The following is a 53,378-nucleotide window of genomic DNA, read 5'->3' as shown; positions in this document are numbered from 1 at the left end:
GATTTAAAAAAATATTTTAGTATTAGGTAGCCCATGGACCCATTTTGCTGAAATTTGGTATAAAGATACTTTGAGTCCGAATTGTTTTTTTGGCACAGGTAAGAAGTAGACCACGTAAAGGATTAAAGGCTATTTTTAGGGTTCCGTAGCCAAATGGCAAAAAACGGAACCCTTATAGATTCATGTCGTGTCTGTCTGTCCGTCCGTATGTCACAGCCACTTTTCTCCGAAACTATTAGAGCTATTCTATTGAAACTTAATATGTAGATGTAGTCTGTGAACCGCATTAAGATTTTGATACAAAAATGGAAAAATTATTAAAAATTTTACGGGTACAACTGAAACAAATTTTTTTTTTTCAACTAACCTATGCGTGTGGGGTATCTATGGATAGGTCTTTAAAAATCATATTGAGGTTTCTTACATATTTTTTTTTTAATCTGAATAGTTTGCGAGAGAAACTCTCCCAAAGTGGTAAAATGTGTGTCCTCCCCCCCCCCCCCCCCCCTCTAACTTCTAAAGTGATGATAATTCAAAAAAATATATATGATGTACATTACTATAAAAACTACCAACGAAAATTGGTTTGAACGAGATCTAGCAAATACTATTTTTATACGTCATAAAATATGGTAAATCTTAATTTAACTTTCATTAAATCAACTGAAATATAAAAATAAATTAATAAACCTTTTAATTTCATAGAAATAACAAAATAAAAAATCTTATTGCTGCTGCGGAACCCTTCATGGGTAAGTCCAACTCGCACTTGGCCGGTTTTTGTGAACTAATTTGTCTGTGAAATATCTAATTTACGCGGGCGAAGCCGCGCAAAACGTCTAGTGTAATATATTATGTTAAGTACAGGAAGAAAATAGGAAAACAAAATATTTAATTTATTTTATAATATGGGTTATAAATGGTTATTGGTTATGTTATACTAGACGTTCCGCGCGGCTTCGTCCACGTAAATTAGATATTTTACAGACAAATTAGTCCACAAAAAATAGCCTATGATCCTTTACGTGGTCTACTTCTTATCTGTGCCAAATAACAGAAAAATTGCTGCTCCAGTAGTTCGTAAGATAAGCCCTTTCAAATAATTTTCCCCGTTTTTCCGTAATTTCCTCTATTTCTTAGCTCCTATTAGTCTTAGTGTAATAAAATATAGCTCATAGCCTTTTCAAAGATTTTTCAAATCGGACCAGTAGTTCCTGAGATTAGCGCGTTCAAATAGGCCCTGTCATTTGACAGGGCCTATTTGAACGCGCTAATTCTCCCCGTTTTTTCCACATTTTCCTCTATTTCTTCTATATAATTTTATTATTGACAATATCGTCTATTGGTTTCAGTTCGGTTGGGGGCCCTCTGTATCCGCGGGGCCCTGGGCTGCAGCCCAAAAAGCCATATAGTAGATCCGCCCCTGTTTACAGTTATGTTTATTTATTACAATCAGGCGTAACTTTGCACAAATATATTGATAGAAGGGAATTTTGCAGTTTGAAGTTCTATTAGAATGAAATGAAACAAATTATTGTGGATTTTTCTTTATGGCAATATAAATAACTAACATTTAAATAACATTTTGAAGAGCCTATAATATTTTTACTCAGGCATTTAAGTATTAAAACAGTAAAAATTATAAGTAGTAATAAAAAAGGTACACCTTCTTTATACTCGACCTCCAAAATTGGGTGCACGCACAAATTAGGGTTATTTTAGACAACTTTAAAAGGCGGTATCATGCAGTATACCTAACATGACCATCCGTCCCGATTTCGGCGGGACAGTCCCGCTTTCAGGCCGTTTGTCCCGCTGTCCCCGTCCCCCGATCTTTTGCGAGAGGAACACTTTTTCTGACTCGTTTCTGTGTCCTACTATCGATGTTGTAAGTCGAAAAACTTCTACTAAATTGTATAATCTACACCGTCTTTTTAGGTAGAATTTACATCCTAATTAGATTACATTTTGATTTTTTTTGGTGCGATTACCTAGGTGTCCCGCTTTGGTAAGAATATAATATGGTCATCTTAATTAGTATGCCGCAAGCGTAGAACTTTTCTGTATACCACGAAATTATTTCTGAGTTACCCTACTGTGTATTACACTGCAACTTCGTGGCTCTTAAAATAAAGGTAAACGATATTCCAAATCCGAATTCCCTCAAGGGCTATAGAGGGCACTTGAAACTCGGGATACGTGTAACCTCAGCCGATCAAATAAACCCTTATTATACCTACAACCCTACGGGGCCCACGGTCTACGCCCTTTTATATAACTTTTATCTTTAGTTAAGTTTTTCTCGCGATTCGGCTTATACTTAGGTAAATGTTCTGTAGTAAAGTCACCTGCGTTGTTTGTTTTTAGGGTTCCGTACCCAAAGAGTAAAAACGGGACCCTATTACTGAGACTTTTATACGTGGGAGAGCCATGCTTCGGCATGAATGGGCCGGCTCGACCGGAGAAATACCACGTTCTCACAGAAAACCAGCGTGAAACAGCGCTAGCGCTGTGTTTCGCCGAGTGAGTGAGTTTACCGGAGGCCCAATACCCTACCCCATTCCCTTCCCTACCCTCCCCTATTCCCTTCCCATCCCTACCCTCCCCTATTACCCTATTCCCTCTTAAAAGGCCGGCAACGCACCTGCAGCTCTTCTGATGCTGCGAGTGTCCATGGGCGACGGAAGTTGCTTTCCATCAGATGACCCGTTTGCCCCCTTATTTCATAAAAAAAAATCTTCGGTGTCTGTCTGTCTGTCTGTCTGTCTGTCTGTCTCCAGGCTGTATCTCAAGAACCGCTGTTGCCGCTATAACAACAAATACTAAAAAGTAAAAACAAAATAAGTCGGGTTTTCCTTCTTGACGCTATAACTCCAGAACGCACGAACCGATTTCCACGTTTTTGCATTCGTTGGAAAGGTCTCTGGGTCCGTGAGATCTATAGACAAAAAAATCAAAAAAAACTTCAAGAGAAAAGCAGGAAAACAGGGAAAATCATTTTATGGCAAAACAATGTTGCAGGGACAGCTAGTAATTTATAATAAAATTTAAATAAAATAAATAATTAAGGTGGGCCCCCCGTACATAAAACACATTTTTTACCTATTTTTGCTCTATAATGGTACGAAACCGATCGTGCGCGAGTCCAACTCGCACTTGCCGATTTTATTTATAATTAAAATTACCTTTAAAGATAAGTTCTTATGACATAAAATTCGCGTTTATTAAGCCATAAAGCAAACAAAATAAGAAAAGAGACGCAGAAAATAAATGGCAAGCTCCAAACGAGCCACACAGGCACTAGTCGTTGTTTAGCTGGTCCTTTGAGGGTACAGAAACGAGTTTAAATATAACTTACCCAGAAAACAATCTTCAGGTGGAATTATTGGAAAATAATCACAAAATATTATGTTATGGCTAAGGAGTAAGAACGCAATGCTAGTTCTTGAGACATAATATTAAATTCGATGTTGTTGTGATATTTTCAAATTTTGTACAATTATAATTCCAACACTATTAAACTGATTTTATATTAATTTCTTAAATCGATAATATATTTTGATGCACCTATGTTATAATATTATGCATTAATTTATAGAATATGATGATTGATGAAATAATTCATTGATTCCGTGTAACAAAAATAAGTGATAATACTTTAGGGTGTGTACATGTTCCTTGTAGAGAGTTTACTGTGAAAGTAGCAGCGCTGAAAGACGAATTTTTTTTCACTTTTGTATGTGCAAGGGCCCGAGCGTCACGAGTTTCACCATACAAAAGTGAAGAAAAATTTTGGTCTTTCAGTGCTGCTACTTTTACAGTGAACTCTGTACAAGGAACACGTACACACCCTAAAGTATTATCACTGATTTTTGTTACATCCCGTATATTTTCATACCTTAATACATTATCATACTTCGTTTCTACTTTGGCTCCTGCACTAGGCGCAGCCTCTCCTGCAGGTCCCCAACAATTAAATAATCTGCAGTATAGTTGAGATTTAAAAAAGATTTTTGGGCTTTTAATGGGTAGAGACTGGGGGACCCCGGCCGTTGTCACCAATTCACTGTCAATATGCTAAGCTTTCCCTATACAAAAAAGCCCAATTATGTAGCCAAGATATTGTATTAAACCTTTTACATGGGGTTTTGGATGGGAAATCATTGTCATTTCGTTTCTTGTCCAATAATAATGATTCTAACGTCTTGAATAAATAAATTTTAGGGCCAAGCCACACGTACCACAACCACACGACAACCACAACTACACCATCAACCAAACGTGGTCGGGCGTATATTTCGTATTGTAAATGAACTGGACCATTCAAACGTACCACATTTTGCAGTCGTTGTCGACCACTTGTGTGATACCGACTACATCGCAACCACGACCACATTTCCCCCCTCCGTTTCATTGACTTTCGTACGTAACCACATCGCAACCACTAGCGACAACGCAATCACGTCGGCATTTTGTCGGTACCACAACGCAACTACAAAAAGCTGCAGCGACACCATTCACACGTAACCACTGCTCGACGACAATTTGTCGTTGCGACGTGGTGTGGTTGTGGTACGTGTGGGTTGGTTCTAAAGCCGGCGCCAGACATGGGCTTCAAAGTTTGAGCAAACTTTGCACAAATAGGCAAATGTCAGTGCTACACTTGGTGAATTTGCGTATTTGATCACATGTCTGGCGCCCGCATAAAAAAACTAGATGGCTGACGGACAGACGACAAACTGTAATGACTCAAGGCCCGTCCCGGCTGCCTGCCAGCCGCCAGGCGATTGAAGCTGTCGAACTGTCATGACAGTGTGTGTTGGCACATGAACATCGGCTGGCACCCATCACGGAGCTATTTGAGCGAGAAAATACCAAATTAGTTCAATCAATATGCCCCTTTAGTATGCGTTCAGACGGCCTGTAGGAACCGCTGCGTTGCAAATATGAATGTACATACAAGGTTTATGATCAAATTTTTATTTATCGCCGTAAATTCCCATACAAAAAATAGGGGAGTGAAAAACTTATCTAGAAAAGTCTCGAAATATTTTTGCGAACAGAATACTATTTACCTTTAAGTTTTTATATTAGAAATAATATACTCGTATTTGGTTTATGTTACAATATATTCTTACAAAAATAATCTACTCGTAGAATAAACAAGCTTATTATAATAATATTATGTTTTCTTCGTTTTTCACCGTTACTAAGATTTTATATCTTCATCTTACTATAAAGTATGTTATATTATTGACCTGTGCATGGCGCGTTGCGTCGTGAAAGTCGTCGTCAGTGTGAAGCGGCGCGGCGGCACCGTGCCAAGCGAGCTTTTAACTGCACTGCTTTAGCGCCAACGGCGTTTAAATGTTTAAATGTAAGGCTTTTTACGAGTCATCATCAACAATTGTGTACCAAATGTTCTGAACATCTATATATATAAAAATCAATTGCTGTTCGTTAGTCTCGCTAAAACTCGAGAACGGCTGAACGGATTTATCTTATCTTGGTCTTGAATTATTCGTGGAGGTCTAGGGAAGGTTTAAAAGGTGAGAAAAATTTTGGATGTGTGGCGGTACCCACAAATCGCCTAATATTCCTGCATCGCGCTATCGAAGTTTTCTGAGCGCGTCGGTATATATACGACAGCTGAAATGTATCACGTGGGCTTCGGCTTGACCGAGCATAACACCTCGCTCGGTCGGAAGATCTTCCTTTAGCGTCGCCACGCATTATCCCACAGATGTATAGATGCATGGATGTATATGTAGATGTATGGATGTTTGTTACTCTTTCACGCAAAAACTACTGAACGGATTTTAATGAAACTTTACAATAATATAGCTTAAACATCATAATAACACATAGGCTACAATTTTAACCGACTTTCAAAATGGGGGAGGTGTTATGTTCGTTTTCTTATGTTCAACGATTACTCCGTCGTTTGTTAACCGATTTTCAAAATTTTTCTTTTGGGTATCATCATAAATATAGGGTATCATCCCAATTCGGTATTATATTCACAAAAGTGGTGATCTGATGAAGGATCCATAAGTAAACGAGGGAACTCCTCAAAAATTATAGGGAAATATGTGGTGACTTCGGTTTCGTGAGAAGTATTCTAAGCATATGCTACCAACAAGTAAGATTTTGAACCGAGGTATATCTGGTATACCGTGGTTCGGAAGGTGCTGAGAGAACTCCTGATTCTTTATAGATACAAGTTTGGGAGTTTCGGCGTTGTTTTAAGAACGGAAAGCATATGCTTCTATGCAAATTACATTCATCATCAACATCGTCATCATCATCACTACCATATTATACCATGTTATTGGTAAGTACTTTTCATAGTCTTTTAGATCGAGACTCGAGTTTGTCAAGCGATAATTTAAAAAAATCTATACCTACCTAATATTATAAACCTGAAGAGTATGTTTGCTTGAACGGAATCGGAGGAACTACAGATCCGATTTAAAAACTTATTTCAGTGTTAGATAGCTCATTTATCGAGTAAGAACTAAGACTATAGGCTAAGACTAATACGACCGAAGAAACTCAGGAAAATGTGGGAAAAACGGGGGAAATATTAGAAATTACGAACTACTGGAGCAATTTTTATGGCAATATTTGGCACAGATATAGAGTAGACCAAGTGAAGGGAGTAGGGACATAAGAGCTATTTTTATGGGAAAATGTACGGTTTCCGTAAAATTCCTAATTTACGCGGGCGAAGCCGCGCGGGACATCTAGTCTATAATAAAAATAAAACCCTATTTCTCTTGATTGTGACATCACGCGTGAACGGCTGGACCGAATTTGATCAAATTTGGGCCGGATATTAAATCCGGACCGGATCGCGACAACAATAGAATACAGTAGCATTTCCAAGAATCCGGATCGAAGAATCCCTTGAATGAAAGTAGCGCTGAAGTACTTTTGTTATGAGATACTTTTACAGTTGGGGATTACCCCAATAAATGGATATTTACTTCTATGTTTTTTGATAATTATTAGCAAAAAACATAGAAGTAAATATCTGCGTAATGCTATACTCACATGCGGTTTTGCTCGATGGTTTTACTCCAAATCGAGTAATAAATTTTACTGTGTGGACCGCAAAACTGACAGCTCGAAGGCTCGCATCGAGCCAGCTTGATGAAATTACTCGTAAATGTATCGATTTATAGTAAAACTATCGAGCAATGCTGAATGTGTGGACGAAAGTTCGAGCCGCAGGTTTTGCTTGACGTTAATGCTCGATCGAGCAAAACCGTATGTGAGTACTTAGCATAAGGGACACATAGATTGTCTAGATTTTTATGCAAGTTTTGTTACATACCTACTTAACGCATAAAGTCTAGTATTTCTTGGTATTCCTTTATTAGGTAGTAATATCTATAGTGTTTCTTTATGATATAAGGGGGCAAACGAGCTAACATGTCACCTGATGGAAAGCAACTTCCGTCGCCCATGGACACTCGCAGCATCAGAAGAGCTGCAGGTGCGTTGCCGGCTTTTTAAGAGGGAATAGGGTAATAGGGGAGGATATAGAAGGGAATTGGGCCTCCGGTAAACTCACTCACTCGGCGAAACACAGCGCAAGCGCTGTTTCACGCCGGTTTTCTGTGAGAACGTGGTATTTCACCGGTCGAGCCGGCCCATTCGTGCCGAAGCATGGCTCTCCCACGTATAAAGTATTATTTCAATAATCTAAAGCAATCTTTTAACACTTATTCCAATAAAAGACCAATTAGAGATGTAGGGCGAAATATTCCCTTATTGATATTGTACCCCGCAGCCCCGTGCCCGGTCAGGCGGACGTGCTCGCTGAGGTGTTAAGGGTCTGATCGATACAATACAACTGATACCAAATCATCAAAGATCGGGTCTGCTGGACCTACACCACTGCGGGGGGTTAAAAGGACCTACCTGCCCCGCGTTCCATTTGATGTTAAAAACGATCAAAACGCTCAAAATAGGAGGCATTTAGAGCGTTTTGATCGTTCTTAACATCAAATGGAATGCGGGGATAATGTCTAGAATATTGTTCCATACACGTCTTTGAATAGGGGGTGTAACTAGTTAAGTAGTTAAGTATTTATTACTTTCATATTTTTCATAAAAGGAAACATCTTTGAGATAAAAGTCTACTAAATGAATTTTGATGAGTAATAGTGGAAGCTACTGCGCTATTTGTTATTCCGAAAACAAATAGAGGTTTTTCATAGGTATGTAATTTGTATCGCACAGTTACAAATTTAGAGTTTTCAACAAGATTCGAAAATTATTCGTAACAACAATTCATTTAACTTCGTTAAATGATTCTTTTTAATATGATTTGAAAATTGTTCGTGAAATTAATTCATTTGTTAAACGCTACTTCGGATTGTATAAAGCAAAGACTTACTTTACCAATATAATATTTCCAACGATATAATTAACCAGGCGCGGTCAGAAGGGGGGACATTACTGACCCCCCCCCCCCCCCCAAATCTGGGACAAATGGATAAATCTCAAAATCTTGCCAAATAATAAAAGGAAATATCTAGCTACCCCATAGCAGCAACAAATTTTTATTTGTAGTGACTAAACTGTACTCGGTTATATGCTTCATATTCAGTTCACAATACCATATGGTACCAGGTAACAAAGTAAATAATAGTTAATTACAGGCGCGGTCGCAGCCTAGAATTATGGAGGGGGTTAATTTTGGACAGGACGGGGGGAGACAGTAGCGGTCATGGTGATATATATCACCATTAAACTAAGAACATCTGACACTTCATTGCATGACCGCTACTGTCTCCCCCCCCCCCCCCCCCCACTCCCTTACGTTCCAAAATTAGCCCTCTCCAAAAATTTAGGCTGCGACCGCGCCTGTAATTAACTAGTATTTACTTTGTTACAACACAACAACAAGAAGTAGCTCAATGTTTATAGAATATTAAACGAGCACAAACATCTGTTGCTATTACATACTTAATATTCAATTATTGCAGATAAAGTGGTTTAGAACTAATATACTCGTTTCAAAATATTATGTTAACCTTTTACTTGGCTTACGTGGTATAATATTTGTTATCAAAGCGGCTTAAGGAATAAAGTTGTTTACTAAATGTTTAAAACATCTGGTTTTATTAAATACTTTTTTTATATCTAGTAGAGCACGAAAAATATCGTAAGTGCCTTTTAACTCTTACGGCAAATACGCAAACAGGTATTCAATTTGTCTTTACTTTACTAATATTCGAATACAAAATGAAAATTTACAATACACAATAACATTGTTGTTCATTTAAGCTTGTAACGGTAATTAGCGATAGTCATTAAAGTTTATTAAAGTTTAATAACGAATAAAAGACGAACAAAGTCATTAGGTTAGGCTTTGAATTGTCGTAAGTAGCTAATGAGTGTAGTTGAAAAACTTACGACTATACAACGGAAAGTGATAGAGGCTCTTGTGTATTGCTACTTTTATAAATAAGGCTCCGAAATAAAACTATGACGATTATTTCTTTCCTTTTTATCGGGCTTTGACTCACCAGTCACCACACATTCCCACCACTGTGTCTCTCCTCTCCTCTCCTGTGCCGCCAGGATCGCCAGCGGTATCCAACCACGAAAACCCTTTGATATGATCTCAGGGAGTCCGAGGGACATGCTAAAACTGTCTTGGGACCCGCAACGAAATTAATCAGAAGAAAATAAGAGGAGTAGGAAGAATTCCAATTTCCCTCCCCATACAAAGCTGGAGACAGCACAAGGTTGCAATGACGGAACGTCATAGAACTTTCTGTTACGCTCGGGAACCTTACATTTTCCCGGGATAAAATGTACCTATCCTATGTTCCGGGACTCAAACCATCTCCATACCTATCAAAGCAGGGTTTAAACGTAAAGAGGCAACGGACAGACACACTTTCGCATTTATAATTATGATTGCCGTTACCGAGAGGTACTAAGAACTTTTGTTATTTGTTGGTACACGACACATATCCTTTTTCAGACTACTGTGCTTTAAGTTGAAATTTCAAACGGGGGTTTCATTGCTCTCAAAAAAACCAGTCGCCAGTTCATTGACGGTAGATTGTAATTATCTCGGTCGAATGTGTAACCGACAGAAAAAGTTATAATTTATACTTGTTTTGTCGTAACACTTTGTTTTGTCTTAACCACAAAGCACGATACTTGAATCCTTTTACCTACTAGACATTTTAAACACTCTAGTAAGTAGTAACACTCCAGTGTATACTAGAGTGTTTTACCGGAAGTGCAGGAAGAAATAGCAGTAGGTTTTATCTAAAATAGCCTGACGGAGGCGCGTATATTTTTAACCGTGACGCTCTCCGTTTAGCTTTATAGCTTATATTTTATCTTATACTTGTGCTGTATAATGTCTATCACCTGCAAGCTGCAGCACTTCCCCGGTGATGTAAGGTTAAACAAACTCCACAGCTAAGCGAGGTTATACACCTAGATAGCCTAGAGTAAAGATTTTAGTTATAAACACAACATTTTGGTATACTGTCCACCACAAATGCGTAATAAACCCGAGCTATTGAAAATATTTTATGAAATAAAATTTAATATATTGTGTAAATTATAATACACATTTTTTATTTTTCTAAATCTATATGTTTTATTGAATAATTATTTAAAAGTATACAAAATGCCATTAGTGTACATTTCTCTTATGTAACTATATCAAATATAGCTTTCAGAAGAATCAAGTGAAATCAAAAACAGGCATTTGAGAGGTTTTATACGATTCCCTTTGAGGACTGGGAAAAGCCCCGCGAATGAAATCCAATTTTCAGGCTTTTTATCTATTACCGGGTCACCCGGGTGTCCGGATCCGGAATCCGGAGCCTAATTCCGTCCGGGTCAACCCGAATTTTAAGCGTTTACTTTCGTAATATCGGTGTTTGTTTGGTAATGTCGATAATGAGTTGAATTTGGTAAGGACATACGCTACATTTTTACCTGACTACAGACTACAGTGAATTCAAAAAGAAGTTTAATCATTTTGGCAGTATCAAGTATGTTTTTTTTTTTTTTTAATTTTGTATTTTCTATGTAGGTAATTGATTTTGTTATAATATTATTATTATGTACTTACCTAGTTTTTTTTATTTTGATTTCGAATAAGTTATAATTTTATGTCGTTTGAAGGTTGTGTATATCTTTAGAAAGAAAGAAAGGAAGAAAGAAAGTCTTTAAAATCGTTTTTTATTAGTAATTAGACCAGCAAAAGGAACGTTTGCTACGGGAATAACTTTAGCACGCTCAAAATTGTTTAAAGGTATAATATATTATTATCAGGTGTACAAGACATCAGGTGTCTTTGTATCCTATTTCATGTGTGTGTGTGTGTGTATGTGTGTGTGCACTCACGTGTCGGTGGGCGGGGGAGTGCGGGAGGGGCGGCGGCGGGCGGCGGAGGCGGGCCAGGGCGCTCAAGAGGCCGTCCGTGGTCACGCGCCGCGCCACCGCATCTGCAACCAACACCATGGTCTAAGTAGGTATTACTGCCATTCATTTCTACTAACCAACAATTTTCATCTGATGGTACCTTGAGATAAATTGATTCATTATATTATAGTGGACCTATATAATACCCAGTTCCATTCAGCATTCCAACCGAATAGGTTAGACCGAGTCGCAAAAAGCCGGTCATGGACAGTGAAAATGATCAGAGAAATTGATTGAATACTTTTTTAATTGAGACGCATAAATAATTTATCGATACAGCTTAAATACATACAGCAGAAAATAAAAAATTGTTTCATTTCTGAGTAGATTTTAAGAAAATACTTTCAGAAAGTTAATATTAGCTACGGTGCCTACCACCGGTCTTTGTCTTTGTTTGAGTCTTCGAAATCTAACAGCTACCTCTGCACAGTGAGAAGTTTTAAGCACACAGAGGACTACCTGTTTTTAATTCTAAACAATATTAATGCAGCGTCGTCGTTTTTTGTTCGATCAAGTCAGTTTCCAATCAATAGAAAAAAATATACTCAATTTGGTAAACTAAACATAATGATTATTGCTTGTTTCAACCTTTCAAATACCTTTAAGTAAGTACTTTAATAGTAATTATTATTATCACTTATTTTGAATGAATTGAACACGGATCGAAGATAAAATTGGAGTGTCTGTTTGTAATAAGTATTGAAAGAACCGTTTTTTACTACATGCATATTATGAATCTATACATACACGATACATACACCAAAACAATATTTTTTACAATTTTTGTCTGTTTGTCTGTCTGTCTATTTGTTCCGGCAAATCTCAAGCGGCTGGAGCTATTTTGCCGGGACTTTTTTTGGTAGATAGCTGTGGAGCTAAAATGGTCACATTTAGCAATTCCTCTCAATCAATTCAGCAAACGAATTGTCAAAACTGTCAAACTGACAAATGTCAAATCAGTACAAAAATACAGAAATGAATTGCAAGCAGAGTTGCGTTTTGCGATTTTAGAAAAATGAATCATGTTATGATTCATATCATGATTCTTCAAAGCGACCATTTTAGCACCGCTGATATAGTAAGGTGTAACTTAGGCTACTTTTTAACCGACTTCCAAAAGGAGGAGGTTATATTTTACTTTTTTCATATTTGTTAGCGGACTATCCATCTTTGTTATTATACTATATTGTCGCGTACGAAGTCGTGGGCAACAGCTAGTCTCTATAATAAACCAGAAATGTGAAACTGATCCCACGCTTGTCATGTGCGTAAGTGCACTGATGCGGTTTAGTGCGAAGTTTTTCTGCTGCACTTATATTTCTATTTTGGCTATACCGCGAACCTTTTATAGAGTCCGCGTCAATGTACCGCTCGTAGTAAACAAACAACGCCATAACCAGTTCAAAGAGTTTCAACAACACACTCGGCCTTCACAGAGTAATACACTTGAGAGTTTTTTCGCCATTTTTCCGCCTATTTTTAACACATAAGTGTTTACCGAGTGTAACTCTAAAGTGTTACATGTTTTCTTTAATATAACTTTAACCTTTTTTTTTCGTTCAACTTTTCCACGTTTTTCGTTCATAATTTAAATCCGATAATAATACCCCTCACACCAGTTACGCAGAGTAATTTTATGGTGCCCAAGTGTGTGAGCAATACACAAGAGCACTCTTTATTCCTGTTACTCTCATAACCCAGTGGGATGGAAGACCGACACGACCGACGAGAGATCAGGCGCAGGACCAACTTTTTACATGCCCATCCGACGCATGTATCATCTTACTTGTCAGACAATCAGGTGACCAGCCTGCATTGGCCTACCCAAACTTGGAAATAACACGTTTCAGATGTGGGATTCGAACCCACGACCAAAGTCAAGAGCCATGCTCTAAACTACGGAGGCGTTTTATAGCATAAGGAGCTTTTGCCCGCGGCTTCGCTCGCGTTAAGAAGTATTATTATATACAAACTTTCATCCCCTATTTTAACCCCTTGGGGTAGGAATTTATCAAAATCCTTTCTTAGCGGATGCTTCCGTCATAATATCTACCTGCATGCAAAATTTCAGCCCGATCCGTCCAGTGGTTTGTGCTGTGCATTGATAGATCACCATTCACCTTTGAGTTTTATATTTAACTAGCTGTTGCCCGCGACTTCGTCCGCGTTACCATAGTAGTTCACATCCAAAGTATTATTTATTGTACAAAAATATTCAATATACAGAATTGACTTCCTACGATTTTATTATATATATAGATGTTCCGCGCGGCTTCGCTTGCGTAATTTAGGAATTTCACGCAACCGTACATTTTGCAGCAAAAAATAGCCTATGTCCCTTCACGTGGTCTATTCTTCATGTTTGCCAAATAACATAAAAATTGCTCCAGTAGTCCATAATATAATAAGCAATTCCATATAATTTCCGTTTTTTCCACATTTTCATCTATTTCTTCGCTAGCCTTTATAGCCTGAAGCCTACCTCGATAAATGGGCTATCTAACATTGAAAGAATTTTTTAAATCGGATTAGCAGTTCCTGAGATTAGTGCGTTCAAATAGGCCCTTTCATATAATTTCCTCCGTTTTTTCCACATTTTCCTCTATTTCTTCGCTCCTAATAGTCTTAGCGTGATAAAATATAGTTTATAACCTTCTTCAATCAATGAGATATCTAACACTGAAAGAATTTTTCAAATCGGACCAGAAGTTCCTGAGATTAGCGCGTTCAAATAAGCCCTTTCAAATAATTTTCCCCCGTTTTTTCCACATTTTCCTCTATTTCTTCGCTTCTATTTTACTTAGCGTGATAAAATATAGCCTATAGTCTTTCTCGATAAATGGGCTATCCAACAGTAAAATAATTTTTCAAATCGGACCAGTAGTTCCTGAGATTAGTGCGTTCAAACAAACAAACAAACTCTCCCCAATTATAATATTATAGTATAGAAGATAAGAAAAAATAATGTGTACAGTGTACATTCTGAGTTGCATTGACAGCACACCCATGCCACCGTCACTGGATTTCCGTTGGGTCATCTCTACAGCGACTGTAGTAATATACTATCTCAGACAGATGGCGGACCTACGTTATTTGGTCGGGCTATGTCAAGCTCAGTCGACAGATCGCAACCATTGACTTGACATAACCCAACCAAATAACGAAAGGCTGTCTAGCGTCTACTTGTGAATCAAATTGTGTTTCCTAGGTTGCTGTAAAAATCAGTATAATGTCCAACTACATGTAATATATTATGCATGCAAAAGTCTGTCTGCCTGTCTCACGCCCAAACCACTGAACCGATTTTGTTGAAACTTAGTATGGAAATTCTTTGAGTCCCGGAAGAGATATAGGATACTATTTTGACGCAACGGAGTTGCGGGCGTCATCAAGTTACGCATAAAAATAAAGGTATGAAAAAACTGTTCTGCAGTTTAGGCGTGATTCCTTGATACTTCTTTGTTACATTTATATCAGTTTCGATTAATCAGAGTCGGAACAGTAATCAGATGTTCCAGTTCATTAGAAGTTTGGGTTAAAGTGTAAATTGAAGTCGGTTTTAACTGTTCGCGGCGCCTCACGCCTGGCACCGACACCCCGTTATACTGTTATACATTTGTATACGAGTTATACAGTTGTATACGAGTTATACAGGGTTATAGTTGAATAGTGTTCATAGTTGATTAATTCCTGTTTATCATAATATAGAACTTTTAGCGAATGCTGTAAACTAAGCTATAAATGTGGTGATGGTCCATAATAGAATGAGAAAACTCCTACATACAAAAAACTATTTAATATGGTAGCAACTTTCCTACTGAAAGCTGTTCCACACAAAAGTTTAAAGGTGTTGAGACCCTTTTAAAAGGTATGGCAGATTTTAAAGAAGGAAAGTTGCAGCCACAACAATATGCTATTCAGAAGTATAATTTTTTTGCAGCCTTAAAACGAAATAAGAACAATTGTCAAGTGTGAGATTTGGGAATACCAAGTGAAGCAACACGAGGCAGCTTCTGTGACATTGCTGCAAACTTGAACACCAAATGAAACTTTGAACTAAAGTTGCTCAGTTTGAACGACAAGTTGAGAATGTCATGGTCTTCTTATATAACCCACATCACTAATTCAGTGCCGGTTTTAGTACTACCAGCACCCTGGGCGAGATTTTTTCGGTGCCGGTAGGCTGCGGCACCCCTTTTCCTCCGCCGGTGCCCTGGGCGGTCGCAGATCACCCTGACAACAGGCTCCATGTGCAGTGAATACTTCGTACGCATGTTATATTAAGGAATTAGGATTTAGGAACAAAAAATGATGGTAGTATCGCAAAAAAATATGGTAGTATTGATGGGCTCACTTATTGATATAATTTAGTGATAACAGATTATAATAAGGTTAGGTTACTTTATTAAGACTCCACGTCACTTTCGTGTATTGTGTGAAAGTACTATATATTCACTAGATGTCCCGCGCGGCTTCGCCCGCGTAAATTAGGAATTTTACAGAAAACGTACATTTTCCCATAAAAAATATTTCCCCCGTTTTTCCCACATTTTCCTGAGTTTCTTCGGTCGTATTAGTCTTAGCGTGATAATATAATATAGCCTTTAGTCTTACTCGATAAATGATCTATCTAACACTGAGATAAGTTTTTAAATCGGACCTGTAGTTCCTGAGATTGACGCGTTCAAGCAAACATACTCTTCAGGTTTATAATATTAGGTAGGTATAGATTTTTTTAATTATCGCTTGACAAACTCGAGTCTCGATCTAAAAGACTATGAAATGGTATAATATGGTAGTGATGATGATGATGATGATGTATGTAATTTGCATAGTAGCATATGCTTTCTGTTCTTAAAACATCGCCGAAACTCCCAAACCTGTATTTATAAAGAATCAGGAGTTCTCTCAGCACCTTCCGAACCACGGTATACCAGGTATATCTCGGTGCAAAATCTTACTTGTTGGTAGCATATGCTTAGAATACTTCTCACGAAACCGAAGTCACCACATGTTTCCCTATAAGTTTTGAGGAGTTCCCTCGATTACTTATGGATCCTTCATCAGATCACCACTTTTGTGAATATAATACCAAATTCTAATCGTTGAATATAAGAAAACGAACATAACACCTCCCCCATTTTGAAAGTCGGTTAAAATTGTAGCCTATGTGTTATTCTGATGCTATATTATTGTAAAGTTTCATTAAAATCCGTTCAGTAGTTTTTGCGTGAAAGAGTAACAAACATCCATACATCCACACATCCACACATTCATACATCCAAACAAACTTTCGCCTTTATAATATTAGTAGGATTAAATATCCACATAATATATATTTTTTAATGAAATAAGGGGGCAAACGAGCAAACGGGTCACCTGATGGAAAGCAACTTCTGTCGCCCATAGACCCTCGCAGCATCAGAAGAACTGCAGGTGCGTTGCCGGCCTTTTAAGAGGGAATAGGGTAATAGGGAGGGTAGGGATGGGAAGGGAATAGGGGAGGATAGGGAAGGGAATAGGGGAGGGTAGGGAAGGGAATAGGGTAGGGGATTGGGCCTCCGGTAAACTCACTCACTCGGCGAAACACAGCGCAAGCGCTGTTTCACGCCGGTTTTCTCTGAGAACGTGGTATGTCTCCGGTCGAGCCGGCCCATTCGTGCTCTCCCACGTCATAATTGGTCTTCCCTATATAAAATAAGTCACTTCACATTGATAAGAAACTGCATGATGACTTTCAAATACATTTATTCTACAATATTATACAGTGGTACACTTTCGGGCAGAGATTCCTCTTACAATTGTTCTTCCGTCAAAATTCGCATCATACTGCGCTCTTGGGGTATTTATACACAATTTTTACCCGTTAACCCCCACTCCAAGTGAAGCGAACGTAGCCTTGGGATTGCACGTTGTCAGTGTGGCCAGATTTAAATATTAAAACTACCATCTAATTTAGTCAAAAATAGTTAGTTACAATAATTTAGTATTCTAAAAACAATAAACTAAGTACTGAATTACGTAAATCATAACAACATGGTCCTCTCTATATAAAATATTATTTGGCACATATTATGCAATATATAGAGAGGACCATGTAAAGAGACATGGGCTATTTTTGCGGGAAAATGTACGGTTACCGTTAAATTCCTATTTACCTACGCTGGCGAAGCCGCGTGGAAGGTCTAGTATTAGATATTAGACAGATCACAGTCGACTGATGTAGCGGATGCGCTGGTTTTTACCTGCAACTTACTTCAAGGCCGCGATCACCGCCCATAGAACTCATGGGTTTTTTCACTTCCCGCGCAAAAACTACCGTCTAATTACATTATACACTATCGCAAAAACTCTTAACGTCAAGTTTTTCATCATTTCTCGGAAATTCGAGAAGTTTTGTATGAAAAATATTGTTTTGCTATGACTAGATACGCTATTACTTTGCTATGTTTATGTAATGTCGGCTGTACACTCTCGCCGAGACACAGCGAGGCGGCCCGAGTGCGAGAGTGTAAATGGGTGCGCTCGCCTCGTCTCGACTGTCTCGGACTCTCTCGGTCCGGCGTCGGTATTTTGCGCCCGAGACAAAGTGTCTCGCGAGGAAAGCGAGCGCATTACTGTACACTCTCGCGTTTTTCACTACTAGTCGCGCCGCTAGACAGTGCAGAACAGAAAAATAACAATAATAAACGTCATTATCAGTCATTATCTGTGAGAAATAAAATTAAATATGAATAACGATCTTTGGATTACAATGATATCTTTCGATGCATTTGTGAATGGTGATCAATGATCATTGATCGTAGATACGTTTTTGCCATATTTTTTTATTTTTATTGTGTAAATATTTGGTAATTACTAATTATTTATAATAGCTTATAGCACAGAGAGCTACGGCAGGCGACAGCTGCAATAGAAGTGTTTTCGTCCATCTCATAGAGAAAAATAATGGTCCATCTTCTCTGAGTTCATAACTTCGATTGAACTAAGCGAGACTGTACATGATCGCACTCGGGCAAGGGGCTCTCACACGAGACTCTCGCCCGAGAGCTCTCGGCGAGAGTGTACAGCCGACATTAAATACGGTATGACATAGTAACATTGTATTCTAATGATTTATGTCTTGTTTACTTCGTGTTTATCGTTTGATAATTGCTTTTTGTTCCGTTGTTGCAGTTGATAGCATTAATGGGTCGGCTTGAAGGTGTTCAGAGCTAATTGTTCAAATCAAAACCGGTGGTAGGCATCTGTGTAGCCCCGACGTTCAGAGAATATTTGAAAAAAATATTTTCTGAATAAAAATTTTTGAGTTTGAGTTTGAATGGGTCGGCTTGAAGGTGTTCAGAGCTAATTGTTCAATTCAATGGGTCGGCTTGAAGGTGTTCAGAGCTAATTGTTCAAATCAATGGGTGGGCTTGAAGGTGTTCAGAGCTAATTGTTCAAATCAATGGGTCGGCTTGAAGGTGTTCAGAGCTAATTGTTCAAAGCCTAGATAAAATTGGATGCGATGGATATAATATTCTCGTCGTTTTTATTATTCATAGCTCGAATCAGATAAGAAAATTAAATGCAACCAATTGAATATGTACTTACTAATGAAAGTGAATACAGGCCATTATGACCTGTATTCAATTTGATTAGTGCGAGAGCAGGTGTTTAATGCAGGTGATTAGTGATTAAGAGAATATAAACGACTTGCACTAAACAGTCGCTGTCCACGCTTGATGACTAAGTCCACTATCGGACCAGAGTTTAGCGTTGGTCCACGCTTTCTCCAGACCACTAATCACCTGCACTTATCAATCATCATTACCTAATCAAAGTGAATAAGTATAGGCCTTAATCATGTGTTATTCACTGCAAGTGACATATTTTGTATTTTTCACATTTAAACTATTAAATTGCATAATATTATGAAAAGAATAATAATATAAACGAGAACACCAAGTAGTCAAATAAGTAGGTACGTGAATTATTGTTAGAAGTATTTAGAAGTAGTTGTCATTCTGTTGTCTTTTTAAAGAGAACTTACAAAATTGGTGTTTATTTCATGTAACAAAATACTAGCAATCATATAACTAATACGAAGTTTTAAAAATAAAAGACGGGTTGCACTCCGGGAGTGCCGGCAGAAGTGCCGAAACTTCTGCCGGTACTCCCGGACTTAAACTTAAACTTAATTATTAACGTTGTGCGTTAAATTTTTTGACCCATTTTTATGAAAATCGATTTAAAAAAAATCGTACTTTTTAATTAATTGAAACCAATCGATTAAAAAATATCGACAATCGAAAAAAACAATCGATTATTCGATTAATCGATTTCGATGTTACAACACTACTCTCCAACCGTCTTACGGTTTTTCGTCCACACCCATTTCATCCCACAAAAGTGCTCAACGCCGCTAAAGAAGTTTTCACTTCAAAAAACAATTGTTTCCATCATCCACTGTATCGTCAGACCAGCCGTATCTCCAAAACATATCCAAGAGCATTAATCGGCCTATACTATGTACGTTAGTAAGCGTACTGCATAGGAGCTGTTTACTTAGTGGAGCTAAGTTCAAGCGCATGTTCTAGACTAGAATCTAGATAATATTGTCGGGTTATCTGTGTCTTGCGACGTGACCCGCCGGTTATCTCCCATCTGCATCCTGGACGAGTATCTCTATCAATGCCGAGACTGCATAAGTCATAACTGATTATATATTCATATGTAACATAATCCGTGTCGTGACATTGCCGTCATTATGCGCCCTTCACGTTGGCCCACATGATGACATGGCCAATACAAAAATAGGGAATATTTAACGCAAAGGTCAGAGCACATTGCGCTACTAGCAGCAGACAATAATCCGACCACAATCCGACACGCACACGTCATATCAGAATATTGACACAAACGTCAAACGTCGAACAAAACTTTTTGATTCCTGTCTATGCTAGTGCTGCCTCCAGCGTGGAAACATTGCAGTAATAATATATCCTATTGTATGTTGACTTGTAAAGTGGTATATTCGTCTAGGATTGCCCATGATCAATCCGATTGTGCATGCTCACAGCATCGCAATCATGATGCAAGCAAGACGCGGGAAGAAAATCTAAGGCTGACTGATGTATGAAATACTGGAGGCAGCCTGCACTAATATTTTATACAATACACGTAGACGCCGACAGTCGCGAAAGGATCAGCACGACACTAAAATCATCTTGAAGTGTAACTTAAGACCATGACATTCCCAGTTCCCATACATCAGTGGTATTCACACTGAGATGCTAAGTGTACTGTAATTGCTCAGACGATGTGCGGCATGCGCTCAAACAATGGCCGATTATTTCATTAATGGTTGAGGAAACTCGCACCGCGACCTTGGACCGTGGACAACTGGACACGTTTCCATTGATTATATTAATTTAGCTGTATATATTGCACTTAAAATATTAAGTAGAGGCTTCGGCAACTTATGCCTAACTCGTGTATAAGTCGTGACTGAATCATTTATGTAGTGGCCACAAGATGTTGTGCGCGACTTTTTTGGCAATCAACAACAGAATTTGTTGCGCGAGTACTGTATTAAATCTTATGTCCTTCTTTCGTTTCGATGTTACATGTTGTGGACTCTATTTTTTTTTGTTTGTTTGTGTCTCTATAATCGGTTTAACGGCATAGCCCATATTATGTGTGAAGAGATAACAGATATACATACTCACTTAGTTTATAAGCGATAACCTTCAATAACTATAGCTGGGACAGTAAAGGATAGACTCATTGCAGTACTGCTTGTACAGCACTTTCGCCAATGTTATATTATAATTAGTTACTTTTAACAAATTCCGTTAATAAAAAATTGTGAGCGGCAGCAAAAATAGCAAACTTTGGTTAATAAAGATATCATATTATTATAACAGCAATAATGTTTAAAGTTTCAGGGTTATCTTGTGTAGAGCAGTGGAGGGTGAGAAAAATGTTTTTCCTTCGGCAGCAGAGTTGGTCGCTGTTAAACATAATCATAGACGAATTATACCATAATATAATCTGTGTCCTAAGCCAAATTTTTTTTTATAAATTTTGAATGCACTTTCGTTCTAAATCGTCTAAAGAATATAGCATATACACAACTGCATAACTTTTTGTGGGCTAGTACACGAATGCTTAACAGTGTCCAGTATAGTGATAACTGATAAGTATTGACTTACCACTATTATCGTTATCTCTGGTGCCGAACTTTAAGTTTCTTATCGAATTACCTGCATTTAAGTTCATCTTAAACGCAGGTAATTTGATAAGGTTCGATACCGGCGCGAACACGAGTCGGCAGCGTCCACTGTAGCCACTTCCTGACTCCGGCGGCCTTCGATCGGCCTCAACCGCTCAACATAAAAACCAGCCTTCGGCGTAATATGCATATTATACCAAAACAACCGCCAGAAGGCGGGGATATAAATATTTCTTAACATACTTTACTAGTGGAGGTTGTAAATAAAATAATTATTAACATTACTAACGATATTTATTAGGAATTTACGAGTAATATTTACAAGTTCATACGAGTCACTAATTACTTCCTCGCTTAAAATATCATTGGTACATTAGGTATCATTACTGATATAACACGATAAACTAGTATCGTTACTTTCTAACGTCATTTTGATCGGTATAAGGAATAAGAAGAAACAAAAACTTAAGAGAGTGAAGAAATTAAAAAGTGGCAACATTGAACATCATAGTGTCATCCCTTTTTTCTGAGCAAAGGACTCGTTTGCAGCTCCCAATAAATAAATAAAAAAAACCCTTTTTTTCATAGATTGGTTTGAAATGGATGTTGCCACTTTTTAATTTCTTCACTTTCTTGACAGGCTATACATGAGTTTTTAACTTAGCCCGAGCGGGAACACCGTTGGGGTTGATAGTCCCGGGTGCGGATATTACGCCCGCCCCGGGGAGTCCCACATACCTCGGTGGTCCTCCCCAGGGCCCGGGGATGCGTAAATGCATTCCCCCAACGAAAAAAAAGGTATTACGAACCGTAGGTACAGAGTTTATCAGGCGGGTGTAAATAAGATTATAAACGATGGTAATTTAGGTGAATAACAATATGGCGTCACGTCGTTTAAATTCGGAACGGAGGTAATGGCGCGAAACGGCTTATCGTGACCGACTGCGACTAACTTAACCGACTGGGAAGTTTATCGGGATAAATGATGCATAATATTACACACAAAATATGGAAATGATGGGCAGAAGTGTGAGAATCGGTTATGGTGACAGCCTGACAGGTGTACATCAAATGAATTCGACAAAAGTTCAGCCGCAATACAGTTCAGCGGGGCTAAAATGGTCACATTTAGCAATTCCTCTCAATCAATTCAGCAAATGAATTGTCAAAACTGACAAACTGACAAATGTCAAATCAGTAGGTACAAAAATACAGAAATGAATTGCAAGCAGAGTTGCATTTTGCGATTTCAGAAAAATGAATCATAATATGATTCATATCATGATTCTTCAAAGCGACCATTTTAGCCCTGCAGGCAAGAGGCGCCGGTTAATGTTAATAATATTATAATATTGGTTGCAAACTAAATGTACACTGTGAAGTGTTTACATATTACAAGGAAAATTGTATAAACTAAGACTATAATTATTAAAAAGGACATTAGTGCCTCCCTTTTATACCTACTAGCGAGCAATTGATTTGATCAAATGCCAGAGTATCAAATAAATAATATTTTAACAACTATACTAACTTCTGACTAAATTAAAGCACTTCCAAATTTTTAACAATTTCATTTAGGCAATAAATTAATTGATATTATATTGACAATATGATAGAGCTCACAGTAAACCAGAAACAGGTAAGTACACTTGACATGGAACATATTTCACTCTCTTTTAAAGCTCACATCAAGACACCGGTAGGGTGCCACAATATTGGTACACCGTAACTTATACACAGAGATACAGGTAATCTCCGATGCGTCTAAAAATGTTTGACACTCCCGCGAGGTCGCCGAAAGCCGCCTCTGCACTCTAGTGGGTCTCCACGCACTTGCCTTCGACCTTGATCTGGCCGGTGGGGCAGTTGTCACCGCTGAAGCTGGCGCGGTTGTCCAGATCCATGGGGGTGGTGCTAGCGGTCGTGGTCGTCTCCGCGTTGGAGCTCCACACCCAGGTGGAGTCCACCCCGGCCCCCCGGCCGCGGGTCGCGTCGCCGTTCGCGCCCGGCTCGGCCGGCCGGTCGTTCGCCGCAGCCTCGGTATGCGCTCCACGAGACCCAAACGTAGTATTGGGTTCTCGTCGTGTGTTCTTGTCGCTGGTTCCCCACCTGCTGTCATCTCGGGACTGGCTCGCGTCGGCTACGGGGTCCCGCCTGTCGTCGCCGCCAGCCGGCCCGGCACCGCCCGCTCCGCGATACTCGTTATCGCTCCCCGACCGTCGATTGTTGAAATTGTGTTGCTCGTGTCCGTAGGCGTCGGCGTAGAGTGGCCGCCGGTCCGTCGGGACGTTGGAGTAAATAGTCGTCCGTATTCTGTCGATGCTCTCGTCAGTGATTTCGTTGGATCTGTCGCCGAAGCCCCGACGCTCGGTCCGGGGCGGGTTCGCGGGCGGCCCGGCCGGCGGCCTTCCGGGCCCGAGCCCGGGGGCCTCGCCGTACCTGTCGCCGGACGGTTGGGCCCCGTTCGGGCCAAGACCTAGTGCGGCACGGTCCCCGCGACCGTGCCTCCTATCGAAGCCCTGCCGTTCCTCCCGATGATGACCCCCACCACCGTAATCGTAATTCTCCCGCACAGGTCTGTCGTCGAGGAGCCGGATCTGACGCCGATGCCCGAGCGGAGGCGGCAGCCCGAGCGGCGGCTGGTTTTCATTAATCGAATGTGCGCCACCGCAGTACTCATAATCCTGACCACCACCGGAGCGGTAAACGCTGGCGCTCGAGGCGACCCCGACGCACAGTATTAACGTCAACAAGCACATGATCACTGCGAAACAATTGCAGGCATGACCGGCGCGCGACTGTGATGACGACGCGGGCTCTACTGCGGCCGAGCCGGTGTTACGTCGAATATGTATCACTTGCCCGATGTACACTATTTATAAACAGACGCGGCGCGGCTTCGTCACCGGCGCTACGTCAGAACGTCACGTCTCGCGTTGAGAAAACCTGTATATGTTACCGCGAAGCTCTGTGTCATCGATTGTACCGCCTTTGTACAATGCCGCCTTGCCATGGCGCGATCGAGGTCGACGAGTGGTCAAATCAAAATTTGGAAACCTCGGTTTTATTTTCATAAAGTGCTCCAGGGGAATGACGATTTACGGTCACTGAGTAGTCCCGTGACACTATGAAACGAGACGACGATATATTGTGTCTTATATTATGACAACGTTTAGTGTCCTGTTTAGTGACTTGTACCCTACAGTTTCCTCGAAGAGGCAGAGGACGGAAACTCGGGCATGCGTCAAATCTCAAATATTCCACGGCACAGGAATAATTAAAGCTTTACGAATTTGCTATTCTCAAAAGTGGAAGCCTTAATTTATCGAAACATATTTTATATTATAATGAAATGCATGTGACGGAGACACTATACCGTTGCGAGTAACTGTTTGCGCTTACTTAAATTGATAATGTCTAGTAAACGAGGACATTGTGTGTGCTTTCTCTATAATTATTGGCAAATCCACATCACAACTTGACATTCAGTCCAGATATCATTATAATATTACATTATTAAAACGACCAGTTATTATAAGAATTACTTAGATAGCTACGCGATAAATAATTGCTTCGAGAAGCTTGTATAATCTAGTGTTTACAAAATAATTATACAACTAAAGTCTGAACACATAACACGTCATGGGTTCCGATCACTGAATTCGGCTGCACCGTTAATGTTTGTCCACGCACTTGCCGTCTATTTTCACCTGTCCGGTGGGGCAGTTGGCCCCGGCGATGGAGGTCCGGTCGTCCAGGTCGTCGACTGCCGTCGTGTTTTTGGCTTCGCCGGCGTCGCTGCTGCCCCACACCCACGTCGACTCCTGCTCGTCGCCGTCGTCCGCGGTGTTAAATTTATTGACCAACGGCGTCTCATTAGGCTCTTTGGGCCTCACTGGGGTCTCGTGGTTTCTCTTTTTAGCTGATTCTTGAAACGACGAATGAATAGGGTCGTGGTTTTTATTAATGTTCACCCCATACTCTCTCTGGTCCACCTGATGAGTGGGGCGGACGTTGGTTCGCAATCGGGGCGCGTGCTTCTCTTTCATTTGGGACTGCTTGGGGAAGGGGTCGCTCTCGTGCCTCGGCTTGTTCGTTTTCGCCGGCCTCCCGAAGTAGGGTTCGGCCCTGCTGAGCGGGAAGGGCCGCGGAGGCTGCAGCTCGTAGCGGGGAGACGCCTGGAACTCCTCGATGTAGACCTCGTCGTACAGGACGCGGGGGCGCGCGCAACTCGCGGCGGTCACCACCAACAACAACAGTACACACATGGTCTCGCTCTGCGCACGCGCATGTGACGTGCGGCCGGTACCGCGGCGCAGCTGATACTATACGCGCCTTGAATTTTATGCTAATTTTTCTTGTTTGTTTATAAAATAGTCGTTATTCCAAGACGCTGAACTCGAAACATCTAATAGGTACCAAGGAAAAAAACAGTACCACGTAATTACATTTTTATGAACTTGAACACTTATTTTGTGGAACTTGTCATTACAATCGCATATTTCGCTTATTAGGTTCATTAGTGGAATGGCGATAGTCTGTTTACATTCTTTTTCGATTTGCAATGAGACAGTAGTAAAGTAAACCATTGTTTTATTATTTCTCAATATTAAATTACAGATTAACCGAATGGCGAATACTGATATTCCGTCGCCGGCAAGATGTAGAATAAGTAAATCATTTTTCTTTTTTCTCTCGCGGCTAATATTTGATTGTAATAGACACTCTGTTTGAACTCGGGCCTCGGGGCGACGAATCCAGGGGGGGAATAAATAACTTTATATTAATGTGACGGATTATATTATTTCCAATATCTTGCAATTCTGATTTCTATCATCGTGAATTTCGAAAAATCTTCTTTTGACGCTACGACAACGCTTTTTTAAAGGCCGGCAACGCACCTGCAGCTCTTCCGATGTTGCGAGTGTCCATGGGCGACGGTAGCTGCTTTCCATCAGGCGACCCGTTTGCTCGTTTGCCCCCCTATGTCATTAAGAAAAACTTAATGTCATATTTTATTATTATTTATTGTGGGTGAAATCACTTTATTTTTGCAATGGCATTGAAACCGTCGCCAAAACTTAGTCCTTTGGTGTTAAGAGGAGTCCACACCGCCCTTTTTTCCATACAAACGTTGTCCCCTGTTTCCTCCCTGGATAATGCTAGTAGAGTTATAATTTTTTTCCTGAATATCTACGGCCACGAATACGATGTCCCTATGTTTTCTTTTTTTTCATAATTTAATTATTAAATAAGATATGAACGTTCAAAAACCCAAAAAAATGGCCAGATTTTCCGCTGTGTTCAAACGTCCAGAAAACAGATTTGGCTAGATTATACAAAAAAAAGCAAAACATAGGAACACAGATCAAGCGTTTTTTTAATCTTTAATGAAAAAAGTACTTAAATCGGTTAAGTTTTGGAGAAGGAATCAGGGGACAACGAATCGTTGATTTTCTGGATTTTCTGCAGTTGTCTCTATCGCGTTCTGCGGTATAGGCTTGACGTAAGGGAGACAGCTATAGATATTACACGTGCTTTTTTTTCATTTCTCTAGCCCCTGGTGTATCCTCTTAAGTTAACTTCTCTATCGACACTATCGAATGTTTGACTAAGTAGGTACCCCGTTGCGTCTGCTACACCTGTGGTGAAGGCGCTTCAACCTCAAACATTCCCGTGGAGGGTTTTCCCGCTACTTGATATTCAGCGCTGATCATTGCCCACAGAGTAACAACATTCTAGTGCAGTCACTGACCTAGCTTCAGCTTAAAGTCGCTCCTACATGGAAATTTACAGGACTATTAATACATAAATATATTAAAGTATTATTATAAATGTCATAATGGTTGACTCTTTACGCTGAACCGATTTTAATATACTTAATGGACGTTGTCATAGAAAAATGTACGATCTCCGTATGATAAAAAATATCCACAGCGGAACATATAACCTCCTCCTTTTTGGAAGTCGGTTAAAAAATTCAAGAGCGACAAATCGCAATAACAGCCTATTTAAAAAAAACTTGCAGCACAGTAATTATTTATTAAATCTATCTACTACTACTAGTAACTAGATCAAACGTACTTCTGCAGCTGTTGCCTAATACTGAAGCGCTGCCTGAAATTGGGAGCTTTTTTAATCAGTACTTAATCAGGTGACGCTGCGTTAAAGAAAAAAAATAGTTTTGGATATGTTTTAGATTGCTTGTTTTCTATGAAGAGCGTCCGTGGCCTAATGGGTAGACCTTTGGTTCGCACTCCTAGAGGGTGCAGGTTCCATCCCGGGTGGAGGCGTGTACCAATGAGACATTTTCTGATATCAAGTACACAATACAGACGCTCGTACGGTGAAGGAAAACATCGTGAGGAAACCCACACATGATTGGTCCCAGACGTATTGACTAGTTCTTTCCTCTGGACTAAGCCTATGTTGCGATAATGCCGTATGTGCTTGGGCAACCATACGGACATTTAAATCTTGTCCCAGGCACTACAGTATTTGAGGAGTGGTTACTTCGCTCTGAAAATACTGTATAAATCATCCACTATGGATGCAAAGGCCGGCCCGGCCTCTCATAGAACTAGAACTATCGCTTAATGAATTGTATGTGTGTGTATAATATTATTATGTATATACCCGTTAATTAACCTACGTGTATCAACTATCAGGTAAATAATGTAAAAATTCCACCCAACATTTTTATTAACTTGAAAATACATGGTAAGTAACACATGAGTCTCTGATGCTCATTTATAAATTTAATAACAATAATATGTACAATATATTTAATAATAAAAATATATACTTACTAATCTATAAACTACTTGCAAATCTATCAATTCCAAATCACAATTTTACAACGCTTGTTGCTAAGCGGGAGTTCTCGAAAGTCTACCTGCTCAATATTTTAACTAGATTTTATGGATTGACATTCCAATTTTAAAATCTACAGGTTCTTAGGGTGAACACCGTTATACTTAAAACCATCAAATGAGCCCGTCAATATGAACAAATTTTTCTATGAGAACAATGCTGGTAACTAAAAAAAAATCATATGGCGACGTATTTTTTTGAGTTCCCAGCATTGTTCCCAACCTGTATGAATAATGACCAAGAAAGCAATAATTGTGAAAAACCAGAAAATACAAGTGTCTCTGTCAACAACTCATAATCGACGAAATTCGCTTACCATCTGGCGTTCCATCTGCTCTTTCACTGGTCCAGTTCATAAGAAACAGTTACGTTTCTTTGGGGTTTTCCCTATAATTTAATTTATTCTGCTGGTCTTGATTATAATAAGACGATAACATGCAATGTAGATTGTAGGCGTTAGAAACAGGTTCGTTGTTTATTCTCCGCTCCATAAGTGTTGGGTCCATAATATTATACCTAATTAAAGTCACGCTCGCATGTGATACATGTTTTTCGACGAATGACGTCAAAATATAAATATCATGTTATAATCGAGAATATAATTATTATGTATGAACGGTTTATACATTATCATGTAGGAACCTGTAAACCTGTCTGTCCATTACGTTTTACAGATCAAATATTAATAATATCATATCTTCACTTAAGAGAATATTTAAGAAATCCAAAGGTGGGTATAGAAATGTTAACCTTGGTTATGAATCGCGGCAACAGCGGCTACAATTAGCCCAATAAAAACTATAAACATTACTATTGAAATAGAAATTAATTTAGCTAAAAGACCAATTAACAAATCACAGTCAACAAAATAATGGAACTTAGATAAAATTAAATAATAATACACAATATGTAAATTCACCGAAGCTCATAACATTTAAAGTTCGGTTCCTCTCGAAAACAAAATTACAATATTAATTTACCGATCACGTGCATGCTCGGTGATCATCCTAACGGAGGCATCTAGCCACAGATCTACCAATAGAGTCACCGCCTGAAATGTGCACCGAAGATGTACGGAAACAAACACAAATGCCGAAATTCTGTCTAATAAGTTTCCACGCACTTTCCTTCCACTTTGATTTTTCCGGTGGGACAGTTGGATCCGTTTATAGCCGTCCTGTCGTCTAGGTCGTCTAGCTCGTCCAGGGAACTTCGACCTCTCGTCTCCACCGCGTCGTCGGAGCCCCACACCCACTCCGCCTCCCCCTCCTCCCCCGCCCTGCCCGTCAGATTGGGGACATTCGTATTTCTTCCACCTTGTCTCGTCTTTTCGTAGTTCCTCCGGTTTCCTGAATCTGGAAATGACTCCGGAGTAGTTCCATCGTGATTTTTATTAACCTTTACCCCGTGGTCTCTCTGCTTGCCCCGGCCGGAATGGCCGTTCGTTCTCAACTTCGGCACATGTTTGTCTCGGAGCTCGTGGGACTGTCCGTCGAGCCCGACGCCCCCGTGGATCGGCTTGTTAGTTCTCGCCGGTACCTCGACTACGACCCCGCTCAGGGGGTAGGGCACGAGCACCTCATACTGAAAGGGCTGCACGAGGAAATCCTGAGGGTAGCCCTGAGAAATTGGCAGGGCTCGCGCAAAGCTCGCGGCGTTCACCACCAACAACAACAGTATACACATGGTCTCGCTCTGCGCACGCACATGTGACGTGCGGCCTGTACCGTGGCGCAGCTGATACTATACAAGTTTTCGACCTCATGTTTAATTTTACTAATTTATTTGTTATTAATTTATTTGGTATTTCAATGTTTTTCAATACAATTTTATGTCCGTGACCTGGCAAGTCTCATATAAATATACATATTAGTCCATAGTCATCCATATTCCATACTAATATTATAAAATTATCTTTGTCTGTCTGTATCGCTTTCACGCTAGAACTACTGAACCGATTGTAATTAGATAATCTAGAGCCTGAGAAAGGACATAGGCTACTTTTTAACTGAAAAGAAAGGGTTGTGCGAGGGTATATTTTTTAAGTAAGTACGTAGTAGTAATTTAGTTAAGTAAGTTTAAGTAACTAACATATTATGGTGCTAAAAGTCGGTTAAATCGCTAGCGGTAACACGAATTCGTTTCAGAGATTGTAAGAACATAACCATGTCAGGAAGACGTGAGTGAATAGTGGATAGGGGGGGGGGGGGGGGTAACTTTGCAGTAATGAAGGCTACATTTTATCCCAGCTTTCCCATGGAAGCGGGGACCACCGCGCGCTATAAACTGAAAACCACAAGGACGGGGTCGCAGGCAACAGCTAGCGATCATACTCGTAATAATATTATGCGGACATTCATATAAGTCTATAACAAATCATAATGCATTAAAGATATCAGGCGGAAATGCTAATCGAAACATTGATCATATTGTCATTATTTCAAGCCCGAGGAGACCATCTAACAAAAAGCTATGTTCACCACTGTAAATTTTTGTTAAAATCAGTTTTATAGTATGGGAACTATTTGATGCAAACAAACTAGCTTAACAAAAAGTATATTTTGTCTTCAAAGAATTCAGCATATAATATAATACTAGCTATTTGACCGAGCTTTGCTCGGTATTCGATGAAAATGACATTTTCTGAAAATGATTCCTAGCTAGATCGATTTATCGCCCCCGAAACCCCCTATATACAAAATTTCATGAAAATCGTTGGAGCCGATTCCGAGATTCCAATTATAAATATATATATATACAAGAATTGCTCGTTTAAAGATATAAGATTTAAAAGCAGATATTTTTTTTAAATTTTTAAAAAGCACCAAAGCAATAACGATTATTTATTTTTCATGTTTGGCCGCCGTACACGTCGAAATATGTAATCGGCAAACACTTTCCATTGATTTTCACCTGTCCCATTGGACAGCTGTTAGCGCCGGGAACACTGTAGATCACGTCGTCTCCGTGACTCCTGGCGTTGGGTATCGGCACCACACATATTCCGTTAATCTTCACCTGCCCCGTCGGGCAGTCGCCTCCGTCGAAGATGGTCCTGGAGATGTGTGGGCTGACTTTCTTAACTGTCCAGAGGGGTACACATTGTCCAGCTTCGTTCACGAAGCCCCCATACAAGCAGTCCTGATAATCGAGGTACATGACAGCATTTCCGAAGGTTGTGTCCACGAAAGCCGCGCCCAAAACTAGTAGCAGGATTGCGTTCATTTTCAAGCCGTCGACAGCAGCATAATAATTTATTCTTGCTTCTTTACATCGCTTATTTAACACTCTATTATTAGCGTGAAATTGCCACAAGGACTTACTAGCTGTTTAGTTGTGCCGATAGAAATATTGATCGATCATATTAGCGACGGGCCCATGCACAGTGTACGGAGGAGACGAAAAATCGGAAATTTTCTATTTTCTTCAATTTTGAATAGGCATTAATATTATGAATGCGAGAGTAGAACACCCGCGAGTCAATTCGCAATAGTTTTCATGCTACGAGTTACCAGTTTAGCGATTTTTTGCGGCCCGGAAGCGAAAAGTCCATATTTCTCCAAAACATTTACGTAATAAATAAAATTTTGTATTCCACCTGAAAGCTTATTAAATAGGGTATATTTCAAGCCTTTTTCCCGATCCGCTGTGTCGATATTTTACCTACAATAAAATAATTTACATTTTTAGGTTTTTATTTTTTTTATCCAAAACCAAACAAAACGCGCAATCGAAAATATCAACAAATTAAAGGAATACAAGCATTCTATACACACAAAAAAAAATCACTCGTCAGATCCGTTTAGCATTGGAGATATTTGATTGTGAAATCCCTCGCTAGGGCTTGCCACCATACGTCTTTCAATGGATGGCTGTCAATAATACAATAGAAATAATTACATAATACATTAACATTTAAAGTATTAAAGTTATATATGCTTTTAATGAGTATACTTTAAAATTATAAAAAAAAGTCTTACAAAAAAAAAAACACATAACCTCCTCTTTTTATAGAAATCGGTAAAAAAATCGGATGTCAGTTCGTAATACTTCAATCAATTAATATTATTTCTAGTATTTAAAAAAAAAACAAGGTAAGTGACGGTCACGCCAAAACGAAAAGACTACAAATAATACAGCGTTGCGTCGTTTGATAACCCTGTTGACAATTAAGTTTGTAAATTGAATAGATTAAGTTAGAACTCTTTTTTTATTGGTCTGAGGTTAGAACAAAACAGATCTCACGGGTGATTTTTTTGTGTGTATAGAATGCTTGTATACCTTTAATTTGTCGATATTTTCGATTGCGCGTTTTATTTGGTTTTGGATAAAAAAAAAACCTAAAAATGAAAATTATTTTATTGTAGGTAAAATATCGACACAGCGGATCAGGAAAAAGGCTTGAAATATACCTTATTTAATAAGCTTTCAGGTGGAATACAAAATTTTATTTATTATGTAAAAGTTTTCGAGAAATATGGATTTTTCCCTTCCGGGCCGCAAAAAAACGCTAAATTTTGGTAACTCGTAGCATGAAAACTATTGCGAATTGATACGCGGGTGTTCTACTCTCGCATTCATTTTACTAATGCCTATTCAAAATTGAAGAAAATTGAAAATTTCCGATTTTTCGTCTCCTCCGTACACTGTGCCATGTAGGTTGAACTGATTAATGTTTTATTTTAAGTTCCTCGAATATTGACTATAATAAAAATAGTCGTGATAAATCCGAATCAAACGATTCGAATCGAAACGAACACATTTAGACATCAATTCCAAATAACATAAATGAAACGAAAAATAACGATTTTAGCAATTCGATTTATTACAGTAATATTATTTTTGCGGAGTGTCCACGGTGTCCGGTTCGGGGAAATAGAAGACCGTGCCATTGATAATAATCATGTCCGTACACGTCCCGTTGATAACATGCTGCCCTATTTGACAGACTGGGACATCTGCGACGTCTTCCGAGCTTGTCCCTCCGCTGAGCGCGACGACCACCAGCAGCACCAACAGATTCATGCTCGGACAGTAAAATATGTTAAACAGAGACTCCCTTATGATCCACCTTTTAATTTATGTTGCTTATTAAAAAATTAAATTTTCATCGTCATTCGTCATGGTTTAACACGAGTACTGTGATAGTATTAACTTGTGCCAGTTAAACGTGATCAAAATTGTCGATGATAATATTTATTTCAATTTTCAGAATAGACTCAATTCCGACTTGTAGCTTGACGCGTGTAGCTCTTCGATCCGCTAGCTCTTTGCTGCAAAATAATAATTGAAATAAGTCTGAAATTGAATACTATTAAATTGATTTAGTAACAGCTCGCGATATGTATGTGATGTAGAGAGCTACCGTCAAATTGTATGGCACGCTTTAAATTACATTTGATTACTTGCAATATAAATAGAATAGAGGATCGACAGAAAGTCAAAGTTTAACATCTACCGTCCGAGCATGAAGCTGCTGCTGCTGCTGCTGGTGGTGGGCGTCGTGATCGGAGAGGGGACGAGCTTCGGGAAGCCCGGGATAGACTGTCCGATGGCGGTCAAGACCGAGGAGGGAGGATGCCCCCCGGGCTTCAGGAGAGCGATCGCAAATTTCGACGGAAAAGACTGTCCGACGGGACAGGTAAAAATCGCGGGAAAATGTGTGGACAAACATTAAACAGACTTTTGTTGCCGTATCGAGCGATAGAAGTTATATGTAGAAAAAATATTGTTTAACTTCACATATTACTAAAAACAGTAAATAAATTGTTGATTCATTATTATTATGTGCCTTCTGTTTGAAATGTCTCTAAGATATTGGTCGTCCCTGTCCCTTTGTATTTTTCTTAGCACCTACATAATATGTTAAGAACTTATAATTGTTTCTTTTTCGTTAAATGAAATAGAATCTTCCGCCGACTTTCAAAAAATCTATATAATATTGATTATACGAGTATTCATTTCTTCAAAATAATATAAACAGTAGTAAAGACTTAATTTTTGGATCACCAATAGTCCTCCATATTGTTCTTCTCTTTCAAATCTTATTTGGTGAGATACCGTAGATAGATAGATAGATATTACACACTGACCTCCATTATACAAGTACGCTGGACTTAATATATGATACCAACCTGCTTTTTGTGCCTATTTGAAGCGGAATCAGCGCCCCCAATGCGGGGGAAGAGAAGTAAATCTGACGTAACTTGCAAATGGCCGCTTAATCGCTATTGGTTGTAGAAACCATCCAACCAATTACATTTTTACGTCAAATTTAATTCTCTTCCCCCGCATTGGGGGCGCTGATTCCGCTTCAAATAGGCACAAAAACCAGCAATAATTTCAAAGGCTAGTCTGTCAAGAAAGTCATGACAGGGGGGATTTTTTTTAAATGAAATAAAAAATAAGAGAACTTTATTATTCGGGATAAAAATGTGCAAGGTGACAATATTTAAAATGTAATAAGCGTTCTCTGTGAAAATACAAAGAAAAAAGTACACCTTTTAAGCGTGATTACGTTTAGAAAATTTTCCCGCCTGTCATGACTTTCTTGACGCACTATAGCTACTTAAGAGGATACCAGGGACGAGAGAGATTGAAAATAGTTATTTGAAAATGTATTGCTGTCTCACCAATCTCAAGTCTCCCACCTACAGACCGCAGAGCGCGATAGAGACTACACGACAAAAGTTCTAATAAAAGAACAGAAAATCTTCAATTCGTTGTCCGCTGATTCCTTCTCCAAAACTTAACCGATTTAAGTACTTTTTTCATTAAGAATTAAAGCAAGGCTTGAGCTATGTTCCTATGTTTTATTTTTTTTTGTATATTTTAGCCAGTTTTGTTTTCTGGGTGTTTGAACACAGAGGAAAATCTTGCCATTTTTTGGGTTTTTGGACGTTCTTATCTTTTTTAATAATAAAATTATGAAAAAAAAAAGAAAACATAGGGACATGCTAACAGTGGCCATAGATATTCAGGAAAAAAATCATAACTATACCGGCATTATCTAGGGAGGAAACAGGGGACAGCGTTTGTATGGAAAAACGGCGGTGTGGATTAGGAGCTAGACTAGACTAGAAAATACGGGAGAAAGGTGGCGTTCAGCGCAATACTGCACTATTGCCGGAAATCGCTAAATAGTGAACATTGGAAATTGCCAAAAAACTTCCATTTCGATGTGGAAAAATTAACCCTAAGACAAGTTTTTGAAAGAAAAAATATTATATTATAATCTACGAATAATAAAAACTAAGGAAAAGTAACTCCGTCAAAAAACATGTTCCACAATACTTGTCAAAGAAGTGTACCTTAGGTACACATTTTAATACATTTGCAAAATTCAGGTGACCTTGAGCGGTACTAGGCTGACGTTACATGACAGGGGGCTAAAATGGTCACATATAGCAATTCCTCTCAATCAATTCAGCAAATGAATTGTCAAAACTGTCAAACTGACAAATGTGAAATCAGTACAAAAATACAGAAATGAATTGCAAGCAGAGTTGCATTTTGCGATTTTAGAAAAATGAATCATATAATGATTCATATCATGATTCTTCAAAGCGACCATTTTAGCCCCGCGGATCAAAAGGAACCAAATTTAAAACGGTAATAGTAGAGTAACGATTCCTCAGTTTTTATTATTCGTAGATTATAATATTATTTTATTACGAAAAACATATTTGTTGGAAATGTTTTTGCCTCTCTTTTAAAAACCAATTGAATGGTATTTAACTATTTACTACTACAGTATTTAGTGTTACATCAAAATTGAAGTTTTTTGGCAATGTCCACTATAGCGATATCACATCGGGTATTGAACTTAGATTGTTTATCTTCTTTTATACTTAATTAATTAATTACATTAAAATTATTACGATGTATCATTAAAGTATCGTAAATATTTTGTAATACTTACTATATATTAATGTAGTAAGTAAATGTCATTACTTATTTAAAAAAATCGGCCAAGTGCGAGTTAGATTCAAGCACGAAGGGTTCCGTACCACAATAGAGCAAAAATAGGCTGAAAATTGTGTTTTTTGTATGGGAGCCCCCCTTAATTATTTAATTTATTTAAATTTTAATATTAATTTTTAAAGTACAAATACAACTGAGTATTTCGTGAATATTTCAAATGCCTATGTGTGGCCGTTATTGATATCGAGTCGTCGAAAATCACGTTTGTTGTATAGGAGCCCCCCTTAAATATTTAATTTATTTTGTTTTTAGTATTTGTTATTAAAGCGGCAACAGATATACACAATCTGTGAAAATTTCAGAAGGCTAGCTATAGCGGTTCTTGAGTTACAGCCTGGAGACACACAGACAGACAGACGGACAGACAAGGAAGTCGTAGTAATAGGGTCCCGTTTTTACCCTTTGGGTACAGAACTGAAAATTACCGTCCGATAACACTATTACCCGTACTGTCAAAAATATTCGAAAAAGTAATGTACAAGAGGCTTAAAAAACTTTATAGAAAAACATAATATAATTAAGCAAGAACAATTTGGCTTTCAAAGTAATAAAAGCACTACTACAGCAGCAGCAAAATTAGTAAGACAGATTGTTAAATACTTAAACGACAAAAAGTCTACATTTTGTATTTTTTTCGACATGTCTAGGGCTTTCGATTTCGTGTCCCACAAAGTGCTGCTGAAGAAATTAAGCAACTTAGGCATCAGAGATCCTGCATTAAGTTGGTTACAATCATACTTATCTGACAGAGAACAATATACTGAAATCGTGACAGTCATTAAACAAATCTTAACTACAGTTAGATCTAAAAGTAGAGCAAATAGAGTCGGAGTACCCCAAGGAAGTATACTTGGTCCACCCATGTTATTGATTTATATGAACGACTTCCCTGATATTACAAATTATGACTGTACCCTTTTTGCGGATGACATCTCTATATTAATAAACTATGACAATGATAATAAAAATAAAACTAATATTGACATACATAATTTGATCAAATCTGTAATTGACTGGATGAATAACAATAACTTAAATATAAATCTGACCAAAACCAATTTTATTGAGTTTAAAAACATTAGGACTAAACCCGCCATCTGCAATAAAATAATATATGAAAACGAAAGTATACATAAGACAACACACACAAAATTCCTGGGTTTGCATATCGACGAGCACTTCAATTGGAAAGCTCACATAGAGTATGTATGTAGCAAAATTAACCGATTTGTATTTGTCCTGGGACAACTCAGACAGGTTGCATCGATGCATACAGTTCTATCGGCATATCATGTATATGTAGCATCAATCCTTAGATATGGCCTGCTACTCTGGGGCAACTCGACGGACGTAGACAAGGCTTTCATTGCACAAAAAAAATGTGTGCGTGCGATGTGTGGCAAGCCACCGTACGAGTCCTGTAAACCACTGTTCCAAAAACTAAGTATAATGACTCTACCGAGTATGTACATATACGAATTAGTTAATTACGCAAAAATAAATTATAAAAGTTTCAAAAAAGCATGTAGTATTTTTTTTTTCTTTTTTTTGGGCTTTTTTTCACAGAAGATTATCACCTAATATTGAAATTGGATCAAATTGACCTCCAATAAATATTACAACATTTAACCCATTTCAAATTCCATTATTAAATACAATTATTTTAATTTCATCAGGATTAACCGTAACTTGAGCCCATACATATATCCCAGAAACAAAGGAAACCCTGACAGACTAGTACTCGATGTCATTCCAAAATACGCAATGTACCAAAAACAATATTATGCTATGTGCATAAAAGTATATAACGTTATTCCTAATAATATAAAAAACCTACCGTACAAAAAATTTAAAAAGGAAATAGTGAATTGGCTAAAAATTAAAAACTTCTATTCTATAAAGGAATTATTCAATTCAAAAAGTGATATACATTTGTAATTATATTATTGTAATAACGTTGACTTAATTCTATATAATAATATAATTTTTCTTTTATTTTAATCATTGTGACCATAATTTAATTAATTTTCGTATATAATTGACCATATTATTATAATTTAATTATTACTATGACATACATTTATTCTAATTAGTTCGTATGAACTTGATGTCTTCTCTGTTTTCTTTCCTATTATAATATAAACGTGATAATTAATTTAAACAATAATTGTACTGACATGTCATCTACGATTTATTACTCTACCAATTTGATATTTTAATTATTACTTGGACAAATGTTGACTTCCAATAATATCTAATGATTAATGTTAAAATTTGACAATTAAGAGTTAATTTAAATTTTTATAATAATTATGTATATTTGCATGCTATTTTATAATATAGCTAAAAGTGTTAGACTATAAGAACATCATTACCACCTACTGTATTGTACTACTACTAAAAAAAAAATTGAACCCTAAAAAAGAAACTGAAGAACTTGGCCATCCGAACCAAATATTCTATGCTGGGTGCGTTGCCACGCCGCCGCGCCGCTACGCTGCCCGCTGTATTACCAATTTAATTTATTATACTCGTAGGTACTCATAGTAAAATAACGTTGGATTACGATTCAAATTTTAATTTATTACTTGTCACAATATCTTTCTAATGTATGTCCACACATTTTCCATCGATTTTGACCTGTCCCGTTGGACAGTTGTTCCCCTCAAAGGCTCTCCTGTAGATCCCGCATCGTCCGTCCTCCTGCCTATATTCCTCTGGACACTCGGCGCTCGCGGCACTCGGCCCCCTACTTATCACGACGCCCACTATCAGCAGCAGCACCAACAGATTCATGTTCGAGCCATTCAATATTTGCCTCTCTATGATTACCTTTTTATTCGACTGGCTTATAATATTGTTAGGCCACGGTTAAAATTGTATGTAATCAAAAATATAATATGTAATTTAAAGCGTGTGATTGTTATATAATAAAATATCACGGTCTACTTTTGAATTAATTTTATGTCTCGTTTGTAGGATTTTTAATTTAATGTTTAAAATTTGCAGTCCCTTGGATCTTTTCGTAGAATTACTAAATGCCACGTGCCACGTATAAATCTTATATCTTTAAACGAGCAATTCTTGTATATATTTATATATACAGGGTGTAACAAAAACAAGTGATAATACTTTAGGGTCTGTACGTGTTCCTTGTAGAGAGTTCACTGTGAAAGTAGCAGCGCTGAAAGACCAATTTTTTTTTCACTTTTGTATGGGGAAACTTGTGACGCTCGGGCCGTTGCCCATACAAAAGTGAAAATTTTTTTTCGTTTTTCAGCGCTGCCACTTTCACAGTGAACTCTTTACAAGGAACATGTACACACCCTAAAGTATTAACACTTATTTTTGTTACACACTGTATATATATATATAGCTAGGAATCATTTCTAGAAAATGTCATTTTCATCGGATACCGCACAAAGCTCGGTCAAACAGCTAGTAATTATTATAAGCACGATGTATTATCAGGAAAAAGTGAATTAGCAGTGAACGGTAGGGTAATGACAATCAAATAAGCACATATTATGTATTCTGTATTTTGGTTTAGAAAATATATCCACTTCAAAATGGAGTTCCAAAATTCCACCGTAACATACATACAGAGCAAGTTAAATAAAAGCTTTTAAAAAACAACTCAAACTCAAACTTTTTTATTCAGAATATTTTTTTTCAAATGTTCTCTGAACGTCTACATGCCGCCTACCACCGGTTCGCGAACTAACCCGGCGAGAAGAACCGGCGTAAGTAACTCGCAATGGAAGTAAGTACCCAAGAAATAAGATTAAAAATTAAAAGCAAAATAAAGCAACAGCCAATGAATCATAATTCGTAAGTAACGTATTTCAAAAACCGAACATAATACTTATTAATTATTATATATATTATTAAATAAATAAATTTAATGTATGTCAACACATTTTCCATTGATTTTCACCTACTTCGAAGCGCAGTTGGCTCCGTCGAAGGAGGTCTTGTAGCCGTAGGAGTACTCGTATCCCCTGTGTCGTGGCGCACTTCGTCCATGCTGGCGACAACGCCCGTAGCCCCTGATATAGGGTAGGGGCTCCGCGTAGGTGAGGGCCTCTCCACTACTTGCAACTACCCAGGCAGCGGCCCCCACTAACAGCAGCAGCACTAAGGAATTCATCTTCGGAGGTCACGATGTCTGCAGCTCCACAAGTTTAGTGTTATTCTGATTTGGCTTCTTTATATAGTGTTTTAAATAATTAATTTATTTTAATTAGCATTTTAAAATTAAAATTACCATGAAATCTTAGTTATGCTATGTCGATATTGTAGTCTTAATTAGTTCCTAGGGTCTCCACCCTCAACTCAACTTTTATGGCACAACCTACAGTGGCTCGACCGTGTTGTTAAAATTATTATTTTTAACAAAAAAATTAAAACCGACTTCCAAGGTAAAAACAATAATACTACTAAAACCGACTTCCAAGGTAAGAACTAAAAAGTATCTAATAACTCTCTTTAATATTGCCTTTTTCAGAATTCGTCTAAATCTTAACTATTTCTGTACATATACTACAGACTACAGTCTTCATTACTTTGAAGTCGGTACCAGTCCCAAAAGTTTCAGATATTCTGACATTGACTGAACTCACGAATTAGCTAGTACCGACTTCAAAATAATACTCGTAAAGACTGTAGTATGTACAGAAATAGTTGAGATTTAGACGAATTCTGAAAAAGGCAATATTAAAGAGTAAGAGTTATTTGATACTTTTTAGTTCATATTATTATTGTTTTTACCTTAGTAGTCGGTTTTCATTTTTTGTTAAAAATAATAATTTCACTCTTTTTAGTTATCTACAGGATAAGGCTTTAAGCGTAAATAATCACTAAGAATGTTAACTATTCACATTGTGTTACTGTAAGCGAAATTATGGTAAATGCTTGCAGTTATCTAAGCGATGCTGCAATTTCCAAACTTTTATCAAATATTTAATTATATTAAACAGAACTCCTGAACCTTTAAAAGGTTCAGGAGTTCTGTTCAGTGTCTCTGGGTCCAGGGACACCTTCGTATGAAATTTCACTTATTTGTAACATATGTTTAAGTTACTAGAAACAACTTCTTAACCACTATGTGTGTTCTAATTTTCAAGGATTTACCTCGACTGCTCATAGATCCCATCATCAGATTACCACTTTCGTAATTGTTATACAAAATTTAGATTATATCCTATACAATAACACAAGAATTTTAAAAATCGGTCCACAAACAGCGAAATAATCATCAAAAACATCAGCTTCGATGCAAAATATCACGAAAACTACCACTAATTGGGTCATACTGTGATGACTGATGACTTATGGTAATTGGTATTGAACACTAATAAAACACAATTTTTCGTGCACTTTTTCCACTATATTAAGATATTATTACAACTTTTTTTACAACAAAAAAAATTGTTGTAATAATATCTTAATATAGTGGAAAAAGTGCAAGGAAAAATTGTGTTTTATTAGTGTTCAATATGAATTTCCACCAACAACCGACAGTACAATCAATTACACATATACTCATGTTATAATTATAATTGTGATGATGATAATTATTGAAATTGAGAAATTGGCTTATGCATTCAGTGGTTTAAACAACGCAAAAATCTCCGAATCTGTATCTACAAGGATTCAAAAGTTCTGTTGGGTACCTTCGGATCCAGGGTATAACCTGGTGTGAAATCTTACTTTTTGGTAGCATGTGCCTTGAATACTTCAGAAAAAAATGAAATCACTATATGTTTCCATACAAATTTTAAGGGTTTTCTTCGATTCCTCAAGGATCCCATCATCAGATCACCACTTTTGTGAACATGGTACCAAATTCAAGCTTAACCCTATATAACACAAAAATAATTTTGAAAATCGGAACGCAAACGGCTGATCGTTGAACATACAAAAAAAATGAAAAAAAAAAAGATACATACAGCCGAACATATTACCTCCTCCTTTTTGGAAGTCGGTCAATGACGGTTTCGTCGCCAACAGGATATAAAACTGCAAAGTTTTGACGCTAAAAGTAAAAGTGCAGCACCAGCAAAAACTGTCAACCAAAAGTTTTGTTCGACAATTGACAACGTTTCTGTCAATAGGCTGATATGACAAGTAGACTAGCACGAGTCGGCGCATGAGTACCGAAAACTATTCCACCTCAATTTTTTTATACGATCCTCTTCAAATTGCCCTATCCTGATGATATAAATGCATGTTGCCATGGCGCAACCCGGCGCCATATTGTTTAAACAAACATTGTTTTAACAATGGCAGGGAATTGTTATTTTTCAACCGGACATTTTTTTATATTCTTTATTGAAATACCAATAAAAAGAGTCCTATGACTTTTCACGATAAAGTTAATATTTTTAAAGATATGAATTTTTAAAGGTTTGAAAAATCTCAAATTTGGGTACTTTCGACCCAAGAAAAATATATTTTAAAACAATAATGTTAAAGTTATATATATTTTTAAATTCTTTATACAATATTTAACACTACTACCGCCCTCTGCTCCGACCTTTTCGTAAAACCCTATAAAATAATACACCTTGGACTGCCAAAATATGTATTGCTGAAGCTGGAGTTACGTTTGAGTCATTATATTTTATTATTATTGTATTCTCATATCATAATATTTTATTATTATTTTGTTCTCCAATAAACTAGTATCTTTTTATAGGTATTATAAATATTATAATTAATACTACTAAGCGTATGTTGAGTGATCTAAAGTCCATTATTGTATGTTCATAATTTTTATTCTCATACTCTACAAATATATTGTATATATTTAGTGCTCGTCCATTAGAAATTCTTTGCTACACCTTCGGAATTGTCAATTAGTTCCGCATCCTCTGACTTCCTTCTTTATATTCACCGTCCCGGCTGAAGACGTTAGGGGAGCGTTTAAATATTCGCCTGCACAATCCATCGTAGTAAATTGTCCCCGGCGGGCAGTTGGCCTTCTCGTAACCGCCTTTGGATTCAGCGGCGCGTCTACCTCTTCCCACGCAATCTCCTTTAAGATAAAATTTCCCCTTTGGGCAGTAGGGCTCGTCGGAAATGTCTTTGATGGAGGCATCAGCGGCGCGTCTATCAGTAACCATGCACTTCAGCCCATCCTCGGTCTTCGCTGTTCCCGGTGGACAAGAGGTGACGTCAGCGGCGCGTCTACCTATAACTATGCACTGCCCAGATTTGGCCTTCATTGTTCCCGGTGGACAATAGTCAACATCAGCGGCGCGTCTACCTCTTCCCACGCAATCTCCTCTATGATAAAATTTCCCCTTTGGGCAGTAGGGCTCGTCGGAAATGTCTTTGATGCCTGCATCAGCGGCGCGTCTATCAGTAACCATGCACTTCAGCCCATCCTCGGTCTTCACTGTCCCCGGTGGACAGTTGGAATCATCAGCGGCGCGTCTACGTGGATCTATACACTGCCCATCATCGGTTTTCAATCCCCCTTGTGGACAGTCATCAGCGGCGCGTCTACGTGGATCTATACACTGCCCATCATCGGTTTTCAATCCCCCTTGTGGACAGTCATCAGCGGCGCGTCTCTCTATAACCTCACACAACCCTCCCCCCATTTTCACTGTCCCCGGTGGACATTCGACTCCGGACGTGGCTTCGGTGATCACGGCGCCCACCAACACCAGCAGCATTAGCAAGTGCATGTTATAATTAGGCGGTTGATTCAATTTTTTTACCAAAATAGTAATTTTCTAAAACAATAACATTCCTGCAGAGTGGTTACAGGAGAATGTTGGTGGTTGTTATTTGTTTGTTCTACATATTGTGCTATGCCTGCATACCTAATTCAGTAATTTATTTTACACATTATTAAATTTCATGCTACAATTGGAGTAATTTCAAGGGCTCAACTACCGTCATATGTCTCCGTGGTGTAGGGATTTAACGGCTTGGCTCTTGGAAGTAGGTACGATTTCTGAGCTCATATAAAAATACTAGCTGTTGCCCGCGACTTCGTCCGCGTGGACTTCAGTTTATAGCGCGCGGAGTCAACAAAATTGGTGTCAAAAGCTTTTTAAAACCTGGTACCCCTTAAATCAAAATACCCAAAACAGCCGTGTAGTGTGCACATAATATTATTTATTTATTTATACCAAATTTAAAAGCTTATTTAGTTTTACACAACTTAGCTGCATTACACAACTTTAGCTTTACCCATGAACAATTTAGCATTTATTACTGGTATGCTGTTGTTTCTGATATCTATGTTGGTAGGTGAGTTATTTGATAACGTGTGTAACAATCGAAAGAATCGAAAAACTTAGCTCAACATGGTACCATCTCTTATAGAAATACATATGAGCATATGAGCAAGCGATAGCGCGATCTAGGCGACTCTTCTCGCCATCTGTTATGAGTTTTGGAACTAACTTAATTTGAACAAATTTACGCATAAACACCCCCTTACAACCCCTTTTTCCAGTAAAAAAGTAGCCTATGACCTTTCTCAGGCTTTAGACTATCTGTGTACAAAATTCATTACAATCGGTTCAGTAGTTTTTGCGTGAAAGCGAGACAGACAGACAGAGATACTTTCGCATTTATAATATTAGTATAGATTGTTTCCTTTTTTTTTAATGAAATAAGGGGGCAAACGAGCAAACGGGTCACCTGAAGGAAAGCAAATTCCGTCGCCCATTGACACTCGAAGGATCAGAAGAGCTGCAAGTGCGTTGGCACCGGCCTTTTAATAGGGAATAGGGTAATAGGGGAGGGTAAGGAAGGGAAGGGAAGGGAATAGGGGAGGGTAGGGGAAGGTAGGGAAGGGAATAGGGTAGGGATTGAGACTCCTTGTTTGGATAGGACCTTGAATGGTGATGACTTGATTATTCGCAAAGAATGATGATGTACGCGTCCTGTTAGAAGCACCACTTTTTCCGATTTAGTATACACTCAATAGGATCCCAACTTTCTTAATGCTATTTCACTTGAGTTACTGAATCAATTAGACGTCTAAAAGTAAGGTGGAATAAGCCCGGTTTAGTTATCAACGAAAAGCTATTTTATATAAATTATAATGTTCTGCAAAAAACTACATCCTTATGATTTCCAAGCGGAAGTCCGTTTATTGCAAATAATCGATGCTATCTCTTGGGGATTTTCCGTCCAACATCCTGATCCCGGCTCTGATATTGGGTTTCTGCTGAGCCCCGAATAAATCAGCCTCTAGTATGACAACTTACAGGTTGATGGCAACAACCATTAGTATAACGAAGTTTCTATTGTAGACTATAATGATTCATTCATCTATACATCTATACATACATCTATATATATCTATACATCTATACATATAAATAAAATTGGAGTGTCTGTTTGTAATATTGAAAGAACCGTTTTTTACTGCATTCATATGAATGTATATAGGGTACATACACCAAAACAACATTTTTTTTAATTTTTGTTCCGGCTAATCTCTGAAATGGCTGGAGCGATTTTGACGGGACTTTTTTTGGCACATAGCTGATGTAGTAAGGAATAACTTAGGCTACTTTATAACCGACTTCCGAAAAGGAGGAGGATATATTTAACTTTTTTTATATTGGTTCGCAGATAACTTCGCCATTTGTGGACCGATTTTCAAAATTCTTTTGTTATTATATGAGATGTAGCCCGAATTTGGTACAAAGATCACAAAAATGGTGATCTGATGTCGGGACTCCTTGAAATTTATATGAAAACATATAGTGATTTTACGTTTTTCTGAAGGATTTTAGGCTTGAACTAATAAAAAATAAGAATTTGCGCCGAAGTATACCCTGGTTCCGAAGGTGCTGTACAGAACTCTTGAATCCTTATAGATACGGCATACATGTTCGGCAATATAGCTAATACGGTTCTTGGGATACAGCCAGGATGCGGACAGATATTCTAAGTACTGACATACGGTTTTGCTCGATAGTTTTACTCCAAATCGAGCAATAACCACCGTGTAGACCGCCAATACTGACAGCTCGAAGGCTCGCTTCGAGCCGGCTCGATGGAATTAAATATGTCATATATGTCATTTCCTTCGATTTCGAGTGAAACTATGGAGCAAAACCGTATGTGAGTACTTAGCATTAGACAGGCTTCAAAGTATTTGTAATAAGTATTCATTTTAACTATTTGGAGGAACCCTAAAAAGGGGAAAATTTCTCTCTTTTTCATTATCTTTGTTATCACATTTTGCTGACGCGGACAAAGTCGCGGGCAACAGCTAGTTATAAAAAAAAATATCCACAACCGAACGTATAACCTCCTCGTTTTTGGAAGTCGGTTAATAAAATTGGAGTGTCTGTTTGAAATATTGAAAGAACCGTTTTTTACTACATGCATATTATGAATCTATACATATACGATACATACACCAAAACAATATTTTTTACAATTTTTGTCTGTATGTCTGTCTGTCTGTCTGTTTGTTCCGGCTAATCTCTTAAACGGCTGGAGCTATTTTGCCGGGACTTTTTTTGGTAGATAGCTGATGTAGTAAGGTGTAACTCAGGCTACTTTTTAACCGACTTCCAAAAAGGAGGAGGTTATATTTTACTTTTTTCATATTTGTTAGCGGACTATCCATCTTTGTTATTATACTATGTTGACGCGGACGAAGTCGCGGGCAACAGCTAGTACCACAATATAATAATACGTGGCCGGTTTCATTAAAATCAGACCAGTAACGCAGGAGTAATTCTATAGTGCCCAAGTGTGTGCGCTGTACACAAGAGCATTCTCTATTCCTTTTACTCTCATAACTCAGTGGGACGGAAGACCGACACGACTGGCGAGAGATCAGGCGCAGGACTGACTTTTTACATGTCCATCTGCATGGATCATCTTACTTGTCAGACAATTATTAGGTCATCAGCCTGCATTGTCCTAACCAAAGTTGGAAATAACATGCGATTCGATTTCCAAAGCGGGAATCGAATCCACGACCTCCAAGTCAAGAGACACGACCTTCAGCCACTGGACCAAGCGATGGAGGCGTTACCGATACCATAATAAAATACAGCATAGTTAAACTGGCCCGTTAGCTAATACTTTTTCTTTATCTCTTCTTTGTAGATTTGCCGATCAAAATGTATGGAATTGACATAAGCATTCGTTGACCGTCGACTCCTCTAATCTCAATTCCATACATTTTCATCGGCGATTCTATAAAGAAGCGATTAAGAAAATGTCTCGGCTACAGGCTCTGGTATGTGTCCTTGAAATTTAATTCGGACAAAACAGATACGAAACAGAGACGAAGTTATTGTGAGATCTCTGAGACCCATTTGCAGCAGTCTGGAGTTAAGTTAGATATTGCGAATTGCGACAGCAACATACTCGTTCCTCGTATTAAGAAGGCATAATTTTACTCCGACTGGCGCAAGTTGGCCTTAAGTTATCTGAAATAAAGCTTATGATTGCATGCGCAGATTTGGGCAAGCCAGTATGAATATGATCTACTAAATTTATTTATATTGTGCACATAAGCCATAACTTTTCCTATCGTAGCCGTCCAATTCTATAATTACACAGATTAATGAGTAATAACTAATGACTAATACATTGCTCGTCTCGCTGTACCTGGCAGACGGTGATACAAACTTCTCGGAAATGTAACCGGCAATGGAATCTGCTTTTGTTTACATCATATTCCATGGACCTTTGGCCAATAATAATTGTTATAGGTGAACTCATCTTTGACCATTCGTAATATTGTTAATAGTAGTACAAATATTGAAGAATTATTTGTTAAAAATTAAGTAGGAGGTCAAGAGAAAATAATATAATGGTTCAATTTTAACTAAAATTCAAACTACATCTAATAGTCAAGGTCCCTTGAACATTTTTTTTATTACTATCAAGCAAATTTTTCGTGAGTATCTTCATTTTGATAAGACGAACAACAATTTCCTCTGCGAAAATTCTCGAAAGTGGTAGCTAACAGAGATAGAAAGGATTTAATATTTTGATTTGATCGTCCTAAAATATGGATTTTTATTTTTTTAAAGTAACATTGTCCTACAAATAGAATTGTAGGACAATGTTACTTCAAAAAATCAGCTGGTTAGGGTTCCGTAGTCAACCAAATTTTGTTGATTACAGAACCCTAAAACGGAACCCTAAACAGTTAATTTTTGTACTTATATTGATAGGTTAATGGTTATAATATAACCACAGGCACACACTCAACCAATGACGACCTCTGTGGCTCAATTGGTTGAGTGTGTGGCAACTGGAAGCTCAAGCCGGGGGTCGCGGGTTCGAATCCCGCCGACGGACCAAAAAGTTTTCAATATTCCCGGGTCTGGATGTGTATTAAATATGTGTATGACATAATAAAAATCTTAAATATATGTATCGCATAAAAGTATTAAATATATTTCCGTTGTCTGGTACCTGTAACACAAGTCCTTCAGGTACTTAGCGCGGGGCCAGACTGACGTGGTGTGAAGCGTCCATAGATATTATTATTATTAATTTAAGAGTAACATTGTCCTACAATTATAGAACAATCCATATTTTAGGACCATCAAACCAAAGTATGAAATCCTTTCTTCTATATCTGTTAGCTACCACTTTCGAGATTTTTTGCAAATAAAATTGTTGTTCGTCTTATCAAAAAATGCAAAGCTACTCACAAAAAATTAGCTTGATAGTAATGAAAAAACCTCTAGGGAACCCTGACCATATTATGTACAGCTGTATATACAATTATAATAATCTGCAAATAAAAAATAATAAATCGATTTAGAAGTTTCAATTTACGGTACAGAATCGTACAGAATTGAAAATAATTTGACTATAATATAATTTATCAAAAGCGATAGAAGCAATTTTATAATAGGAGAGCAAGATCAAAATACATTTATTCCCGTCATCATGAAGTTGTGGATGGTGCTGATGGCTATCACTTTCCTGGGTGCTGCTGCGGCGGGTTGTCCGCCGGGGTTCCAGTTTACCCCAACGGGCACGTGCGAGCCGGCAGACCGAAGATATGTGGCTAACTTCGCCGGCGACAACTGTCCGACGGGGTTAAAAAGGACCCCAGATGGGAGATGCTTGCCGCCGCTGGAAGGATAGGGGGTGAAATTGTACGGAATATTATGACGATGTCAACAATAATTGTATGGAAGTATAAATTAACTCTTTTGAAAATTTTGATCGACAATTCTATGAAGAAGCGATAAAGAAAAGGTCTTGGCTAAAAGGCCTGAAACCTGTCATGTTTTTCGTTAAAATGAATAATAATAATTACTAAATATATTAGAAAAACGTAAATTGTGTTTTACTAGTGTTCTACATGAATTTTCACCGACAACCGACAGTAAAATCAATCTCAAATTACAACTTAGTATAAAACAAAGTCGCTTTTTCTGTCTCTAATCTCTATGTCTCTTTGCCTCTTTAATCTTTAAAACTACACAAAGGATTTTAATGCGGTTTTCTTTATTAGATAGAGTGATTGAAGAGGAAGGTTTATAAGTATAATAACATTCATTAACCCGGCGTCAATGACGTGAAAATAATTACATGGACTATGACGTCGGGTCATTTTGACCCGTATTTTGTAGATACGTTTTTAATGACACTAAGTAAGCTACCACAATTTAGTTTATAATTTATTTAAAAAGGGGACTTTAATTATGCATAAAATAAAAAAAACTCCTGTGTAATATAAAAAATATTTTTGTTTCTTGGCTTTCTTCACGGCAGACGCAAAATCAACTTTGAAAACTTAACGTGTACGTCAATATTATATTTTCACAAAATTTTCTACCTATGAAGGAAAAAATTTACTGATGAATTTAAAGAGCGGTTGTTATAACTTACTAACATGAAAATAAAAAGAAATCAGTCTTCTACTTCCTCATTCAGAGTTATAGAACTACTACAGTTATCACAATATGTAATCATGCCCTAGCATATAAAAATTGGACATACTGGGCATGTGTGAAGTGTTTTTTTTTTTTTTTTTGAGATGAACAGACTTCACATATTTTGTAAGTTCCAGGAATTTTTTCACTTTTACCTAGATACGTGGTCTACAAGTTCAATGCCCAAAGCAGCCTGGGACTCGTCTTCTTCAAAGTCTAACTCTTGTAACAAATCTTAAATCCTTTCTGGGCTATATTTTGTCAATGACATTCTCCTTTTAAACTTAAAAAATTAGGCAAAACATTATTTTAATACTAATAAAAGTGAGTCACGAAAATACTACACCGACGATGACGCCGGGTCATAATGATCCGTTTTAACTTGACGCGCAAGTATCTTGCTGCACACGAGGTATGGCTCTAGCCGTAACAGCTAGGCGGATGGAAGGGGGTTGTATCTCCAGCTATACGAAGATTGGAAAACATTCGACTGGCGCAAAGACAAAATATATACAATTAAACATGGCTCGGGTCAATATGACCGGGCGTCATTGTCGCCGGGTTAAATAGTGGAAAAATAGTGTTTTTTTTAATGTTTCTAATGTGAGGTCGTAAATAATTTTAAATAAAATTATAAACAAACTTTTTGAAAAAAAAGCTTTTATTTAAATAGTCTAAAAAGAAGAAAATAAATTTCTCCTTAAAAATTTTAGCTATTAAATTATAATCCTCAATATATTACACAATTTGCATGATAATAAAAGCTTGTCGCGTGATATATTGAGGATTATAATTTAATAGCTAAAATTTTTAAGGAGAAATTTATTTTCTTCTTTTTTGACTATTTAAATAAAAGCTTTTTTTTCAAAAAGTTTTTTGTTTATAATTTTATTTTTTGTTTTTTAGTTATCTCTGGTTAGATTTCTGCATGACTAAAAAGTTAAATTTCATTTTACAAAAGTGACCGGATTCAACCGGGCATTTTATGAGACCCGGCTGTCAGTCACGTCATTTCACGTCACGTCACGTCACGTCACGTAAAGTAACGACACGACACGTCACGTCACGTGACGTCACGTAAATTCACTACACGACACGTAACGACACGTCAGGTCACGACACGACACGTCACGTCACGACAAGACACGACATGACACGCACGACACGACACAACACGACTTGAATATTATTTTTTCAATTTACTCTCAATGAGCCCTTTTATTTGATACCCATATTGCAAAAGGGCTTTAAAATAACTATGTATTCCCCTATCTCGGCTAAGCTGCCATATTGGATATAGAATGCCATTACATTCGTTTCCGAGTTACTCTCAGTAAGTCCTTTCATTTAATACCCATATTGCGGAAGTGCATTAAAAATAACTATTCCCGTATCTTGGGTGAGCCGCCATATTGGATGTAGAATGACGTTACATTCGTTTTCGAGTTACTTTCAATGAGCCCTTTCATTTGATACCCATATTGCAGAAGTGCATTAAAAATAACTATTCCCCTATCTTGGATGAGCCGCCATGTTGGATGTAGAATGAAATTACATTCGTTTTCGAGTTACTCTCAAAAGGCCTTTTCATTCAATATCCATATTGTAGGACTGCATAGAAAATAATTATTTCGCCATCTTGGATGGTCGGCCATATTGGATTTAGAGTGATGTCACATACCATATTGTGCATGGTCATCCAATCTAAACGCGTATGCAAACCTTAAAATTGAGTACCAAAATTCCACCGTAACATACATACTTACATACATACAGAGCAAGTTAAATAAAAGCTTTTAAAAATTCCGCTTACATTGCAAAGGCAGGCTAAACCCTACGAGATTTATAACAAAATAATGTATTAAGTATTGTACACAATGAAAAGGTCTACCTATAAAAAAACCGGCCAAGTGCGTGTCGGGCCACGCGCTATATAGGGTTACGGATACGAAATATAGGGATACGGAACCCTAAAAACTAGCGGTACTACGGAATAGTACCGCTAGTTTTTAGAGTTCCGTACCCAAAGGATAAAAACTGGACCCTATTCATGAGATTTCGATGTCTGTCTGTCCGTCTGCCTGTCTGTCTGTCCGTCTGTCTGTCCGTCTGCCTCTCCGTCTGTCTATCTCCAGGCTCTATCACAAGAACCGCTATTATAGCTAGAGTTCTGAAATTTTCACAGATTGTGTATTTCCGGTGCCGCTACAACAACTAATACTAAAATAAAAATAAAATTAATATTTAAGGGAGCGACCTATGCCAGAAAAAAAATCGGTTTTCACCCGCGCACTTCATACCCCCCGTACTCGCCCAACGCATTCAAAATGTCACCGCGGCTATTTTGTGTAATTATTCTCGTAACCACTTTTTGTTCGAACGTAGTATAACCAAATATATCAGATAAAATTTTGAGAAGTTCGAGTCACATTTTCCATCTGTACTTTGAGAATCAAATTATTAATACTTTTTGCCTTATACACTAGTAATACTTTATGATATGTTTATTTATCGAAATCGAATAGGCTCTGACACTATTGGATCGATTCTGCTGTAGTTGTTACAAAAATATTATAACTTTATTTAATATAGCGGCCCGGCCCGGCTTCGCACGGGTGGACATTGGTTTTTAAATTATTTTTTTTAAATAAAGGTAGTCAATCTTTAAGTTAAGCAGAACATAAAAATAGTTTACATTATTTAGCCTGCAACTACTATACTTATTATAATTATGTACATATATCACATTTTTATTGTATTTTTTTTTTTTTATATTTTAAGTGTTATTTTTGATTATTTTATCCTTACCTGCAGAAGATACTATTATTTATAATATTTTGCAATTTCTTCATGTTTTTTTTTGTTTAAAATATTTTATGTTTTTTTTTTGTAGTTTTATGCTTTATTATTTTATGCTTACCTACATCTAC

General features: G+C 37.9%; 2 protein-coding genes across 3 annotated transcripts; both read right to left on the bottom strand.

The window, feature by feature from the left end:
* Positions 1-23,004: 23,004 nt before the first annotated feature.
* On the bottom strand, positions 23,005-24,814 carry LOC121728566. The gene has a single exon (XM_042116743.1). It carries the CDS (start codon positions 24,445-24,447, stop codon positions 23,503-23,505), a length of 945 nt encoding a protein of 314 aa, XP_041972677.1. The 5' UTR covers positions 24,448-24,814; the 3' UTR covers positions 23,005-23,502.
* An 18,490-nt stretch (positions 24,815-43,304) lies between these two features.
* On the bottom strand, positions 43,305-44,352 carry LOC121728571. Of its 2 annotated transcripts, XM_042116752.1 has the most exons (3): positions 44,125-44,352; positions 43,914-43,986; positions 43,305-43,820 (listed from the first exon to the last, which is right to left on the bottom strand). In XM_042116752.1, exons 1-3 carry the CDS (start codon positions 44,239-44,241, stop codon positions 43,405-43,407), a joined length of 606 nt encoding a protein of 201 aa, XP_041972686.1. In that variant the 5' UTR covers positions 44,242-44,352; the 3' UTR covers positions 43,305-43,404. The 2 variants fall into 2 exon arrangements, with proteins under 2 accessions (XP_041972686.1, XP_041972683.1); XM_042116749.1 differs by having other exon boundaries at positions 43,305-43,986; positions 44,125-44,351.
* Positions 44,353-53,378: the final 9,026 nt, after the last annotated feature.

Source organism: Aricia agestis, chromosome 1 (assembly GCF_905147365.1).
Source record: "Aricia agestis chromosome 1, ilAriAges1.1, whole genome shotgun sequence".
Taxonomy (NCBI): Eukaryota; Metazoa; Arthropoda; class Insecta; order Lepidoptera; family Lycaenidae; genus Aricia; species Aricia agestis.
This window is presented reverse-complemented; position numbering and strand designations above follow the sequence as displayed.

Coding starts and splice junctions, on each gene's coding strand:
- LOC121728571 (XM_042116749.1), bottom strand. CDS start 44,241: ATGCACTTGCTAATGCTGCTGGTGTTGGTGGGCGCCGTGATCACCGAA. Junction 43,987..44,124: donor GGTTGTGTGAGGTTATAGAG/AGACGCGCCGCT, acceptor ATAGATCCACGT/AGACGCGCCGCTGATGATTC.
- LOC121728566 (XM_042116743.1), bottom strand. CDS start 24,447: ATGTGCTTGTTGACGTTAATACTGTGCGTCGGGGTCGCCTCGAGCGCC.